This window comes from Centroberyx affinis, unplaced genomic scaffold (assembly GCF_046629955.1).
Source record: "Centroberyx affinis isolate AG114_WGS23_722 - 3 ecotype Tasmania unplaced genomic scaffold, CSIRO-AGI_Caff_v1 ptg000765l_1, whole genome shotgun sequence".
Classification (NCBI taxonomy): Eukaryota; Metazoa; Chordata; class Actinopteri; order Beryciformes; family Berycidae; genus Centroberyx; species Centroberyx affinis.
The window spans coordinates 74225-146313 of NW_027279375.1; the positions used below are offsets into that span (position 1 = coordinate 74225).

At 44.3% G+C, this 72089-nt stretch overlaps 2 protein-coding genes across 3 annotated transcripts in view; one reads left to right on the forward strand and one right to left on the reverse strand.

Moving 5' to 3' along the window:
- Positions 1 to 950: 950 nt before the first annotated feature.
- Positions 951 to 30267, forward strand: rnd2 (Rho family GTPase 2). Of its 2 annotated transcripts, XM_071520078.1 has the most exons (6): positions 951 to 970; positions 7289 to 7373; positions 7931 to 8018; positions 24473 to 24582; positions 26506 to 26640; positions 29103 to 30267. In XM_071520078.1, exons 1-6 carry the CDS (start codon positions 951 to 953, stop codon positions 29370 to 29372), a joined length of 708 nt encoding a protein of 235 aa, XP_071376179.1. In that variant the 3' UTR covers positions 29373 to 30267. The 2 variants fall into 2 exon arrangements, with proteins under 2 accessions (XP_071376179.1, XP_071376177.1); XM_071520076.1 differs by lacking the exon at positions 951 to 970 and having other exon boundaries at positions 7135 to 7373.
- A 28296-nt stretch (positions 30268 to 58563) lies between these two features.
- Positions 58564 to 72089, reverse strand: part of mrc2 (mannose receptor, C-type 2) — a 34347-nt gene continuing 20821 nt past the window's right edge. Inside the window, exons 13-29 of the mRNA XM_071520065.1 lie at positions 70154 to 70296; positions 68340 to 68436; positions 68047 to 68176; positions 67801 to 67833; positions 67475 to 67641; positions 66738 to 66906; positions 66485 to 66627; positions 66126 to 66240; positions 65223 to 65389; positions 64656 to 64764; positions 63875 to 64113; positions 63601 to 63763; positions 63031 to 63180; positions 62689 to 62802; positions 61981 to 62160; positions 61412 to 61435; positions 58564 to 61291 (exon numbers count right to left, since the gene is read on the reverse strand). Of these exons, the coding sequence (XP_071376166.1) occupies positions 61071 to 61291; positions 61412 to 61435; positions 61981 to 62160; positions 62689 to 62802; positions 63031 to 63180; positions 63601 to 63763; positions 63875 to 64113; positions 64656 to 64764; positions 65223 to 65389; positions 66126 to 66240; positions 66485 to 66627; positions 66738 to 66906; positions 67475 to 67641; positions 67801 to 67833; positions 68047 to 68176; positions 68340 to 68436; positions 70154 to 70296 (2364 nt within the window). The 3' untranslated portion in view covers positions 58564 to 61070. The remainder of the gene's footprint in view (positions 61292 to 61411; positions 61436 to 61980; positions 62161 to 62688; positions 62803 to 63030; positions 63181 to 63600; positions 63764 to 63874; positions 64114 to 64655; positions 64765 to 65222; positions 65390 to 66125; positions 66241 to 66484; positions 66628 to 66737; positions 66907 to 67474; positions 67642 to 67800; positions 67834 to 68046; positions 68177 to 68339; positions 68437 to 70153; positions 70297 to 72089) is intronic.

The following is a 72089-nucleotide window of genomic DNA, read 5'->3' on the forward strand; positions in this document are numbered from 1 at the left end:
CCACAGGTTGGGCTCAAGGTTGTAGCACTCTACTGTAAACAGGCACACATTCATTACCATTGAAACCACCACAAATGTACATGTGGAAAAAAATACAGTTCGTTTTATGTGGCCAGTCATTTGTTGATTTAAAATGCGGGAAGGGGAGGAGCTGCTCTATTAATTTTACAATGAAGTCTGTAGGACTGATCGATTCTGCCTGGCTGGGGTACAGGAGCTCAGGTTTAGGTGCCAGAAGTGAGCGCATAGCCTACTGACTCCCAGCCAATTTAACCTCTGGTCATTTCAGCCTTTTCTTCTGCCACTCACTTTACTATTGAGTGATGTGGTGCTGGCATCTCTCCTATGCTCACCGCATAATTGGAGTCCACACATATCCATCAAAGCCTCCCCCTGCATAAATGCAACCATTCAGCACAGCCACACTGACATAACAGCATTGGGAATGCATTAGACCCACCTGGTGGCAATGTGCAGTGTTGAACTTCCACTGTTGAAATAGTCAGCACCGTCACACTAAACCTGGAACTTGGGACACAATCACTAAAACCTGAAACTCATGTATCAAATCCCTAAACCAAGTCTGCAAACCTACAAGCACATTTTCTGCTTTTCACTCAGTTTGCAATTCTCTATCACCCTTTTTGTAAAACACTACACACAGTAATGTGTAGTTTTCTCTCATTCTCTACGTTAGGCACAACATTCAAAAACTAAAATTAAATGTGTTCATTTGGAAGCACTGCCATCCCAAATGCTTAAATTCATTTACCAATTGGCAACATCCACTCATCACACATATAAACACTAATATCTGAATTGTTCACCCAGAAATCAGAGCTTTAGCTATATAAAAAAGGCCACAGGTGAGCTCTCTTGTTTTTGAGAACAATGTTGCAGTGAGAGCTAGAGGAAGAGGACAAAGAGGACAAGGAGAACAGTTATCTCAGATGAGATCCAGGTCACTTTGGTTCACCATGTGGTTTACATGGGTTGAGCATGAGGGAGGCTGGGCAGAGTCCAGACCAACCTGAGTTTCACTGTTGCTTCCGTCATCCAGACATTCAGAAATGAGAACAGGCACGTAGCCCAATCTCTACACCATGCTACTGTTCTTTATACTGTAGTATACTATAGTAGTAGTCCTACACATCAGTAGGCCTGTGCTACTCAGTGATGGTTGGCCAATGTTACAGTAATGTGTCATTTCATATTGAAAAATAGAAATATTCTTGTACCCTAGCAATCACATCATGTTTTTAGATCTGCAGAACTGAGAGACGACAAGTCTTGGCTTGTGATGTGAGGTGCTGTCCGACACAAACAGGAGGCAGGATGCAGTCTCATTTTTTTTTTAATCCTTTTTCAATTTTTATTTATTTATTTATTTATTTTTTAATGGAAAAGCCTTTTTTCTGTTTTTATCCTACTGCACTGTGTTTTGTATGTAGAACACTTCACATATCAATAAAGTATTTGTGATTGAAATAAAGTATGTGTGTTACTATATTACTGTATACTGTAACAGTCGTTTACAACAGGCTACTGTGCATAAGTCTAACTCTGAAAATGCAAAAGGCATAAACATAGTCATGAAATATAAGCACATCAGTGTATAGTTTTACTGCATTTTACTGCAAAATAGCATTTTGAAAAGAGATAAATGGTTTGGAATGCAGTGCTTAATTTTGCCAGTGATTTGTGGAGTTTTGCATTTTGTGTTAGTGGTTTTGTGTTTTGTGTTTAGAGTTTTGAGAAAATGAGCCCTAGTTTCAGTAAATGTGTGTAAGCAGTTGTGAAAAACTGTATTGAAACCAACAGCTTCCCAGGGCAGAAACTGTTATGATTGTCTCAATCAGGCGACCAATCAAAAAAGAGAGGAGGCGGGCCAATTTGAAACGTCAAGCGGGAGCTGCGCGGGACCGTGACGGGCAGAGCTAGCATTGTCAAAGACAGAGGTTAGCTAACACAAATGTTTTTTATTTGTAGGTATTCCATTCACAGTTTATTAACTTTCTTGAGACAGGTATAACAGTATGCTGACTATGTAAACAAGTTAGCTGTTAGCTAGTAGTTACTAACGTTAGCTGGTCACGGCCATAGAGATCAGTTAACGTTAGACTACTTTGGTCACGGCTTATGTGCTAGCTAACGTTAGCTGGGTACATAGCATAGTTAGTTTTATTTAATTTGTTTTAGACAGAAATAAACACCTTCACCTTGCCTTTCCCCGATGTCTAGGCAGTCTTGTCCTATCTGCCCCGAGCACAACAGGCAATAAGACTCATGCTTGTTCTAGGGGCAGATTTATTTACAGTAGGCTATAAGACTCGTGCATCTTCTGGGAGTGGATGTATTTACAGGGGACTATAAGACTCATGCCTGTTTTGGGGGCAGATGTATTAGTGCTTGTTCTAGGGGCAGATCTATTTACAGTAGGCTATAAGACTCCTACCTGTTCTGGGGACAGATCTATTTACAGTAGGTTATAACAAGAACAAGCATGAGTCTTATAACCTAACGTTACTGTAAATAAATCTGCCCCCAGAACAGGTATGAGTCTTATAATCTACTGTAAATAAATCTGCCCCCAGAACAGGTATGAGTCTTGTAACCTACTGTAAATAAATCTGCCCCCAGAACAGGTATGAGTCTTGTAACCTACTGTAAATAAATCTGCCCCCAGAACAAGCATGAGTCTTATAACCTACTGTAAATAAATCTGCCCCCAGAACAGGTATGAGTCTTGTAACCTACTGTAAATAAATCTGCTCCCAGAACAGGCATGAGTCTTATAACCTACTGTAAATAAATCTGCCCCCAGAACAAGCATGAGTCTTATAGTCCACTGTAAATACATCTACCCCAGAACAGGCATGAGTCTTATAATCTGCCATAAATAAATCTTCCCCCAGAATAGGCATGAGTAAATCTGCCCCCAGAACGAGCATGAGTCTTATAACCTACTGTAAATAAATCTGCCCCCGGAACAAGCATGAGTCTTATAGCCTACTGTGCTCGGGGCAGATAGGACAAGACTGCCTAAATACTAAATGATCCAGAATTCTTCTCTTCCCCCAGAACTAGTTTAATTCTGCCCTGGGAACAGGACAGAAAATACATCTGCCCCCTGTGCCCTACTGTGCTCGGGGCAGATAGGACAAGACTGCCTACAGACCAATCATAACAGTTTCTGCCCTGAGAAGATGTTTTAATAAGCAAACCTCCGATCTGCCCGTCAAACTGCCAACGCAATCCACAAAGACACTGAGGTAAGCAGCACTACCATCACTCAAGGACTCTCCGGTCAGGTCAGGCATCATTACCTCAATAATACCTCAATGCTGTTGTTTGGGATGACAGTACTCCAACCCAATAGGATTGCGTAGAGGAAGTGTGGGCAGATCAGGGTGGTTAGGGAAATCAGAATTTGAGGAACCCTTCCTGTTTAGACCATACATGACCCTCAGCAAATGATGATGGTGGGCTTCCAGTGAACATTGCATTTCATCTTCATGTTGTTCATAAAATAGTCAGCAGTCTTCAGACCAATGTGAACCTGGGTATGGACAAGTAAACAGCAGTTAAACAGCAGAACTTAAAAGTATATGGAAATATGGCAAACATTTGGCAATAGCAGTAACAGCAGATTTATAGACCATACCTTAGTTACCTTGGGCAGCAGTAATAAAATGATGGCTTTGCAGTCCTGAGGTGATTTGCTAATCCAGGGGAGGGCAGCTTCAAATATCTGTTTAAATAAAGGTTAAATATGTAGAATAAAAATACGATATCCTCCTGCTTCACGTTGACACTGTCCTTCTCGTTGATGTCAACCTGTTGCAGTGGTGAGTGTCCAATGAACTCTGCAGAGAGACGGACCATCTCCAAAAAGTGACACAGGAAGAAGAGATAGGCATTGCCTCAGGCTAAGGCAGAAGTGCAGTAGATCAGCAAATAGGTCAGCAAATTTCCAGATGCCTATGCTATTTTCCAGGCACAGTTGGTCTTCTAGGTACTCGCAATTAGATTCTGATTCTGATTGAGGTATTTTTTCCCCAGTATCCAGACTTATTATTCTATGTTTATGGATATATCCTTACCAACCAGAAGTTCAACAGTGTCCCTTGTCCCCAGTGGCTGCAAGGGTAAAATCATATTTAACCTACCCATATCTGGGGATAGCATCATCCACCACCAAAGAAAATCAAACAGCTCTCTGTACATCTGGCTGATTTGGTTCTCTCCAGGGAGCAGTTTTACAGATCTCCTTCTACTGGGAATTGCAAAACAGTTGAAATATTTTATGAAATATTAAAATTCCCCAAAAGTTCTGTTCAGTGATAGATCTAAAAGCAGTTGCAGCCAACCAACAGCTTGTCTCTAACAAATCCGGGAAATGTACAGCGTATTGAAAATTATTATAAAATATTCCATGCTACCCAAGTTAATTAAACAAAGCATAATCTAATTGCAGTATTGCCACAAACTCAGAAGTGTCATAGAAAGTACAAAGTGATGCCTTAGACCTAATGCAACTGAACAGTGGTTAAAACAACTTTCTAAATTCATATTTGCATGCATCTTAAATACATTGTAAAACACTACAAAAGCTGAAATATTATGGCAGATTATTTAAATACTACTGAGATTTTAGGCCAAGCTGGTACACATATTATAAGTGATAGGATGCAGAATATTGTGCTGTAGCTGTGGCTCCACCTGCTGTTGGAGAAACAGGATGCTGCTCAAATCAGAAAAGTACAACTTATATTAATATCAAAGACCTCAAAATGAAGAGACGTTACCTCATTCTAATAAGATTTTCTCTAGGCCTGTCTCTAATGGGCTTGCATACAACCCATTTTCTTATCCAGTTAACTGCATCCTCTATAAACTATAATACTATTACAGTCTTCAATATATCAGTAGCATATGAGAAAATGTTAAAGGGAGTTGATGGATATCGGTCGCTGCAGCTGACAATATACTGGATGATATTACATATTACAATTGATTTTTTACACTGGACTTTACTACATATCAGTGCACACCACTAAAACTGTGACATACCCATAAGCCCAAATAAAGCATTATAATATTCATATATGGATTTACAATGTGTCTGTGGTACTCAATAGTGAGTTTTTAGTGACCCTTGAGTACATTATGGGTTTTTTTTTTAATCTTCACTGGTATCCCTATGATATACCTATAATATTCGTATAGGGACTTACAGTTTTGCTGTTATATTTGTATAGTATCCTGTTCTGCTTTTCTGCTTTGAATCACACAAGCTCAAATGCAAGGTTGCAGGTGCAAATCTATATGGTTAATTGTTTGTTTTTTCACTGCTACATTCATTGGGATTTAATAGCATTTTTTGGCCAGAGGGAGGCAGTGGCGGTCTGCAGGAAAGAAGAGATGACTCAACCCATTTCAAAGCTGACCTATACTGGCAAGAAATAGCACTTTATTGAATTATCTCATTCACAAAACCTGTAATTCTTCAGCGAGTGACGGCGCTTCTAAAGAATACCAACTAAATACAAGGCAAATGAGAGCCATAAAGAGAGCCCAGTCACCTTTAACTCCCTTAATTTGATGGGCCATATTGTGTAGATAAGATGCAGTTATTGTATCTCCATTAAGTGTTCATGCTGGCACCAAATCAGAAATCATAATGTGCAGAGTAGTTATGCTGCATTCTTAACAGTGATGTAGTGGTAAATAAATAGATGGCTACAGTCGGTGAACATCATAAGGAAAATAACCACCAATATGAACAAAAATATATTTTCATAAACATTTTTTTTTTAAAATTATTTTTCCCTCGAAAGAAGCTGTCCTCATATACTTAGTAACTCAGTCTAATGCTACTTACTACGAGATGTAGGCACCCCGTGAGGATTTATATCATCCTGAAAGCTGGGTAAACTCGATTCAGCAAATTATAAGGTGGGTAAACTGAGTTTAAGTAGGTGTAGCCTCCGCTACATCCCTGAGTATCAGCCCGCATGCAGGGCAATTTATTATAGCATCCCACAGCCCAAGACTGCAATCATCAAATCATCACATTACAACCTGGGTGCATATAAACAGGAAGCATGGGCCTATCGCATAGCTGTTTAGTGGATAAATCAAATCTCTACACTCAAAGGAGTTGAAAGTGACTGGTAATTTAGCCTAGAAATCACAATCTCATGGCCGCGGGCTCATCCAGGACTACCATGAGGAACTACTGTTACAGTCCTTAAGCTAGCTGTCAGTCTCAATTTTAGTAGCAATGTGGAAAAAAATGTGGCCACTATATTGCAAAGACTGGTTTATGCACGATACATGTAAAATTTCTCCCATCGGCTACACTGGACATTGTTGAGTTGTTTGTTTCTGTATAGTCTCCAGAAACTACAGCAATGCAAATATCACACCAAAACTACAAATATGCAATTCCATCTACTCCTACTTAAATTTGCAAATGCAGTACTGGGGCCTATAGATAAAAAAAAACAAAAAACAAAAAACTTAGCCTACACCACAGAACAATTTATAGTAGGAAATAAAAATAAATAAATAGTGTGTTATGGTCTCTATAAGTTCACTACTGAGTACCACAGACACTAAGTCCCAATAGGAATATTATAGGAATATTATAGTGATCCCAAAGGAGATTAAGAACATAAAGTGCGATATGGTCTCTATAAACTGTTTGAGTCTCACAGACTTAAATCCCAATAGTAATATTGTAGCGATATTATAGAAGGCAATACATAAAGTGGGATATGGTCTCGATAACATTTTTGTGTCCCACAGATATAGGCTACTGTACGTCCCAATAGTAATATTATAGCGATATTATAGAGATACCATAGGAGGTAAAACATAAGAGTGTGATATGGTCCCTATAAACTCTTTATTGAGTCCCAGTGACATTTCCCTATAGGACTATAACAAGGATATTATAGTTGAGTGAGTGAGCTATCTTGTCGGACGTGAATATTGGGAAGGCGTGGCCAGTAATAAAAGTACCGGACTTCTCTGGGAGGGATGTGAGTCCTGCCTGTGGTTTTGGTAGCCAACCAGTCAGACACAGTGTTTCAGTGGGACCGGAGGGGCTGCGCGTCGGACAGGAGGAGGCGGATAAAGCGCACCGGATCGGCGCATGTATTTGCGCGTATTTCCCCATCCAGTCTTCCCTTCCGCCGCGTCTCTTATCGGATGGTGAATGCAACCCGTCCCCGCGTCAAGAATACACCTCTGACGGACAAAACATGGACAGTCTAGGCAGCCGCTGCAAGATTGTGGTGGTCGGGGACACGCAATGTGGTAAAACGGCACTCTTGCACGTTTTTGCCAAGGACTGCTATCCAGAGGTAGGTGATCTGTCAAAAGTCCAAACTGAGTCTTTTTTAATCTGAAGCATCTGGAGGCAGTGAGATCAGACCAGACACTGGAGTTTATGAATGAGTTGAAAGCATGCAGCACCACAGTATTTCTTTTAAAATGTATTACTGGACACTTTAACTTTTGGACTTATTCAGCAGGTTACATATTCCACCTGCCAGGAAAGAGAAATTAAACAATACAGAGAGAGGGAGAATTGTGATTATTGGCAGTCACGCCTGTGGCTACATTATTTGAGCAAAGAAAAATCTATTCCTATAATAAAAATAATAAAAAACTTAATGCCATTTTCTTGATCTCCTATAGAAGCCTATCACTATACTATTTCTATAATATAGGGACTTATAGCTTTGCTGTGATATTTGTACATGTAGCCTATCCTTAATTAACCAATACTCTAGTGCTTTTCTGTATGGGCAAATCATTTCAAGTATGTTATTCCCGCTGGTGTAGAGTCTCTATAAACACATGCTTATCTTGTCCTCTTAATTGGATAACAAAAATAAACCTCGTCTCTTGTTTTCAGAACTACGTGCCCACGGTGTTTGAAAACTACACAGCCAGTTTTGAGATAGACAAGCAGCGTATCGAGCTGAATATGTGGGACACGTCAGGTAAGACAATTTCGTATCTGTGTCTGCATCATCTCTTAAAGGCTGACATCAAATCAATCCTGTCGCTGCGCCACCATGGTTCCTGTCCCCGGCTGCGGCCGTGGGAGGGCTGCCTCAACCCCCCCAACTTTCCCAACAGTCATCTCTTTGACAAATTGCTTTGACCTAGCCAACTTCTGATGGCCGTTTTTTTTTTTTTTTTGCTTGGGGCATCTGCTATTTTTGATTGTTGTCTTTGCTGTAAACCTCGGTGCCAGCCATGTCTGTCAGTGCTCGAGTGTTTGCATTCCTCGCTGTGTGTGGCTGCCTCTTCCCATGCTCTGGTCTGGGGTCAGGCGACAGTGTGTGTGTGTGTGTGTGTTGGGGGGTGTAACTCAGACAGGATGGGCCTGAAGGGACCCCGAGCTGCTCTTTACACATCTCAACTGTTTCAGTGTGTTTTGATTGGGGTTCGACCGATGTATGGGTTTGCTGATGTATATCGGCTGATATTGTCCACTGGTGATATATTGACACTGCTGATATGATGGAGGTTCCTCCCTGGACTGTCAAACCTGCGATGAAGTTTTATTTTCTTTGCACATTTTACTTAATCGTTTAATTGTTTCAATTCTGTTTGTAAATTAATTGGTTTTTTTCCCGGTGGGCCAACCTGCTTTAAAGAGCTGCTAACCCTTCAAGAATTCCATTAGTCTGGGTTTCAGTGGAGAGTTTTGGTGTCCCATGATGGTCTAAATGCTGTTTCAGAGGCTTTTCCATCCTGACACTGCAATTGCTATGATACAATTTTGTAGATACTGAATCAGTCTAAAAATATCAGTATCAACATTCAAGAATCCATATCGGTCAAGCTCTAGTTTTGATTGTTGTTTCACACAGAGAAATCCAAGTCAACAGCAGCCTTGTGGCATAAATAGACTTCCTCTGGTAACTAATCATCCCTCCTTTGTCTGGTAAATGGGTTTGTGTGAATGGCCTTTTACTGCATGGATATGCTCCTCAATGCGAAAGCAGTTATGGAGACCAGGCAGTAAGTAGCATCCTTGGGATTTGCTTCTTTCTACTTGAGCGATGTCCATCTTTGCAGAATGCCGTGCTCCACTTTCATCCCCAGCCTGTCAGGATGGATGAGTTTACTGCTGCGAGCTACTCTGATACTCTGCATCTCATCATACCCATGAGAGGCTCTAGCTAGCCCTGTGACTGGTGACATGGCTGGCCAGTCCCACAGTCTCGTCTACCTCATCACTGGCTTTGACGTTAGAGGACTGAACATGGGAGCCTCCCAAGGGGGAATTCCTTCCATTGCCATAAACATTCCCAAACCTAAAAGTATCTTCCGGATGGATCAAGGGGGTATTTTTATGTTATATGGTCATTCAGCTAAAGAATGTTGTTTTTTCTTGGACCCCATGTTGACCCAGAGAGTAAATCTACTTGAGCCTGTCAGTCAGGGGTCGGGGCCCTCTGGGGCTTGGGGCCGCAACTTAGAGGAGTTCCTTATCTCTTTGCCAGAAGGGTCTACTTATGCAGTGGGAGTGTTGTGCTTCTGTCCCTCTTTAAACCCCTAAACCACCTCTGGCAATGTTAGTCTTTTATCTTCAGCCAGGAGCCGCCCACCCCAATACAAACACCCTACCCATAGGGTGTGTGTGTGTGTGTGTGTTGTGTGTGTGTTCTGAGGTACTTGCCTGTACTATTATTCACTGATTCATAGCAAACACAGATGTTCATATTTTCTCTCAACAAGAAAATTAATTGGCTCACACTTAGATGAAAAAGGCTTTCATCTGAATGAAATAGCCCGTCTCCTAGCTTTCCTCTTTTTGAATCTGTTTTATTATTTTTTTTTGCTTCCTCCACTCCCCTCCTTTGGCTCTCCCTCCCTCCCTCTCCTCCTCTGTTTGTCTCTCTCATGTACCCTGGCAGCAGCAGCAGCAGCAGTTTAATGCCCAGGCTCTAGTGTCTCCTCCAGTCCAGCTGCCGGTCCTCTATCTCTGTGGTTCTCAACCTTTTTGGCTCGTGACCCCATAAACCGAAGTGATGCCTACTCACGTGATGCCCCCCCTAACCCTAACCCCCCCCCCCCTCTATCTCTGTGGTTCTCAACCTTTTTGGCTCGTGACCCCCCCCCCCCGGCACAGGCTGCATATGCAGAGTGGCGAGCAGCTCAACCAAAGAATGATTTTGCCTTCATTTGATTATCAGAGGAGGCCTAGTGGCTGAAAATGATTCAGTATTTCACAAGACAAAAAGCAAAAATTTGAGAAAACTCAGGAAAATTACACATTTGTATAATAGAAATGTGTTTTTCCTATCCCAACTCACGACCGCCCAAAATTGTCTCTTGACCCCCTGGAGGGTCCCGACCCCCAGCTTGAGAACCACTGCTCTATCTGAACCCACTGCTGCAGTCGCTCTGAAGACACATTTGCATCAGTCAATCCCCCACTTGCCCTTCACAAGCCACAACCTTTTCCGACAGATATGCCATAATTCTTTTTTTTTTTTCTTCTTCTTATATTTCTGTCTTCCTTTTAATTGCTGATGATGTCAGCCCGCTGTGGGCTCACTGCATTTGCAAGGCATTATTGATTGTGATCCAAGGTGAGGCTGCTTTAACAACTCGTGCCTGGCCTCATTCACACTCCTCTGGCATGGTGGACGCATATTGCCATTAACAATGTTCCCAGCATTCATTGTTTCGGCATGGAAGTAGACCATTGATTAGTTCGGTCTCATTAATTCTGTTTCTTCTACAAGGTCTAGTCTAGATGGGTGAGTACAGGGGTGAGGTGTTTATCTAATTGAGGTCATTACTGAGCTTAACTGTGTGTGTGTGTGCATGTGTGTGCGCTCGTGTGTGTTTGTGTTGCAGCTCTAAATGAATGGGATGCTTATTTTAAGAAGCATAAACAGAAACAGGGAGGCCTTATGGCTTCTGGGGACCAGAGGGCAACATCCAGCTCTGTTTTGTATTCTGCCCTGCATTCAACTCAGGACCATCTGGAGAATTAAGTCAATTAGAAACTGATTGAATGGAATTCAAATGAGAAAAAGTCATTGTATGTGTGTGCATGTTTGAGACAGTGTATATGTTGTGATAGATGGTCTATTTCAGCATTGCATGTAACTATGTCTTAATTGACATATAAAGCAGTCCAAGCTGTAAGTGGTCAAAATGTCGATGTGACTGGGTGATAATGTGATTAGTGATCACTGCTGCTGCTCACAGACTGGCACATTGGTAGTCAGCCAGTCTGGGTTGAGACATTATCTCCCTCTTCCTCTCTTCCCAATATGGTATTTCTGCCTGGGAAAGATTCCCTCCAGCCCCAGAGAATTACCCCATGACGTGCTGCAGGAGGCCTGTTTCTTACAACATCCAAGTCATGACAGGCTGGGTTTCCCCAAAGTTCCTACAGCAGTACAGTCACGTCTCTTTCTCTTTCTCTTCTCCGGTCTACTGATGCCTGACCTGATTCTCATATGAAAACTAGAACTCTTACATTCTGGTTAGTTATATCGGAGTGTACTTTAAAGTGGTAATCCACAAGATTCTTGTTTTCTTTTTTGTTTTGACAACATCTTTGTCACTCAGCGCTCATCGCTGTGGTGTTTCTGCACTGCACGTCCCAGAGATCACCTGTCAATCAAACAGTGTGTCCAGTACTGTGATGTCTTTTTGCTTGGATTTTCTGTTGATGAAGTTTGAGTTTCTGTAGGTGGCGCTCTTTTCTTTGTCTGTTCAGCCATGGTGGCTATGGCTGGTCATGCCATACCCAGTTCTTCTTCTGTTTATTCCAAACAAACTGTAAACATAAAACACATCACTTCCTATGCACAAGAGATTTTTCCCAGGAAAGACCTACCAGACACCAGGTGTTTTGAACAGCAAATGTAAAAGCTTTCATAACTGGGTATAGGTTGAATCTCTATTAGGTTATATTAATCAGCGATACAGGGGAGAAAAACTGACATTTATTTACCTGAAAATGTCACGGATCATTACTTGAAGAGATTACCACTCACAAGTAATGTCAGAGCCTCTTTTCTGTTGAGTCATCCTCTGTGACAGACATATTTCATGATTTTATGTGGCCCACTTCTCACAGCAGACCCGTCTGTGTCTTCACACTCCTAGGTGTGATTGTTTTCGACTTGAGAGACGATAACAAGACACTGCAAGTATCCTCCTCCACTCCCAGAGCCTCACTCAGTGTCTGAGTATCACAGTCTGGCTGTCTCTCCGTCTCTCTCACACTGACTTTCCAACATTCCTGGTGTCTATATGCTCTTTAAGCCCCACATTCTCAGCGCACTGGACCAGTAGGGCATCCAGAGGCCTGTGTAAACACGCACAGTTCAGAGGGCCTTCCGTTCCTCAACGCTTTCCACTTGATTAATCTTTAATAGAGAGTGAGTGAACTACAACCGCGACGATGAGCAGAAATAAAACCAACAGACCCCAACTCTGCCCTCAACCCCTACATCTCGCTGGAGCTGGAGGATGCTCACAAAGTCTTGGCGGGCCTGACGTGATCTGAGCAGCGAGTGCACCGATTAGAGGGTTAAAGTAGGATTATATGAGTATTGACTGGCTGCTACAGTTGGCCTTACTCTTCGATTCACTACTGTAATGTTAGACTCCGCGGTTAACGATTAAAAACCAAGGTTGCTCGTTTTCCTTCAGTGTTGCTTTTCTCCGAGTTGAGAATGATATAGTGTTTAGGTAATGATTCTCGCTGAAACGGCAGAGCACATATTTAACCACAGAGTGTAAATATATCTTTTGTTTATTTTTTTGTCAGCAGCATCCTGAAGGGAGGATGATGACATCCTTTGAGCTGCTGCTCACAAGCCTTCATGTATGCGCTGAGCCCAAGCCCTGAAAGCCGTTGCTGCTCTTTGCTCAACCAGCCCAGGGCAATAACTGCCTAAACGAAAACCTGTTTTGATGATGCATAGCAGGCTCGAAGGCACTCCCCTGTGTTGGGAAAGAACGCCTGCATGACAGTGTTGGGTAATGAGTAAACAGAAGATACTGCAAGGTAGGCCAAATAATAGAAAATAACCGTTTGTGGCCTCTTCTTTGGATGACGCATAGAAGTTAGGAAAGGCCCTCTTCCCCAACCCACCACATCCAATTCATGCGTATATAAAGACGCAGTCATTATAACACCAGTAAAGTGTCATAAATGGCACATGAATGTATTGTGAAGTGTCTTATAGGGCTGCAACTAACGATTATTTTCATTGTCGATTATTTTCTCGATTAATCGATCCGTTGTTTGGTCTATAAAATGTCAGAAAATGGTGAAAAATCTCGATCAGTGTTTCCCAAAGCCCAAGATGACGTCCTCAAATGTCTTGTTTTGTCCACAACCCAAAGATATTCGGTTTACTGTCATAGAGGAGTAAAGAAACCAGAAAATATTCACATTTAAGAAGCTGGAATCAGAGAATTTTGACTTATTTTTCTTAAAAAATTACTCAAACCGATTAATCGATTATCAAAATAGTTGGCAATTAATTTAATAGTTGACAACTAATCGATTAATCGATTAATCGTTGCAGCTCTAGTGTCTTAGTATCTATTGTATCACATAAGTGCCAGCATGTATATGAGGCTCATTTCCGATAATGGAGAGGCTGCTGCCAATGCTATTTTTAGCGCATGAAAAGACATGTCAGGCGTAACATTTAGAGCACTTAACATGCATTGGATCTGTGAAAAGAACACACTGTAAAATATTCATGGAAGTTTCCCTTTTCATGTCATATATGACAAGTGCTAGTTTTTTTTTTGTATTTGAGCTCAGAAAGGTTGAAGGACACAGAGCAGTCGCTAATAATGCAGTTGGACATAAAGTGCCATGTTGGAGCTGGAAATAAACTTGCGCCTTTGTGCCAGGTCTCCAATCTCCACAGACGGTACTGGAATGCCTGTGAAGATATTTTTGGATGGAGGGGGGGACCGTTCTCTCCTCTGAGGCCCTATGGGCTTGACGGCGGGTTTCATAGGGAATATATTCCTTCCTACCCCTCCACAGCTCTCATCCCCCGGCAGCAGGTTTGGGATGAGCCTACAGCCTCTCTGGCAGGCTCCACCTGATAATCCCAGGGATTACAGTCACTGGTTGGCATCCACAAAGTGCTTTTACATAGTCGAAATCAAACGGCAGGCGCTGTGTGTGGTAGCAGTGGATGTGCAGTATTTTGTGTGGTACAATTATAAATTGTACACACTCAGACAGCACATAGCCTGGGATTTTATTAATCCAAACCATAAACTTCTGAGCTGACCAGTCCCGAGAACAGGAATGAACATAAAAATGTGGCAATTTAAAAAAAATATATTCCACTGATTGAGAGTAATTCTTGGAATTTCCTCACTGATAAATTAATTTAAACTGCTAATCAGATGGAACAGCATTCAGAATACAGATGTGTGCACTTATTTTGGCATTACAACAAAAACCCCTCTGTTTTCTGGGCATTTCCCTCCTCTGAATGATCTCCAGCTGCAAACAGCTTGGATAAGTGAGGCTGTACTGTGCAGCGTTGCCGCTCCGCTGCACCCTGCCTCTCCGAGTGGCTTTGTGTGACATTGTGGAGACTCTGGAGGAGAGCCGAGGTCCAGGCTGCTGGGCTGCATGTCTTGGTCCCTGGGCAGGCGAGCAGCTATGGCTCCATCCCTGGAGCTCAGCACCGTCTGAATCACAAGCTATTACAAGGAGGGTCAACATGCTCAAGGGGAAATGACTGCTTGTACATTACAGCAGCTGTAAGACTCTGAACACGAAAAGAAGAAAAAAAAAATGAAGGAAAATAGAACAGAAAAATACTCTCTTATCCGGTGGATTGCCAGGCTGCTAGCTATGAAAATTATCTATCTTTTCTATTTATTTCCCCACCTCTTTTTCTTTCCCTCGTCTGCCGTCTCCATCTTTGATAGGCCATTAGTCAAGGCGGCTGCTGAAGCACGGGGCTGAGCTGACCTGTAGTCAGGGGCTCGGTTAAGCAGAGGGTGGGCAGGAGCTGCATGAGAGCCAGCCAGCCACACTGACAGGAACACATAGGCTGTAATTGCCACACACAATATCTGCCGTCCTCGGTGGTACACAGAAAACACACATACAGTATGCCTATACTCACGCATGCTGGCACGCATACAGACACACACACATGCAGCTTGCCACCTGTACCACACAGGCACACACCCAGTGTCCCGAGCTGCTCACATGTCCGGCCATCTATAAACAGTAAAACAGGCACATGGCAGCTTCTGGGAGGCCCAAGATAATGGATCTCTCATACAACTTCCCAGTCCTTATGATCTCTTATCTCTGTAAGAGGAGCCTGTGTGACCATGGATACAGCCATGAGCCAAGCTCTACCATACATCCCTTCTCTGTATCTCACCCCTCATGTACTGTCAGCTTACTGCTGAGTGCCGGGCAAAACTGTATAATCTGCTTAAATAGCATGTCCACCACTGAACGGCTCTGCACACTGCTGATAGCCCACATATGGCTCTTACTTACTTAATATGCCGATGGAATAATCACAATAATTAGTTATTAGGGATTGAACATTTGCTGGCCAGAATTAAAAGGAGCGTGAGTCTTTTGGTATGTTGCAAAAGAAAAAGAGTACTTAAAGCTTTTGATGAGCCCTCATTGACTCAGATTACAAGCCCTGTGTTAAGCCTCGCTACGCTGTACTACTAGCACAGCAGCATAAGGCTATCATAATGACTGACAGACAATGAGAAAATTAAGTTTCACACAGTTTTGTTGCATAAAAGGGGACAGATGGACAGAAACAAGAGGGCAGAAATGAGAATAAATCGCTATAAATAGATATTGTAGGGAGAGAGAGATGCAAGAGCGAAAGAGATGCGTGTGCATGCATGTGTGGATATATGTGTGTGTATACATGCGTGTGGGTATGTGTGTGATTGAGTGGGTTTAGTGTATGGGAATTCCAACAGCCATGACCCTGTCACCCCTCCTATTGTGTCTCAGCTGACCAGAGGCGTAATGGGGGCCGATGAGGGGCCTTGGGGTTGCAGTTGGGACACAATGAGGCTGGGAAGCACAGCAGCTGCCCCGACCAATGGGGAAGGGTTGGGTGGGGTGGCGGCGGGGGGGTTGTTAGGGGAGGGAGGGCATGGTATAAGAGGAGCAAGTGTTCACTTCATTGAAGACTGGGAAAGGGGACAGAAGGAAGAGACAGAAGGAGAAGCGTACATCTGTGCCTGTTCCCTTTCACCCCCCCCCGCCCAACTGCCCCCCGTCCCTTGAGGCTTTGTGTTGTGGGTCAGGTTTGTTGGTGGCACCCATGGGACCTAACCTACTTAGTCCTCTGGGAAGCAGATACACACACAAACACGGACTGTGTTTGCTTTTAAACTGCTGCCGCACTCTTATTTCACTTTCTCACTCCAAAAACCGCATTTACATGCCATTCAGCACATACACAGCCGTCCTGTAGGGGATGTAATGCTTTGTTTTTGCCTATTGTATTGGGAGACACTGGGAGCTTGCTTTAATTGTGCCAAAGCTGTGACCTCTGCCTTCATTGACCCGTAGTAATGGGGTCCATGGCCCGATGCAATGGAATCCAGTGACACAGTAGGAAGTTATTGATCCTAAATGGAGTCATTCCAAGGGCACATGGACTTGAATTGTTAAGCTTTTCTGTGAATGACAGGACACAAAAGATTCAGTTTTGTCCATTTCTTGCATTTTTTCTCTCTCATATGTTCCTGTCTCTGTTAAATTGGCTTAATAAAAAATGGTGACACAGTAATTCACCCTGACACTCAACTAGGTATTTGTTACTCATTCAGCAATAGCAGCATGTGATTCAGTCACTCAGGCAGACACCAAAACCCACCCAGGGAACTGTGCGAGGACTGTGTGTTTTCTCCTGGTCCGCTCCCTCTGGCGAGTGCAACAGAACCCGATGCGGCGCCAGCTTTGATCAGCCCACTTCAAACAGGCATGCTGGCTGATTCTGCCCGTGCCCCCCTCCCCCCAGAGCCGGCGCTCGATCCCTCCGGCCTCCCACCTCCGTAGGAGCGAAACCCTCTCGGCATCCGCCTGCGACCCAGCCGAGCGTAAGAGGATACAGGGGGGGAGAGGCTGTCTTTCACCTCCCTCCTTCACCCCCCACCTGCGTCCTCTCCGCCCCACTCACCCGCACTCCACAGCGCCCATCATTTATGGATGACTTTATTTATAAACAAGATCCGATGTTCTCTCTGTCTCTCTGCCGCCGCTTTTGTGGAAGCGAAATTGCACTTGAAGTAGTGCCATGTCTTCCCGGCGGCCTCCCTGGGGGGCTGCAGAGTGGGCCGGGGGTTGATAGGGCCATGATAGGGATGCGTTTGGATGGTTATGCACTGGAGGAAGTGGAGTCGATGGAGCAGAGGATGGCCTTCTCCGCTCGCGAGCTTTTCTTTCATATCCCCCGTAGCAGCTGCCTGAATACGCTCGGTCCTTCTTTCATATCAGACAGACAGCGGCGGACAGAGAAGGTGCAGTCAATGTTATTACAAGTTTTAATGAAAATCCTCAACCGGGAACATGAGTTAAGAAAAGACAGAATCTGAGAGTGAAAGATGTGGAGGAGTGGATATAAAGAATCTGATCTTTGCTGTTTTACAGGTGAAAGAGGATATGAATTTGAATTTTGAATGCTTCCTCTATATGTGTGTGTGAGAGAGAGATGTGTGTGTGTGTGTGTGTGTGTGTGAGGGCCTTTTCAGAGCAGAATCCATTGCAGCACGGCAATCACCTCTACTTGGTCAAAGAATTCTTTTTTCTAGATATCCCTATACAGCCGTGGCTCCTCCACCCGCAGCGTGGGAGGGGGTTCACAACCTGAGTCCTGAAGCCCTTTGTCTGACCAACACACCTGCTTTTAAGGAGTGAAACTGGATAGTCCAACTGATCTTCTTGGTTTCAAAATACCTCCCCACCCACCTCACATGTCCTCCTGCACTGCTTTCACATGTTCAAGTTGAGCAACCAGATCAAAAACAGACAACATCATAAGACTTACAGCCTGTGTCGGAGATATCAGGACGAACCGGGGTCAAACACGGGCGGATTTAAGTGGTGAAGGAGGTTGTGCAAGAGAACAAAAAGTGCGCATCTGGTGTTCTTTAACTAGCTCTTGTCTTTTTTTGAACAGTGTTATTTGGTGTGTCTTGTCTAAACAGTCTGCTGCTGCTTTGACGGGACTCAGTGGTCTTGGTGTGAGAGGCGCAGAGCTTGAGGAAACACAGAAACAGAAAAAAATGAGAAAAAAACAGGATCTGCGTGTGTTCCCTGTACACAGCCAGCAGCCGTTCACAGCTACTTGACTTCCTCATACAAACAAATGCAAAAGTTAGTGTTTGTATTGAAACATCCAAACACACAAGATCTCCCAGGAATGAATTACGTCACTTAGGAGCTCACCGACACATACCGAATCTTCTGAAGTAAGACAGTCAATGCTCAAATAAATTGGAATGGGGAAAACCAAAGTAGAGACATGATTGGTGTTTGTTTTTTTGGTTTTTTTTTTCAGCAAGAGGGGAATTTATAGATAGACAGAAGCGTAGAGCGACAAAAGAAACACAGTGATCTTTAAAGAAAAACGAAAGCAAAGCACAGCATGAACCAGAGCCTGAGAGAGACACCGAGATCAAACAACAGGAGATGAAATGCGCAGCCATTTCTCAGGTGGAATGAGCGTGTGTGTGTGTGTGTGTGTGTGTGTGTGTGTGGGGGGGGGGGTTATAAAGGGGGATTGAGGAAGAAAGAGACACTACTCCATCTCCATACCCCCGGGGCCAGCAGGAGACAGACAGCAGTGCTGCTCTGTCCCCTGCCTGTGCTGTCAGTGGTGCGGCCAGCCTCTGCTTTTCAACCTGCAATTGGAAGACAGACACAGGCATTAACTCCTCCGCAGCGTGGCTCTGAGCTGATCCGCTGAAGGTGCTCAACGCCCTTCAAAGGCTGCACTTCCTCCAGAGGGAAAGCAGAGGGGCTTTGATCAATATCCCCGGTGTGAAGGCTGCAGACACGGAAGGTTAATGGCCATTTAACCCACTGTCACCTCCACTGTCCCGGCTGTGTGCTAATGCCTTTGAAAACTTGACACAGCCATCTCTATTACAGATCAACAGCTTTATCCGCATGTGTGCGTGCATGTGTGTGTGTGTGTGGGTGGGATATACAGTCTTGTATATGTCAGACTGCACAATGCCACCTATGTAAAGCCCCAGTCCAGAGCAGAAGGCCTGCTGAGGTCGCCTCATTACAGGCTTTGTGTTTGTTTCATTGGATTGAACTAATTTTTCACTTGGAAATTCATTGAGGACGTGGAAGATAACATGAGTGTTTAATGTATTTCAAAGCTAAATGGTTTATTTATGTTTATACATGAGCAAATATGGCTTATTTGAGTGATGGTAGAATCTAAATCTAAAAGAGTTGGATTTGCAAGATTGTTTCCCATTGGTAGGTTCTATATTTCAAATGTGCATAATGGCGGCCATTTTGAACTTATATCACATTAGGGATTCAATTCCTTGCTAAATTCAAGCAGTCGCTGTAGTTGTTGTTCCCAAGATCGCTAGCTAATTTGATAACTGTTAGATCTATATTAAGTCCTCACTTCTGTGTTTTTTTTCATCTGTCTTTATTTATTCAGGGGGAGTTTCACTGAGAGCAATGCTCTCTTTTTCAGTAACGCCATGATCACATTCACACCTGGAAGCTGACCAGTACAACCCAGTCTGATCTGCCTTCCACTGAGCAGCTCCACTGGAGCAGTTGGGGTAAAGGGCCTTGCTCAAGGGCACCTCAGTGGTGGTAATGAGGGAGGGACAAGCGCTGCTTTTCACTTTCCCCACCCAGATTTATCCTGCCGGTCCAGGGGATTGAACCGACGACCTTCCGGTCACAAGCTCGCTTCTCTAACCTTAAGGCCACCACTGCCCTGTGTTGAAATAAAGTTAGTTTCGAATGCCATATCTCCCAGGTAGAGTTTCCCACCTGGAGTGTGACATAAGTTCAAAATGGCTGCTGTGGGAATATGGTCAGCTGTGCCATATGTGGTAGGTTGTATTGGATTGTACATATGGGCTTGTAAAAGAAAATACTGTGCAGGGTTATAGACACAATAAAACATATGCTGTCCTATATACCAGGGTGGCAGTACACAGGGTCAAAGTAACTACACTTCCTTTGTGAGGGTGTTTGGCAGCACACTCTGTTTATCTCTATTTGAGTGGAGCCCTGAATGAGCAGTTCCTCTGTTGAAGACTGGACCTTCAGTAATGAAAAGTCTGCTCAGCCTCTTAAAAGATGGAGCCCCAATCCTCTTCTTCTCTCCTTTTAGTCACCTCTAACCGTCAATGCACCAAAGTCATTAGCCTCCACATTCGCCTCGCTCTCTTCCCGACTCCCTCTCTCTCCTGCTCTCTCTTGCTCTCTTCCTCCTTACTTCCTTTCAGGGCCTCACAATGAAGCCATTTGCATCCCTCCAGGTTGCTACGATACTCGGCCACCCCAACTTGAAATGTTTTGCCTTTGCTTTGAAGGTGGATTTCAAGAGGAAAACAGCTGCAGGAGAGAAAAAAGAAGCAGTGTATGTGGCGTTAAATGTGTTGTGTTTATAGGCTGCGGCTAACTCAATCACACTGTTACCATTCCGTCTCTTTCTTTGGTGATGTTTGAGAGGGTGTTTGTTCCTTTATACCCTGCCTGTACATGGCTGTTGTTTGTGTGCATTGGTGTTTCCCAGAGTGTGTACATGGCCTAATGATGCTGTTTGTTGCTATGGACTCCCTGCCATATGTGCATGAACACATCAGAGAGCCTCTAGGCAAAGGCTATTCTTTCCCCCTCACTCATAATGGTTTGCTTTTCAGCTGCTCCTGCACTGAGCATGCACCAAACAGAGAGAGAGAGAGAGAATTCACGCTGTGATGATACAAAGTAATGCACTAAAGACTGGAAAGCTTTGCTCTATTCCACTGGTAAATGCTGATGCACACTCAATTTGAGTCTGAGCTTTCCTGCCAGATTTTCTCTATCAAATTGCAACACTTGTGTTTTATTGTTTGGTTTCATTTAGAATCCTTTTCCTCCTATGACAGAAATATTTACATAAGGGTGGAGGATTTGAATGAGCGGTTAGTGAGCTGACAGTCATGTTGCAGAGAGATCTGCAGACCGTCCCTACGGGGGAGTTGACGTGTCAGGGGACAGGAGGCATAAATGAAGTCATACCAAAAAACCCTCAAGCCTTATTACTGTACATTAGCGCTCCACTAAGTTCCTGTCCGCCTCGACATCCTCTGGGATATTTGTGGCCTTTGATGAAGCTCGTCTGACGGCTGGCTGAGGAACGCTTTCCTCCCACCTCTGTCACCTCCGCTCAGAGAGCCTCCCGTGCGACGCCGTGCCGCTGCTCGCCTCTAATTAGCCCCGTGGAAATAAAGACAGCAATCCACTTTCCGCTCGCAGAGATCACCGGTGCTAAATCAGGCTAATGCTAAAGCTAGAGGTTTTGTGAGCGGTGTTTTATGCCTGTCCTTGGCACGGCGGGGCAGGGTCCCACTCCTTGGCAGGGAGGGGAAGTGCCAGGCGTGATGGTTTGTGGTGGGCCTGCCAGGCGGTGCCCCCCCCCCCCTCCTCCTCCCTCGCTATATCTCCCCATCCTGCCCCATCCATCTCATCCTGCCTCTGTCTGAAATTCAATTGACCTTTTGTTCCACCTCACAGTGGATGGGCACAGGCCAGCTCCACCAATAGCCAAGCCAGAGCTCTCATACCTCTTTATTTGATCTGTCCTGCCGAGTCCAGTGCTTTCATTACCTACCCAAACACCCACTGCCCACAGCCCCCCCCCCCTCCACCCCCCTCCACTCCTCCAAAGCTCCATTCTCTTTTATCTCCGGTCGTGTCTTCAAGCTGGTAGGTGGGCGAGCGCGTTTCAGGCAGTGGAGGTGATATATTTTACAATCAGGGAAAACTCTTTTTTCTCTTCTCCTCCTCCTCCTCCTGTTCTTGATGGTTATGGTGATTGGCTTTTATTTGTGCCTGCTCGGCTTGTTTTAAACACAGCACTTTTTTTTTCTCCCCCTTTTCTCTCCACCTCCTCTCCCTCAGAGGACTTTTTTTTCTGACTTTGCAAAAGTGCTGAGGTAGCTTCCCTGTCGCTCAGGGCAGAAGAGCTGTGAATTGCTTTGCTGTGACAAGGCCTGCCGTGACCGCGGCCTGCCAATCATTTTGATCTGTGGGATTGACAAATTGATCCCAAAGGTCTCGTTCCAGCCTCTAATTACTTCTAGAGTCAAACAAGCGCCATTGTCTCAACTTTCCCTCGTCTGACATCTCTACCCCTTCATCTGCATTCCACTTTAATTCCCCGGTCTCTCCTCTCATCCTTGCATGCCTCTGCACCTTGCCCTCACCCCGTAGTCAAAGTCATTAAATCTTTTCTGTCCTTTCTCCACCTCTCATGCTCTGTCTCTTTTCTTCCTCAGCTCTAACCTCAGTACAGGCCTGCTGCACTGTGATACATACTAAAGACCAACTTCAGCAGCTACAGCACCTCATGTGTGACCACTACCAATCAGGGCTCGCTGTTGTACAATGTACTTTGCTGACTGGTGGAGCTGGCATCCGTGTGATTGGGCTTTTTTGGGGAGTGTGTTTGTGTGTGTGTGTGTGTGTGTTCGTCCTGCTCTCTCAGCAGTACTAAACACCAGTAATCTTGTTGTGTTAATAAGACAGGGAGGGAAATATGACTTCCCGATGGTGTCCTGTAGGGTGTAGGGAGAAATTACATTTTTTTTCTTTACTTTCCTCTTATGTTACTCTGAAAAGATGGCAAGCTACGGGCGGAGAAAGTAGACGAACAAACAAAAAATGTAATGGGTAGTGAAAGAGTCATGAAAGATTTTGCACAACTTCCTTGAGAGAGTTTTGCAGAGCTAAATTTCATCGACAAACTCTTTTAGTTGCTCAAGTTAACAAAAGCCATCAATCTTCAATATGCAGCCTGCGATGCTCTGACAGGGAGCCTGTTGCATTGTTCTCAGAGGGGAGGGGGGAGAGGTCAGGCTGGGACAACCAGCTGAATGACGAGGGCTACGGGCCGCGTGCAGCCATTGTTGTAGTCTCATTCCATCATTAACAAAGAGAACATAGTGATGCTAAAACAGGCTGTACAGCCATTGTGCGGACTCCATTTACCCTTCCAGACAAAGGCATGCAGCACTTCAACAGGCTGGGAGGCCATTGTGTCAGGCCGGGTTCAGAGCATGGTAACAGCAAGTATGAGAATCATCTATAACTATTATAGTCACTTGGTATGACCCTCTGGAATAACAAGGCAGTGAACGTAAGATTGGGGATATTTATATACACCAAAGAATGCAATACCCTTCTATGTGGTTCACAGATTTATGCCCCCTTTTAGCAGCCGTAGGTGTAGAATGTAATGCTTAGTCTCCAGTCCTGTGAGTTTTCATTTCTGCAGCCAGGGTGCTGTTGCTATCAAAATGTAAGAGTTCAGGTCCATACCGGCTCCCAGGGGAGGCAGGGGGAAGGGAGCGTGGGTGGGGTGGGTGCCCACAGCCGCAGCCACGTTTCCCAGAGAGCCCAGATATTTTTACAAGCCTCCTAATGAGAGCAGTAAGAGTGCAGGAGCCGTGTAACAGAGCGGCTTGTGAAAGTACAGAGGCGCCACTCTGCCTTCAAATTTGATCAAGGTACAGAAATGAAAAGCGAGAGTGAGGAGAGGTGTCTGAGTGCATGCATGCGAATCTCATACAGTTGAAAAAGGGAAAAAAGGGGAGATTTAAAAAAAAAAAAGGACCATCTGCAAGAGAGACAGGAAGAGGGACGAGGCGAGAGAATTAAGGGGTTCAACCTTTAGTTTGGCCTTTGTGCTGGCATTCGCTGTCGTTTTGAGATGATTATGGATTGCGTGCACAAGTCCTCCGGTCCTCAGCCCACTATAATTCACGTTTGTGTGTGTGTGCTTCTCTGAGTAACCCCTCGCCATTCCTCCTGAGCTCTGCGATAAAGAGAGGCCACAGCTGCATGAGTGTTAAAACCCAAGAGACCAAGATACTCAAACATCTGCCCACAGCTGTTAAGATCAACACTCATTTCCATCTACAGAATGCAAGCATGCGCATTGAAGCCGCAGCATGTTCAAGTGCATGTCATCGTCCCAGTTTTAATGGGATACCTGTCTTAATGACCTTTAAATTACCTCCCAGGGATGTGTAGTATGTTTCTAATTGATAGAATCAGCCATATGGTGAGGATGAAGAACCTCGTGGGGTTAAATCAGGTTAAAACCAGGTTCACACAGAGGAATTCCTCAGAGGAGGCCATGACCTTATGCTGTATGTTATTGTGTGTCCACAGGTTCCTCCTATTACGACAACGTGCGGCCGCTGGCATATCCTGACTCAGATGCAGTTCTCATCTGTTTTGACATCAGCCGCCCAGAGACTTTGGACAGTGTCATGAAGAAGGTCAGTGCTTTTTCCTTCCTTCCGTCTATCTCTTCTTCTCAACACTTTGGATCAGCATTTAACATTTGCTTTGACACTGGAAAACTAACCGACAGAATTCAGTTTTTCCTCATCAGCACCTTATATTCACTCACATTTCTGAGCCAGCAGCTTGCATTTTTATAGCTCAACAAAAGAGCGAATCAGCACAGAGGTTAGAGCCTCCCATTCCTTTATCCCATCAAAACATCCAGGGATACTTGACCCCTGGCCCTCTGAGGAATGGAGGGTCAGAGTGAAGAATGGGAGGAGAGGCTTTGCAGCCGGGCTGGGTTTGGGTTAGAGTGGAATATCAGATACGCAAATTAGCCACGCCAGCCCAATCAAAGAGAAGCTGTTGCAGAGCCTGTTTAAGAGTCCTAGACCTTGCAGTTCTGTGGGGCATTGGGCATTTAAAATTCAAAATGTGAGTTTCATGCAGGATTAGCAGCCATAGGCTGGTAGTTAACATTTGTATGGTGGTGTACGGTTCTGATGTTGTGATACTGGAGTTGGGAGCGGGGTGGCGGCCAAAGTGTGGTAAGGTATGGGTGGGGTGGTTGACTGTGGTCATGTTTTTATAGCCAGTGGCAGACTGTGTGTGCCACACATATTGTGTAATGCCCATTGTATGTGCGGAGACACCCCTCTTAATAGGTTTGTTTGTGTGCATGTGTGTCATGTAAAACAGGCCTGTGCCCTTCAGTGGTCTCTCATCTTGAGGCCATGTGTGTGTGTTTCCCTTTGAACTTCTCTCCTTGTGGGCTAAAGACGTTCCCACGGCCGGCCTGTTGACGTGTTTAGTGGTCTGAAGGGAGCTGCTAAAATGCTCCCAGAGACTTTGTAGATCTAACCCGAGACACCTTTTTTTTTTAACCCACGAGTCGCTCGCAAGCCTCAATGCACACTGTCAACAGGGGCAAGCAGAGCCACCGTCAGGCTTTTGGTTTTCCCATGAATCCCCTGGCAGGGGGTTGCCGTGACCTCTCACCCTAGCTGTTGCCCTGGTAATCTCTGAAACTTTGGGGGCACATGGAAAACCTGTTGCACAATCACCGTCCCAAATTAGACTCTTGACCTCCAGGGACTAGTGGGTCACCAAGGTCACTGGACGACAGCTGGGGGAGGTGGTCAGAGGAGTGAGGGTTAAACAATCAAACGCTTTGATTGGGTGGTATTGAGAGAATAGGGATGGGCTTGAAAGGTCAAAGGTTGTGTTCAACTTGAAGGATGAATGCACGGCCTCACATTCTGCACATGGCATCTGGAATATTTGAACCTTTCAGAGCTCCTGTTCGGTATTTGTGTTGCAGGAAAAAGATAGTATGTTGGTTCAGCTGAGTTTCAGCAGTGACATTTAATCTCGGGCTGATGTTTGAAGGAGGACTGCTCAACCTTTCCTGTACAGAACCTGAAATAGATTTGTTGACTGAGGCTATGTGAGGAAAATAAAACAAATCCGATACTGCCGAAACCTGAAACAGGCTATCATGAATAAAATCATATTTCACATTGTTCTTTAGCTTGTGTAATAAAAGTATAATTTTGATCCACTTTAGTAACATAACTGCTCTTCAATAGTAACCTCATCTATTCATTTAATCTCAGAAGATGCTGAAATAAGACTTTATATACAAAGACATTTAATTTCACTTTGACCCTTAAACTGAACTAATGCCTTTTATAAAGAGATTTAGATGAAGCAAAGAGCGCATTAATCTCCCTTAGTGAATCAATCCCAGACCATCCACAAGCTGAAGTATTCATTGTTGGAGAGGGTAAAGGTCTTCAGTGTTCAGTTCATTTCAATCGTCAATACAGGGTGCCCTGCGTTGGCCTCAGCAGTATTTAGCATAACCACAGATGGGTAATCGCTGATGTATTTCTGTCTCCTTGTGTCCACAGTGGCAGGGGGAGACGCAGGAGTTTTGTCCCAATGCCAAGGTAGTGCTGGTGGGCTGTAAGCTGGACATGAGGACAGACGTCAGCACCCTGAGGGAACTCTCCAAGCAGCGGCTCATCCCTGTCACCCACGAGCAGGTGAGGACAAGTGCATGATGGATATTCGAGGAAAAAACGGAGGGATAAATAATGACAGAGAGAGGCAAGGGAGAATGGAAGAGGGAAGCGAAAGAAAAAGGGGTCTGAAAACAACAAAGGACACAGAAAAGACATTAGAAAGCAATCCAGCAGTAACGTGCGATTTTTCCATCTAGGATCAGCAGCGGCGTTTGCTTCTGTACTGAAGTCCCAGAGGAGGGGAGTGTGAGAGGAGGCTCACTCAACACAATCAACTACCGTAGAATAAGAGCTGTGCCAAACCCCTCGGGACATGTTGCTGGGGTTGGCGTTTTGACCGTAATTTGCTGACAGCGATGTAAGGTTGCTTATGGCAAGGGGCTGGGAAGAGGCATGGGTGGTTGGAGGAGTTTATGTCTAGGGACACATTTTTCTCCCTGAAATGAAATATTCATGCAGATTTAGGGATTTTCAAAATGCAGGATGAATAGAAAAACGGACATTGATAAATGAGTGAGCCCTTTTATCGCATGCCGCCATGACCTCTAAGCCAAGGGGATGTGGAGAAGATGGGGACGGGGGGAAGGGGCGGAAAGGGGGGGAAGGGGAGGGCAGGCGGGGGTATGGGGGTTGATAAACTGTTCTGTAAATCCGTGAATTTTAATCAGCTTTCTGCGTGTTCATTTTACGCTCTCCCGTGTTAGACATACAAAAAGTGGAGGGGCTTTTTCAGCGCCACACAAAAGCCCTCAGAACAAAGAAGCCTTTTTTTTCCACTGCCGTCTGAAAGCTCGCTGGAGGCTAAAAGCAGGAAGCCTCCGAAAAAAATCAGCAGCTGACAAAAAAGACAGTTCATGTAAATAAGATGCATATACAAAGGCTAGAGTGGCAAACCACAGAGCTAATGTCAAATAGCTGGGGACCGTTTGTGGCCGGGCTTACATTAGGCTATTGTTTTGCTCATTCTCAGTCACTATTTTTGTCTGAGGCAGCTACTGTTTGTCCCCCTAACATGGCCAGAGAATGTGTGTCACACACCAGATGCCAAAGCTCTGCACAATAAACTTTTTGCTGCTCTAATCCAATAGCTCGTGTTGTTATCCTATTGTTGATCTTAAATTGAATTCCAACGGAGCTGAGGAGTCACAGGCGAGAGTGACCACCGGCTGAACTCCAGACATTTCCGCACTAATCTGCCTGAGATCTGATCGAGCTTTTCTGCTTGTCACGACAATCTCTCCTCCCCACTACCTCGGCCCCTCCTCCCCCACGCCGCCCTGAATCTAAATCTGCCGTTACACCTAATGAGGACTTCGCTGCCTCTCACACGTATATGTGGCTCAGTGCACAGCCTTGATAATAATCAAACCGGGTCCGCCGGGTATGAAAAGCTCTCTCTGTGTTGGAGAGCATGCAATCCCGGGGTCATGGGAAATGCAGTCGTGCCTCATCTGTCGCAACCTTAGCGTGTGTGGATCCTGCGCGAGTGCAGGTTTAAAGTCTAACCGTGAAACAGGAGCAGAAGCCTGTACTGTAGAGACGAGGGAGGCCAGGGGAGTTTAAAATTAAATTGGGCTCTCTGATTTGATCTCAAGCAAACAATTTACAGTCTCAATGAACTGGGTATATTATAACATTACTCTGGGGTGAGCTGTGGTGCTGGAGGAGCTCTGCTGGAGTTTAGTCTCTCCTCTGTAAATAGCTGCATAGACAATGACACCACCGGCCCAATGGGCTGTGTGCTGCTCTGTTCCCACTCTGGTGCCATAGAGTCAGCCAGCGCCAGACCGAGGAGACAGAGCATCTACATTATTCATGCCTCAGATGGAGGAGCTTCATTTGTCTGCAGACATGTTTAGATCAACATCTCTGTCTGCCTTTAGTCTTCCACTGAAGACGGTGAAGATGGTATGGTGAAGGATGGAATTTCGCGTACCGCACCTTGATGTGGAGCGAACTCATGTGTCTGACAGGACCGCTAAAAGCCCGCGGATAGGAGACAAACAAAACAACACTGTGGTGCAGTCAGAAGTAGCGTTCTGACATTGTTCTGTCAAGGTCAGTGATTTCTATCAGAGTGTAGGCAAGTACAGCAGTCGGAAGACAAAAACAGGCAAAAACCACTCAGAAGAGAAAAAGCACAGTGAGGATGAGCGGTGAAAATGTAAAACAAGTGGGGACTTATAGGTGCTGTTCTGACTGGATGCCTTGATTGACTGCCACTTTTAATTTAATTTTAAATTATTTATTTCATCATAATTATTATTATTATTATTATTATTATTTCCCAGTTCTTTTGTTCTGTGCTAATCACAACCCTAACTTATCTTTGTCTGTTTTTTGTTTCTAAAAATGTGACAAATTAATAAAAACTTGAATGACAAAAAAAAAGATGTAAAACAAGTTGCACACTATGATGCTGATGGTATTTACGATGATGATGATGAATGTGACGTGTTGCTCCGCCTCTCTCCGTGTTGCAGGGCAGCACGATAGCTCGACAGATGGGGGCGGTGGCCTATGTGGAGTGCACCTCCAAGGTTTCGGAGAACAGCGTCCGGGACGTGTTCCACATCACCACGCTGGCGTCGGTGCGGCGGCCGCACAAGCCCCAGCTAAAGCGCAGCAGTTCCCGCAGGGGCCTGAAGCGCGTGTCACAGCTGCCCCTGCCGCCCCTACCGGGCCGGACTGAGCAATTGGACCCCGCCCCGGCCATAAGGAAGGACCGGGCCAAGAGCTGCGTGCTCATGTAGAGACCCATCTTTATAAATACATATATATATATATATAAATACATAAACACAGAAATATATAACAGAGGAACTCTATTTATTGTTTTTGTTTTCGTTGTTTTTTTCCTCGTATTCTCATTTTTTGCACTGCTGAGGAATAAGGAAACACTGCGTTGTGGAAACAAATGCTTTGGATTTTTTTGTGTGTATGCATATTTTCTAAGCTGTTTACATATTTGTGTTGTTTTGAAATGATGGCAAATTGGACTGACCCTCTGGACGTGAGGAAGCTGTGGTAGCGGAAGTGCAGTATAGTCCTGGGTATTAAAGGGGAATTAACTTCCTGCAACCTCTCTAACAAGAGGATGGCACAGCGGCCATGGTGAAGAGAGTGAAGTGGATGCGAGGACCATGTTGAATCAGGATGGCTGGGGATGAAGCGTGTTGTTGCTCAGCGGACATGGTGACTGTTGCCTAGCTGCATTCACTGAAGTTGCTCCCTGTTGCCATATTTGAGAGGAAAACCTGTATGTACAGTAATGCTGAAAAGGGATTCTAGTGAATAGATGTACGATGGGATCAACTGAACTATGAAAGCCAAGAGTTGGAAATAGCTTTTTGTAACAAGGATTGAAATTAATATTGTGAAGGTGTGTGCAAGTATTACAACCACAAGTGCATTCTAGAAAAACTCACTACATATCTGATTTTTATTTTATTTTATTTTATTTTTATTTAACACTATTTTTTCTCATCAACTGCAACCGTGTCAACTTGATTCACTGAAGTTACTGCTGTTGTCGCTATTTTAAAGATGTTTCTTTGTGGAAAATATAGCGGTAAAATGTTAGGGCTATTTTGCTGTATTTTCACTTAATGAGTCTAAAATAAAGCAACAGCTTGACTGCATAGGGAGAGGAGAATTCCCAGCTGAAGTTTTTGTTTCTAAATTGCATTTTCTTAAATGGTATCGGAGATGTAATTTATGTGATGATTGCAGACTGTGACCGAGTGTGCCATTATGCTCAGGAGGAGCAAACTAATTGTCCGTACGGCTCAATCTGTTCTCTAAACTCGACGTCCTTGTGTTTCCTCTACTAACCTGGGAATGCCACATCTGTAACTATCAACTGGCCATTTCCAGCATTACTCCCCACCTCTGTGGCCTCATGATTGCCCTGCCAAGTCAAATAGGCATGCAGCCTCAGGAATGAGTCAGTCCTTCAAGGTAACATGCAGACCGCTCTGCCGGCAAAAACAAACTTGAATTGCAAGGCGGCCGCACCAGAGCAAAGACGAAGTGTTTCTAAATGACTGACTCCATACTGGTACAGGAGCTTCAAGTCTACTCAATACGACAGATGACATGACATGTGAGCTCTTTCATCCGCAGAGAACAATTTTGTCGTTCACTTGATCCTGACAGTTATTTTCTTCCTCAGCTGCATCTGTAAAAGCAGCCTATTGGTCAGGCTGGGCGCAGACACTTTGCCTGTCAGGCAGGTCTTTCTGTCCATCTGACTGCAGTGTTTTGCACTAGGCAAGCTGCTCCGTCCTGACAGCGTTTGGCTGGAGGCGGGAGTGGACAGCCGCTCCGCAGTAAGTCATAACACTCTGCCAGTGACTGAATGCATTACCTTTATAAATGCCAGCGCCGTCTGACAACAAAGCTGTTCCCACAGCCTCGCTACACACACATACACGCAAAAGACGAGCACGAATGATGGAGAAAATGACAGAGAAATTGGGGGAGACGACGAGAGAAACAAGCTAAGACAAGAAGCAAGCTGAAGAAGTGGGAAGTGACAGAGGGTGTCGAGGGGAGTATTGAGCAGGAAAAAAAAGGTGGGCCATTTTTTTGGGGGGTGGGGCCATTTTTTTGGGGGGTGGGGGGTGGACACAGGAGTCGCACAGGAGCAGGGAAGGTGTTGCCCTGGGCACGAAATGAGCAGTGGAAATGAGGCCAGCACCCACAGCAGGGGCACAAGACCTGCTGCGCCCCTACAGTTCAGACTGACACTTAAGAGGATTAGTCTTGTGGTGCCGGTGTGTGTGTGTGTGTGTGTGGCTATAACTTGGGGGGTGTTTGGGTGGCATCATCTCTGTTGCATTGGCCTGCATTTCCCCATCAGCCTCCATATCCATCAAATGAAGCAGTCATCCAGACGCAGACAGAGACATGCACATCTTGTGAAGATGGAGACAAATGGGCCGCTGCATTGTTTGTGAAATTAAACGTGCATCTGAGTATATCTTGACAATCTACTCCCACTCGCAGGCAGGTTTATTACTTCAGGATGTCTAGCCTCAATTTCAGCAATCTGATCAGCCATTTGCCCTTTACCGCCGAGACGCCAGGAGGATTAGAAGTACCTTCGTGGGTTCACGCTCTGCTTCTGCATTCTTGAGTTTCCCCTCCCCTCTCTGTGCTATTACTGGCCGCTCTGACAAACACAGAGAGCCCAGTCATCCCATCGCCGAGCGGTCAGAGCCGACGTCATCCGCACAGGAAGAACATGGTCATCCATGGGCAGTTACGATTTGCAGATGTTTTGGACGGGGTTGTGTCCTCAGAAGTGGCTGGGAGAGAGAGAGAGAGAGACCGATTGACAGAGACACACAGGGGAGGAATGGTGGAGAGAGAAACAGATAGAGAGAGAGAGAGAGAGACAGTACTCGGCCTGTCTGCTCACAAAAGGCTACAGACGAGAGCCACAAATTGCATACAGTCATGAGATGATTTGTAATGAGAAGCAGTGTGTGACCAAATTGAGCTCATACACACACACACACACACACACACATGCACGAGTACAGAAAAAGCCAATATCGAAGATAACGGTTGGCATTCCACATTCGCGGTGTGGGAATTGACCATCAGTGTACTGCGCAGCCAAATGACTTCAACAGCATATTAATCTGAGGACCTTCCCCCTGTTACCTCTCAAGATTTTCAACTTTATTGTTTCCTGTTTCCCAGCAGATAAACTCAACAAAGTAGAGACCAACCTGGGCGTCTCCCTGAGGTGGTTTAGCAATGAAAACACAGACTGTGGAGATTAATTAGCCTACGGTTTAGTGCTTTCTGCACTATGGAATAAAGTGCTGCTAATTAAAATGTGTGAGTGTGTGTTTCCCTATAGTCTGTCTGGGTGTTTGTGTGTGTGTGTGTCTTTATCTGCATGTGCCTGTGTACCTGTGCGAGCGTGTGTCTGCATTTGCTTCTGGGACATCTTATTGCAGAGAAAAAGATCTTCTTATGTCTTTTCCCATCAAAACGAGGTCAGGGAGGGATTGACTGATGGGAGGAGTTATTGATATCGCAGAAGCCAGTTTTTTCCCCCTCATCTGCTTTCAGGTGGATGCACACACATTTCTCTAAGGGATTAGAGGTTGTGTATAAATTGCCTGTGTGATTGAGCTGTACGAGAGGAGGTCTGATAAGAGGAGATGGGGTAGTTCGGAGAAGATATTCAATATCTAATGCTTGGGCTCTCAACTTCTGCAGCCTGATAGACATCTTGGAGGGCCTCCACAGAAAATAAACTAACTTTATCTGTGATTCTGAAGGGCACATTTTTAGTATTTATCTAGTGTTGGGATTCTTGTGTTTCGGGCAGGGCTACACACATTTACATACTCACATCAGGGAGATGCCCTTTCGGTTTGGTACTGTTCGGCCACTGAGCAGCTCCACTGGAACAGTTGGGGGTTCAGTGCCTTACTAAAGGGCACTTCACTGACAGCTGCTGAGGGAAGGGGAAGCATTATTAATTCACTGCTGTCAACAGGGCGAGGTAATTTCACTGGTTTCCAAAGCAGTTTTGAGAATTTTGTCAATACAAGTAACAATATCTTAAAATAAGTCAGAGCGCGCCACTGATATCAAGAAAATGTCACTTGATTGAAAAACAAAAAGAAAAGGAAGTTAATTTGCACTGGAAACACAAGACATTTTCTCACCCCACTGGCAAGTTTTCACTTGTTTTATTAAAAAATATGATTTTAAGAACCTACAATAGACTAGATTTGGCTAAAATGAATATTTTGGGTGCAGGGATTCAATCCGGTGACGTTCCCATCACAAGCCCCACGGTGCTACTGCCTTACAAATGTAATCATGTAATCATGTTGCCATGCATAAGGGATTCACTCAACCTCATAATGAAAATGGGCTTGTTTTTAATTGCTTGTAGGTAATACCATGTACATTCAGGAGGGGCAGCTGTGTTGATTATTACAGATCCTGTCATTGCACCTTCCATTATGAGAGTAAGCAACACAGCTGTCGAAACACGACCACAATACATTTTCTGTCGGCTGGGGAGGGAGAGATGCTCGTCATCAGTCCATCCTGCGTCTCTCTGGGGAGTAAAGTCTCTCAGCTTCTCACCGGCTCAGTAGAGGTGATTATAGCGTAATAAAACCCATGTCCACTCGTGTATCACAGAACAGGTTTGTCAGTCTGACTAATCTGCTGTTGAAATCCCCGCTCTAGCTCGCTTGAGGTAGCAGGCTCTCTGATACAATATGAGCTCGCTTTGGACAATTAAACACACATTAGAGAGCCAGTCAGGTGTTTTGTCACCTCTCACTGCTGTTGAGTTTTCATTTCCAAATGCAGACAGTTGTGCCCTGCAGGCGTTTAAAAAACCTGTTTCAGACTGTTTGACTATTTATCATCAACGGCGAGTAACAATAATGGTAATTGTTCATTATGGTGATTATGAGAACAGAAAACAGACAAAATGTTCAAGGGAATATTCAAAGTGTCTTCTCTGACAACTAGGCGAGATGAATAGTAATATGATTGTAGCAGAATGTGAATCTGACCCTGGTCCCCGAATGAGTTTCCACAGAAACGCTGACGTCATGGCAACCGTGGCTGGTGATGCTCCAGCATGTTAATGAACGCGGCGAAGTCCAAGACCCGCTGTCAGTTACCTGGCTGAGGTGTGAGTCACTCGAAAGTGCACGCGCAAAACAAACACACTCATAAATCAAAAGTATGGTAGCGTCTTGGGAGGAAAAGGCAGCAGAGGGAGAAGGAGGAAAATAGGACGGCATAGAGAAAAAGAGAGAGAGTGAGGGGAGACAGAGAGATGGGTAGTTTATTGGTATGGAAAATGCCATTGAGCCATTCCTAATCAGACCTGCGTGGCCCTGAGCACGACGCAGAGGCTGGAGTGTGTTTACCTGGCTGCCCACCTCTCCTCGCCTCCTCCTGCCTCGTCTGGCTCCGCATTATGAAAGGTCACTAATGTTGTCCTGATCTCGCTGTTGGTATTCAGAACACTGGGATGTCAGTACTGTAGGCAAGTCTTCAAACCTAGACGGCATCTTCACTGTCAGCTAGGACGCACCGAGACGCCACACTCAGCCCTCAATAACTTGCTGTAAATGTGTGTGTGTGTGTGTGTGTGCCTGTGGCTGTGTGCATATGCCTACATACCTGTGTGTGTCTGTATATTATATTTGACTGTGCGTTGGCTTTGCAAGCGCAGCTGTGTATTGTTCTGCGAGCATGTGTAGTTCAGAAGGGGAGGGATGTTTTGGCCGCGATCCAATTCCAGCTAAGCCATCTTTGCCAGTTTTGGATGGCACATCACCAAGTTGGCAGCGTCTGCTTTGAGGCTCAGAGGCCAGCACAAGAAACAGAATGGTAACTTTGTTATGTGGACTGCTGCTGTAGAATCGGTTGTTATGCGTTGCCTCTGCTGTTAAAAGGCAGCCGTGTCTATAGCAGCATTTTAAAGCTGACTGTAATACCATCGAAATCAGTCATTCAAAAATGTAAAGTGAAAGATTGACACCTTTCGAGGCCATGACCGCGAATTCATACATATTATCACACACTCACATGCGCACAAACAAAACACAGTTTCACTTTGTTTGGACTGACAATTCAGCCCATCAGTCTGTGTCCTTCTGATAAGACGAGCAATACGGGCCACATTAATTCACAAGAAACATAATGTCCAGAAACAATCTGCTAATAAGCAAAAACACTTACTGCTAATTAGTGTTTTTCCTCCCAGCAAACTGGAAATAGGCGCGCTGCCGATTTCTATAAATTGGGAGGACACCTTTGTTTGCTTGTGTGTGTGTGTTTGAGTGTGACTATTTACAGTGTGCTCCGGTTTGTTTGTTTTGTGTTGCATGTGTATGCGTGTGCATGTGTGTCTATATACAGTATGTGTGTGTACCTGTGTGTCTATACTTGTATGTGTGCGTGTGTGTGTGTGTGTGTGTGCATGTGTGTGTCTTTGTGTGTGTCCATGTTTATTTATGCTTCGTGGCAATGCATACATATCTTCCTGGGCAAAGAGGAACAGATGAACAAACAGCGAGCGAAGGAGGGACCTGCCCGGAGGGGTGTGTGTGTGTGTGTGTGTGTGTGTGTGTGTGGTATATAACCAAAGCTTAGTTTATGCCTAGCTTTGGTCCACTGTCAGAGTTCGCATTGTGTTTGGGTGGACATAACTCCTGTTGATGTGTGACTTGTGTCAGCAAGATGTGTAGCCTCTGTCCTGCACAACACATAAATCACTGCCTCCCCCGCTGAGTGAAGAGCTTTACACCGCACAGCCCATCAGCTACAAACAACACCACCAACAACCGCAAAGAAACATCCAACCAACTGTTTTCTCACTCTGATTTTCGACATACTTCATAATGGCGTGGGTATTATTCACAAACTCAGCAAGGGAAATGGCAGTGATATTGCTACTAATTAGGCTACAAGTAAACCAAGATGACTGGCTTTCATTGTGTAAGGACATGTTCATTCAAAAGTTCTCACTACAGGGTGGTAGATCAGCTCTATACTGAGCTCTTGGCATATATAAATAGTTGGTCTTGCCTTACTGACCCCTCCTTACTGAACAGCCAGAAACAGTGAATCTTTTATTCCCTTAATGGAAAGGCAAATGCTTTGGAAATAAATAAATATACAGGCATCAACTTCACTATTTATATTTGTCTAAGAAACAAATTTCAGGCATTTAAGCATAAGCCTTTAGATCAAAATGGCTTTAAGAGAATGAAAAACATTGTACATTCAATCAAGTGTGTCCAAACTGTTGACTGGTATTCTATTCTATTCTATTCTATTCCATTCTACTCAAGAGAAGTGACACATTACAGTGACAGAGACAGAAAGAAACAAAACACGGCTAGATTCTCCTTCACCCATTCACATTCCTGCAGCGAGCCCGCCTGGACGGTCGGTGGCTTTCCTAATGAAATTTTCAGCCGAATCGGAAACAAACGGAGTGGGTTATGAGGGAGCGAGCGGGCAGCGGGGTTGTAATCCCGCGTCAGAATGTCATCCTGGCTCATAAATGAGCCCCACACAGCCCGGGGCAGGCCTGCAGCCAGGGTCAGGGCCTGGCACGTCTCTGGGCCTCAGCGGAGGAGGCTTGGCCAGGCGGAGTCAGTCACAGGACCGCTCGCAACGGCCCAGAACCGCAAACGCATCTCACACTGGGGAGATTATAAACAAGGAAAAGAGTGTGTGTTTAAGTTTGTTGAGTTTGTGTTGCGTCGGTGTGTGTCACTGTCGTACGGGAGTGCGCTGCAGGTGTGCAGCTGATGGTTGGCAGGCTGAATGGCTGAATTATCAGTATGTTTTTAACTTTAGCTTATTTCCCTCACCGTACCACTATTGTCCATTATTTACAAGCCATTTCCCTTTGTCTGGCTTTGTGGTATAATTTGGGGCGTGGGGCGTTTGATTAAATAAGCTTTGTCATGAGTCCCTGAAAATGTAGTCTAGCTGAGCAGTTTTCACTTGATATTCTCCGTGGGTAAAATAAAAGTATGCAGTCATCACTTCCAACATGTGCCACATTCTTCCTGTTGAGCTCATTCAAATCAAGTGTTTTCTGGGAACTGGCTGCCATGAATCATTGTCTGAAAGGACTAAGAAAATTATTTTCATAAAGAAAGCAGAAACCACTTAGCTCACATTGATAGAAGATGCATTTCTGTCAATATGTGAAGTGGTTTTATATGAGTGATGTAAGATGTGAGATGTATGTATCCCAAGATGTTCAGTCTAGCTGGGTCTGAAGCAGCAGAGGAGCGTTTGAGATAGCAGGAAAACAAATGATAGAAATAGTAAAAAAAAACCACCACAAGCTTTTCTTTAAGCCTGCTTTTGAGACACACGCTAGACAAACTCATCATCATCACAAATCTAAATCTGAGTTAAAATTCACTTTGAGCCTCCCACAGACAAAAGAACAGTAAAACACAGAGGGAAACAGATTTTCACTTTGCTGTTTTTAGATTGCTTTTGCACAAATTCAACACAATGTTTTCAGATTCAGAGGTGTATCCATGATTGATGTGGCTTTACTGTGACATTAGAGTAATGGCTGTAGTGCTTCCAGCTCTGCTCAGTGTCTAAGCCTGAGCCCGACAGTAAACGGCAGCGAAGAAAAGGCTCTTCTCTTACCTCGGCACAGAATGTGCTTGCCAAGGAAAATGGAAGTGTTTAAAAATGGATTGCCTGTTTAAACAGCATGTAAAATTAAGCAGATTACAGATATATACATCTAGCACTTGTATTCACAAGGGTCTTGGCTCTCTCTCTCTGTGTCTCTCTCTCTCTTCCCATCACTCTCCCACTCTTTCAACCCCTCTCCAGTTTTTTTCTTTCCTTTCCTTCTGTAATTCAGTGTTTATCTCTCTCTCACTGATTACTTCTTTTGCTAAGACAATGACACAGGCTCATACTAAATGGCCAGTTATGAGGGGAGATGTGTTCACTGTGCCGTTGCCAAGGAAATTATCCTGTGTTTGTGATTTAATTTCTGATTTTCAAACTTAATTGCTTGTTTGTGTGTGTGTGTGTGTGTGTGCAAGCTAGTGTGTGTCAGCAGTTGTGCACATATGATCTAAGTGTGAAAGAGGACATTACATGAACAGGTAGAGTAGTACATGTGTGGGCGCTAATGATGATGCCGATGTAAGTTGAAGGTAATCACTGCAGAAACGAAAGCTTGGACTCAGGTCTGTATCTTAGAAACAGGCAGAACTTATGTATTTTTAGCAATTAACATGCAGTGATGAGAGATTATGTGCTGAAAATGTGAGGCTGTATTGAAGAGACAGAGTGAAGGAAAGGAAAGCCTGACTTCGACAACTCTGGACGGGAGTAAAGTGGAGAAATATGAGCAGAGACGACAAGGGGACAGATATTAAAAAGCTGAGCTCCAGGGGCACAGGGGCGGACTTAGTGATTTGGGGGCCCCAGGCAGAGGCAAGCATGGGGCCCCCTAAATCCTAACCTAACCCTTTTCAATCCATCCTGTCTGTACATTACCTTAAAAGTTGGGGCTGAGCAAAGTGCATGCAGGAGCCAGAGAAGAACACCGTGATCTTTCCTGACTGAGAAAAGAATGATACACACATTGTGTCACTCATCATGTTCTGATGCTGGTCATCATCCTCCTCCTCATCATTATTATCACTGTTTCTAATATTATTTGCCCTTGGCTCTCAGCATCACCCACCATCACTCTTACTGTCGGCGCACTGGAGCGAGCGTTTGAGCTCGTTGAGTTCAGAGGCAGCAGTGATACTGTCTGCTAGCAGCAGGTCATCCTTTGATAGAAGTTGTCAATAAAGCTTCTATTTTCCTCTTTCTTCACTTGTCTGTACCACTTGAGTAGCTTTGCTTTTTATTTTTTCCTTTCTTCTCTCACAGCAACTGGTGCAGTGGCAAGGAAACTGAGCTTAAAGTCAAGTGAAAATGTTGTACATGTGCAATAGCCTTCTATAGTTTATTGTAACAATTTTTTTTTTTTCAAAAAATATATTTCTTTTAAATTGAAATTGACAATGAAATTGCAAAATCTGTTTATTTTATCATTTTTTAGAAACACACTCATCTGTGCACAGACACACACACACACACACACACACACACAAGCATGCATGTGTACACGCACAAAAACACACACATATAAGCATACATGTGTACACAAAACACACACACACATATACACACAGACTCACGCATAAACACTTGCATACACACACACACACACTCACGCAGACACATGCAGGCTTTCACACACACATGCACATATACATGCAAAAACAACTTGCATGTATTACATTCGTTTGTGGGTGCACACACACAGGCAAACACACACACACACACACACGGAGTCTCTTTGTCTCACACACAGCAGCTACACTAATTATTTACAGAGGTGAGTGATGGGCATGGTGCTGAGCTCTGTGTCACTGACTCAGGGGCGTCCTTCTGCCATCTGCTCAAGGGCTGCCACTCACACACACACACACACCAAACGCTCATTCCAGAATGAGGATCGGGTCACTGAATTTCACAGAGGAGGTCACAGCAGCGACAGAAGACTCGACGGATCCCAAAGTGACACTGAGGAACGTCTTGAGTGACAGGTGAGTGTTTTATGTCGAACATTAACAGGCCAAAAACACTCTAATCTCTCAAGCTCTACAGGATGAATTTCCACATGCTGATGCAAGCAGCACACTCATTTCAGCTTTCCCAAAAACAAGCTTGTGACGTCATCCTGAGACACAGAAAGACAGACTGCCACACACACACACACACACACACAGACAGACAGAGTCACCACACAGCTTCAAAATCACAAATAAGCAGAGAGAGGGAGAGGGAGCGATGGGGAAAGAGATGTGACAAAGCCGCAACGATGCAAGTGAGCCTTGAGCTCAACATCAATATCTGCCATTGATTTCTCTTTTGTCCTGACACAGAAAAACGAACAATTTCTCAACAATAGACTGTCCTACTCAATCTTCCTGTTCCGTTCTCTCCCTCGCCCTTATCTCTCTTCGTCTTCCTCTCTGGGCTTCTATTGCTGAGGCTGAGAAATAATGACATAATGGCTGTAGTTTTTCCTTTCCACGAGCCAGAGACAGGGGTCAGCCGCAGTCAGGGGGGTGAGGGGGGCATATTTCCTCTTCCTGGGTCACGGCCCTCCGGAGTCAGGGGTCATTCAGGGTGAAGGAGAAAAGTCCAGGAGCCAAGAATCAGGGAGGAGAAATCCTGGATGGATGAGAGATCATGGAGGGAGTAATCCTTTCTGCCTCGATCTGGTTCAGTCTCTCTGGAGGGATGGAAAAACGATGCTCAAGCGCTTGAACATGAATGATTTCAACGTCAAAAACACCATAATATCATAACCTTTCCATACAGCACTGAAGGCCCCCGCTGCATAATCAATGATCGTGTAATCTCACCGCTGCTTCAAGCTGTCACTGCGAATTGGAACCATGCTGTCTTGACTTGCATGTGGCTGTTCCTCAAAAAACCCATTTAGTATCATGAGGGAGCTGGAGGGTTGAACATGCTTTTTAAAAGGTCCGGAGTCACAGATCAAGGTCTATTAAATATACATTTGCACATTAGCCGTGCATGTGTGCTCCTCCGGCATTTTCATGACAAATGAGGCCAGCCATAGTGTTTTGACAACACTGGCATCACAATGATTACCTAATGCTTTATTTACTTCCGACCCGTGCTTCAGAAACCTGTGTGGAATATATGGGCAGCAGCAGTCAGACTCTGTGGCCAAATGGTTCTGCTGTCTTGCAAGTATACGCTGTGAAATACACTCGAAAGACACAAGATGAAGAGGGCTCCTCTCGGCGTGGGGTTATTGAGTGTTTTGTCGGTATGGGTGGGTGTTTGATTGGTATTCTAATAGCAGAGAGGCTGAACACTGACCGGCCTCCCCCAGAGGGATTAGAGATGTGAGAATAAAATCAAATTAGCTGAAAAACAAAGAGGCATCGGAGCTCCGCTGAAAAGCAGCCATCTATGGCGACTGGCAAACAGACAACCCCACTCCCACTGGCTCTCCTGAGAGGAGGAGCCGGGCCTCCTCTCCCCATGTGGTCACAACAAAAACAAGCTAGAACCAAGGACTTCAAAGCAACCACACACACACGCACAGACACCACACACACAGGGTCTGTCTGAGACATCTCCGGTCATGTGACACCAGGCCAGGTGCACCCTGACTGGGTCCTTGGCAATGCACCGTGATCGCTGCCCCTGTCCGTCTTGATCCACAGCCAATCAGAGGCTCTCCCTCCTTTGAGGCGGCTGTGTCGGGGGCTCCGGCAGCCTCCCAGATTGGCTGAGCACCTGCTGCTTTCCAATATGCCCGCCCGCTCCCCACAGCGTCACAACAGGCCTCTCATTCACACTCCTTCGAGCCCTTCGTCCCCCTCCCTCTCTATCTCCCCCTGCCAGGTGGGACCAAACACATGCCCGCTGTCTCATAAACACTAAGACGTGCCAGCGTTGCCCGGTTAGCTGTGAGGAGTCCTGAGAGACGTCCAAGTATCACACAGACTGTGGCAAAGCCAAATGGTTTAGGGAGCAACCAGACAGGCAATAAACAGAACAAATCCCACAAAACTTTAAAACACAACAGCACAAAAGCAGCTGACAGCCAGGCAACGCACGCACGCAAAATTAATCAGACAATACAAAGAACAAGGCAACAAAAGTAAGCCGGCAGATGAGACAGAGAAGACAGAACTGGCAAACACTCAACAGCCAAATACAGCTAAACAAGGCCCTAATAAAAGATTTTCAGCATGAATAAACACAATATAGCGAATCTCCACACCGCATTTATGGGCGAGAGGAAAGAAAGGAAGGCCAAACAAGAAATTGACTCTCGCCTCTGTTCGTTCATTTCCTCCAAAAAGGCAATGATGACCAATAAATCTGACCATAAAACCACAGTGCCTTCCTGCAAATAGCTGTGCGGCGTAGGCAGCGGCGGCATTAGGAGCTGCAGCCGCGCTCCCGGCTGGCTGACGGAGCCGGAGCAGCTCCCCAATGATGACAGACACACAGGGGAAATCAAGCCAATCACTCGCCCCTCACACCTCCGCACTCCTCTCTTCCTTTACCTCCACCTCGCCTCTAAATAACCGCACTCCCGCTCTTTCTTTTCTCTTTCTCTCACTCTATCCCTATCACTCTCTCGGCCTCCTCCGCTGTCGATCTATTAACCCGTCCCTCTCAGCAGAGCAGCCGGAGCAATCTCAGCCAGGCAAAACCAATTCAGCAGACAGTCTAATGCTCTCCACTTCAACTAAGCTCCAATTGGAGCTCTTGAACTGGAAATTACATTTTCACAGCTTGCTAACACTGAATTAATGTCAATTATAATGGGTGTTTGAGATGGAGATGCAGTGAAAACGCCGGCTATATTTTAAGCCAAGAGAGCATATTTGTCTGAGCCAAATGTTAATATCACTCGGTTTGTGGTTCTGACAGCTGCAATTTGTATTCAGAGCAATGGTAAACACTTGCGGTGTTTTTTTTCCTTCTTTCCTCTCTCCTCTCCACCACCTTCTCCCCCTCCCCTCCCCTCCTCTCTCGCTCTGTCTTCTCTGGCGTCTCTTCTCAGCCCGATCAAGTAGTGTTACACAGAGTTAGGAGAGATGGCCTGTTAAAATGGAGATCATAGCAACTGCAACATCGCCCGCGTCTACAAAATGAGAGAGTTTAAACACCTGAGCCGGGGCTGCGCGAGGTGAGGGGTGAGGAAGAGAGGGGCAAAGTGAGAAGAAGTGCTATTGTGTGTGTCTGAGAGAGAGAGAGGGGGAGAATAAATGGAGAGAAAATAATGGCACTGGAAGCAGGGAAGCTAATAGTGATGAAGTGCAGTGTGAGAAGAAAGCGCTCTGAAACCCATACAGTTGTAGCTACTGAGCTGCCACCAACTGAAGGGAATCAAAACACTTATTTTGCCAGAGTTCACAGACTTTTAGAGTTTCTGAAAACACCCCATGGTGAGTGTTTGGAGACTCTCTATACCGAGTCACACACACACATTTCTGAGACAATATACCACCAACAAATTTAGTGCTTTGAACTAAGAATCCGAGTGTTTCCACCTGACACCTGTCAGAACTAATAAAAACCTGGAGACACTTCCTTCCTTTTTTAAATGTCTGCACACTACAGCACATTTATACTGATATTTTTAGTATTAGTCAAGAAAAGTACATATGTATTCTGGTTGAAATTAACAGCAAAAATAGCATTAAAGTAGCAGTGTAGTCCTAATTGTGCACCATTCTAGCCAAATCCCAGTGCGAAGTTATGGTACTTACAAAACAATATCAGTAAGTAAACTATTATAATTAATTAACTGATTGAAATTAAGAATTGGAAATTTGATGTTCCATGTTGGGTATGCAAATCTTGTTTTAGCATTTAACTTTCAGGGGTACCAAAAATCCTAAGTGTATTTTACAAACTCTGATTGGCAAACACTTAAATCTAGATCGAATTGGTGCTTTGCAAAACTCTCATTGTGTATTTTAAATCGCATTATCTTCAAACAGCGATCTGCTTAGTTGTGACACTTTTCCTGGTTTCAAAATCCATTCACGTTACTTCAAGGCAATCTTCCAGCAGCGTAATGCAGCAGCTGAAATTAGAGTTGAAATATCACACGTTGCGAAGTCAGAGTATCACAAGTGTAGTGTAATTCCCAGTGACGCTCACACCTGTCACACACACACCATCTGGAGCTTCACATCCTGCTTTCACATTCAGCACTCCGTCTTATTCCTCTCCCCGCCTGCCTCTCTCCGCGTCCGCAGCCTTAGCTAGAACCAGTGTGTGTGTGTGTGTGTGTGTGTGTGTGTGTGTGTGTGTGCTTTTGATAAATCATTCATCAACGGATTCAAGCAGGTCACGCATCATAGCCTTCTCTCATGATGGCGATGCTGCATATTTCTCCTGCAAAATATATACTCTACCCAACGAGTGTCTGCTGATCGAATGGCAATGGAGCAGCAGATATGGAGTAGTTGTACTTAGGGGCCGTTATTATATAGAAACGCAGCATTTTGAAACACCCACGCCAAACTCAAACCTGCACACATTCCCGGACAAAAGAGCAACATTAATTGCCTTGTTTATACGTGCCCCAAAGTTAACATATGTATTGAGAAATTAAAATGTTGTGTTATTGTCCTTGATTTAGACACATTAACAGCGAATTAGAGTACGTAGGAGAAAAATGGGCCTTGTTGTCTGATGGCACATCTCTGGAGGCCGTGCTGCGGATGTGCACAGCTCATTAAAATGAGCAGCGATAATGGGAACAAGCTTGATTATCTTGCTAATGACATGTTGTCTCACAAAGAAACCAGGGAGCCACAGCACAGAGATTAACTGTACTGTGTACCCTTAAATATTTTAGATCATATTGTTGCACTACAAATGCTAATATACTTTTTAAAAAACAAAAGCCAAGGTCTGGACTGGGTTATCACAAGTGGTATCAGTACAGCTTTATGTAGTACACTACCAGTCAAAAGTTTGGACACACCTGACTGAATGTACTATGTTTTTCATTCTCTTAAAGCCATTTTGATCTAAAGGCTTAAATGCTTGAAATTAGTTTCTTAGATAAATATAAATAGTGAAGTTGATGCCTGTGTATGAATTTCTTTCCAAAGCCTTTGCCTTTCCATCAAGGCAAAGAGCGGCTACTTTAAAGAATCTAAAATATAAGATAGTTTTGATTTGTTTAACACTTTTTTTTGTCACTACATAATTCCATTTATGTTATTTCATAGTTTTGATGTCTTTACTATTACTCTAAAATGTGGAAAACAGTAAAAATAAAGAGTAATGTGGTGTGTACAAATTTTTGACTGGTACTACATGTAAGAGCATATACTATTTTCTTGTTTTACTTGTTTCTTCTTTTACTGTCCTTACAGTTGTCATTGCTTACTGTTCTTTCATTGCCACTGTATCATCTTGTTCGAATTGCTGATCTGTAAAGCACTTTGTGAACCATTTTTAGTAAAGTGCTATATAAAGTTACTATTATTATTATATTAGACGATAATAAACCTCCATTCATAAAACCCAACTCGTCTTACCCAGCCCTCCCATCAGCTAATTGTTGATGTTTCCTCCAGCCTGCTTGGTGTGTTTCACCACACGACGCAGTAACAGGTTTCTGCAGCAGGTTCCTGTTGGAGGAGGCACAGCCACAGCACAATACACTCCTATTGACTGAGAGGCTGCAGTGGCTGTATGCCCAGGAGCAGTAGTGATGTTGTGTGTGTGTATGTGTGTGTGTGTGTGTGTGTGTGTGTGTGTGAGTGTGTGTGTGTGTGTGTGTGTGGGTCTGCTCTTTCTCTCTCTCACACAGAACCACTATTGTGATGGTGCTGGCACTCTGCAGTAACATTTGACTGGGGGCCTTTGCCAATTCCCCAGGCTGGTTTTCTTGAGTCTTAAGAAGAAAGACAGGTGAAAAATCGCATCCTGAATTAATTCTGCTGTTTGTGTATGTGTCAGGGCGCTAGCCTGTGGAAGCCAAAGTGTTAGAGTCATGTTAAATGCTAAATCAAATCTAAGGATTCGCTTTTAGTGAAGAATACAATAATATTTCATTTTCTGTTTCATCCTAAATGCATGAGGAATCTGTTTTTCATTTGCACGGCTTACAGCTGCTTTGACAACCTTTCACGATTTTCAGATATTAATAACTGGTCATATTCTGTGTGATTAGAGGTGAAACCTTATCTGAAATTCTCCAAATGCCTTCTAAATGTCAGATTATTCTGCTTGCTTTTGAACTATGGCATCAGTAACAGAAGTATAAGGTCTCATCATCATCACATCTCTGGTGCGATAGAGCTGTTGACATTTGGGATGTTTCAGCAGCCAGACTATTTTGTTTGGAGAGCACCAAGCGGTTAGATCAAGTGTCAGCCCAGGTGAGCCCCCCCCCCGTACCCCGCCGTTCACCCAGCTCCTGCCCTAAACCAGTGGCCTCCTCACCTGTCAGTCATCCTCTCTCCCGCTGAGTGACAGCTCTGTCAGCTATCGGGGGGGAAAAGGAGGCTGAGTGAGTCCAGTCACATCTGTTGTTTTACAGGCAGCCTGCGTTCAGCCCCAGGGATCTCATTATAAGCCGGCCTGTTGAGAGGATCGCTCATGAAGCACTCAGACACACACTGAGACACACATACAAGCATGTATGTCTTTAGACGAAAATACAGGCCTGTGTGAACATCCGCACATGCGCATCGCTTAATATAGGCATGTAATGACTACCCACCCACCCACACATATAGACACAACAAACCAAGCAAATGACAATGCAAAGATAAACTGCCAATTGAAGTTCAGTGCAGCACGCGCCATGCAAAGCGTTAAGGGACACGGCTCAGTATTCACACCTTGCATTCTGGTGTGTGGGTGTCAATCTGGGATTAAACTTTTGCCAGCAGACAGAAACTAAAGGTGAGTAAATGCAGCCTTCAAACTGAAAAGGCAGGAGTCAGGGGGCAGTGATGTACTGGCTGGGCCGGCCAGTGGCTCAGCGTCACTTAATAACGAGACAAAAAAAAGGCTGATTTGCATCACATTACAGATTCTCACTGGCTTTCCAGACACGGTGCTCCATGCAAATTGTGTGTGTGTGTGTGTGTATGTGTGGTTTGTGCGTGAGAGACGAACAGTGAGTGAGCGAGTGAGGAGAGAGAGGCAGAGATAGAGGTGTTAGGGGTTGGGTGTGTTGCTGGGTGTGTGAGGGATGGTGTGGATAAAGACAGCGTGCATGCTGGGATAGGTATGTTGATGCAAACCATAGTGTCACTCTGCCTCTCTGTGAAGATGGGTCGCCCATTTACACCCCACTGGTAATTGCGCGTTTGTACACACACACACACAAACACACATACACACAACAGGCACAAATACACTATGTCCTATCAGCAGCTGTGTCCTTCATTCAAATATCTGCATTGCTGTTTGTTCCCTCTGAAATATCAAATTAAATAGAGTTGAAATTATTACCTTGAAAGCTAATAATTGATATGTTGCATTTGATCTAGTTATTTAGAGTTAAACTAACATAGCCTAACACTGGAACAAAAAACACATCTAGGCTAGCAAACTCTCCCAGCACATACTCTAAATTGTCTTCTATTTTCTTTGAATTTTGACCTCCATACTTCAACACCCTTCTCTCTCTCAATGCCCCCTCAATAATTCAACACAGACCTTGCTTTTAGCAAACAGCACCGAGCATTACTCCCCTGTGTCTGTTTTGTTGGGACACCATGCATATGCTAGGAAAGTATGTCAGTGTTTTAGTGCCAGAGATTTTCAGTCTAGCCAGTGGGTCAAGATCAGGAGTGGACATTAAAATTCATAAAGCAGCGCTTTAAATCGGAGGCATGGCAGCAGAGATTAGATGATAAACACGCAAGGCTCAGGTTGACATGCAGGGACCCGGGGCAGGAGCTGACAACATGCCCCGGGCCAGAGCAAGGCCTCTGTCTTCTCCGTCCTCCAACCTGGGCCAGCTGGAGGCTTTTATGTCGACATAGACTGGTCGACCTGCCCCGCAGCAGATTCAGAATAAGACATTACATCCTCCAAGGCTGAACCTTTCCCAGGTACAAACGCTAGGCTTGGTTAGGAAGTTCTGTACAACTGTTAGTCAAGCTGAAACAGCTGCGGCATCCCTAGTAAAGGCTGGAAGCGGCTCCTGAAGACGCACCATGGCTGCCGCGCTCCAACTACAACAGATTAACCTGCTTGTCCATGTGGAAAGGAAGGGAAACTTCCAACAGACCCAAATCCTACTTTAAAAGAATTTTAATCCGCAAACTATCTTAATAGTGTACCGACTGAAACTGTCTCTGATCTGATGCATGGCTGTGAGGCAAGCTCCACCACAGTTTTCTATTTATAATATAATCTCTTGCCAGAGGCTGCACCAGCCTAGACAATCCTTTTTAACCAGCTTCTTATCCAGCCTCTTGTCCACACTGTGACAGTCATTTAAATGCTGTCTCTTTACTCCTCTTAGCAGAAATGTCCTATTTTTTTCTGTGATGGATAATTTTTCTTTTGGGGCAATATTACCTCCCTTTAAAGAGACAGAGCAAAGCGCTGTATGCAGCCAAAATGCCAAGCCTTGGTCTGGACAAATAAATGGATTAAGATGAAACTTTAATGATCCCTGTGGAGAAATTGGGCTGTTGCAGCAGCAAGTCGTAAAAGGATACAGCTAAGAGGAACATAGCAAATGGGGGTCATATAAACATACGCAACTGATTTCAACACTAGAACATATCAATTATAAATGTGTGCATGAAAGTGTGCAAAAAGTAAGGATTACCATATGAAGAGGATGTGCAAAAAAGCAACAGTAGAACTTTCTAGGACAAAAAGAATGTGAAAACATCAATATTTATCCAATATATTAGTGAGGGGAATATCAGAATATGAATGAAACAATATTGAAATCACAGCATATATCCATGAAATGTGCTCATATGTACATTAACAGGGCCACAGAGGGCCACATGTATGTACAGAAATTGTCATTAAGGCTTGTAGACCTACACACCTGATCAAATCTATTCAAATTACAGCTGTAGATAACATGTACAGAACATGAAGATTTGGATATGTGCGTTACTGGCTGTCTGCCTTATCGAAAACTCCAGATATAGATAGATAGATATAGAGATGGAGGTGCCAGATTTACATAAAAAGTGACAATGTCTGTTTTGATGTCTGGTCTCATTATCCCAACCGATTATGATTACAGAACATATTTGGTATGGTGAGAGCACACGTACAGAAAAAGTGTCCAGAGATAATGCATGCAGAGACTCGTATGTAGAGAATGTACCAACATATATACAGTGAAACATGGTATAGTGTTATATAAAAACACACTGAGGTATACAGTATAAACAAGTGCAAGTAAAGGTCAACCTGGCTAATACTCAGAGAGAGGATGGTGAAATGCCCGCCAGTGACCATCGGCTTCACATTCACATTGTTTTTCCACCTAAGGGGGTCACAAAATGTCCGATCCATCGGACCAAACAGGCCATTCAATGGAAAATCTCTGCTTCATTGAAATCTTAAAACAAAGCTTTCACCTTTCTCTTTCACAATCCCCTTCTGAAAGTTTTAATAGACTCATGAATCGATCCATCCTGCATTTTTTTTTTTTTTGTAACAAACTGAACGCTGAAGGAGGATGAAATAAGCCAAGAATCAAGTTTGGTACTTGGGCGCCGCATGAGGCAGCACCGTGGAGAAATTACCTTTATTAAGTCTACAACGACCCTATCGATTTTCTGTTGTGTGTCTGCCATAGTAATGAAGATGGCGGATGTCAATACGACCACAATGTAATCAGTTTATGTTCTGATACCCTTTCTCCAAGTGGGCCAAGCTGTGACATGTAGCCGCCTGGCAGGCTTGAAGGATTACAAGCTGATTTGACCATCCAGTGGAACAAATGGGGTTTTAATGTGGATGTACAGATCAAGACATCATCAGTCTTTGAAGTGTACATTTTAACAAACGCACGTCTTGAGGCCTTGTGTTTTGCACAATAAATAAGATGAGTAGCATAGTAACTGATGTAGTGAACAAAAGAGCCATAAAACCGACATCAACACAAAGCATTACATATGAAAACTCACCTTTCCCCATGCAGAGAGAGGCTTCAAAATGATTCATTCATACTGCATACACACAAACACGCACATGCACACACACACACACACACACACACACACACACACACACACACACACACACACACAAAGGCAGGTAGGCGGGCAGGCAGAGACAGATACATGGCAACACAATCCTAAATTGTGGAGTTTCATTTGATTCCTTACACATTCATATCGAGGGCCATTTCTATGTAAATGCGCGGCAGCCCCTGACATTGCCATTCACAGCTACGGCGACACCAGCCACAGCACAAATTTTAAAGTGGTCGCAGAGACTTTGATCCTGCTGAATACAAATGATGACACGGCTCGACAAAGAAAGCCTTTCACAGTGACTCCTGTGTCACGCCGGGCCAAATGCCTTGAAGTATGGCGGTCTGATTATGCACTTGACTTGGACCTGCGTATTTCCACAGAAAGACGCTTGACCATGGGAAGATATACAGAGCATCTAAAGACGCAGCAGTGTTTCAGATAATGGCCTTCCAGATATGTTATGAAGAGGCTAATAGAGACGAAACACTTAGAAGAAAGATAGGAATAGCAACCCATTCGTAGAAAGGTGAAAGTTCTCAACGGTGCACTATATTCAGGCTTCGCGTTTCTTACAAGTTCCTTGATGATAAGTGAAGGGGAAAGACCTAGACGTCGAGGCTTGTTGGACACAGAGTGAGTTATTTCTCCTTCTAGTGTAGTGAAAAAAGCTTCATGTCTTACACCTTGATGTGCGGAGCGCCGGCTCTCTGGGAGGTGATGGACAGTGTGTGTGTGTGTGTGTGTGTGTGTGTGTGTGAACTACAGGCATATCTGCTCTCTTCTCCTCTCTGTTCTGTCTCAAACCCTCAGCTGTGTCATTCCTCTCTGCGGCTCTCTGGTCTCTGCAGGAAGGAAAGCAACACGACCTTTCAATTTTACCTCTCCGGCTTCATCTCACTGCAGCTTTGTTTCTAACAGTAGGCTACATGCAGACCAAGTGCGAGCACTTTGCTTGGTGCGCCTCGCGCTAACAAACGTCGACATTTATGGGTTTCACTGGGTGTGTGTTGGGGAGAAGCATCGGTTTTGTTTAATATTGCTTATGTAGACCTATTTTGTATTTTAGCGTTTTTTTTTAATTTAATGTTACCCAAATATAATCCAGAATCATACAGTAGGCCAGTGGTTCTCAACGTGGGGTCCGGGGACCACCAGGGGTCCTTGAGGGGGCTCCAGGGGGTCCCCAGCAAATTGATGAATTGTTAGACTTCAGCATTATTTCATTTACAAGAAGTTAATACAGGTTAATACAGTGTAGAAGAATGACTGTTTTGATCATAGTTTCACTGTTATCTCTCTACCTGCAATACAGATAGTCTTGGACTTCTGGACAAAATCATATCTAATAATAAAAATATTTTCAGATTTGGGTCCGAGAGGCAAAATCTCATCAAATGGGGGTCTGAGGCCCTAATGTGGACTAAATTAAGGGTCTTTGATATGAAAAAGGTTGAGAATCACTGCAGTAGGCCATGTCTGGAAACCATTGAAATTATGCTTAACTTTCGTGTGCTAGCTAGCTAAATGGCTAGCTATTTGGTTGCGTTAAAGTTAACAGCTAAAATATTCAAAGTTACTTTCTGGTAACGTTTCTCACCAGTAAGTCTCTGCCACTTTCCTCCATACATCATTTCATTTGTCAGGATCTTTATAAGCTGACAGTAATTCTGACATTAATTCTGTCTTCCATCTTCCATTCAAAGATGAAGTGTAACTATAGGACTAAAAGCCGGATCTTAGCCCAAATGCGATTGGTGCTCATTAGCATAATATATATATTTTTTCAACTTTTCTTGTCATATCGCGGGCCTGATTCACATTGACACCTATCCCATCATGCCACACGGTTACTCACCTCTCACAGACAATGAATGGAGGCGAAGCGTTTGCCTCATAAAATCACAGCAGATGTGATTTCAGCCATAACTCTGCTGCTCCGCTGTCAGATCATGAGTTCATCAATCATAACTCCGTGTCTCAACCTCTTCTACTGGCCAGGTCCCTCTTCCTTAATCACCACCACCATTAATACCCCTCCTCTCTCCACCTCCACCCACTCACTCTGCTCTCCACTTCATGGCCCAGCCCACTCCTTGGTCTCAGACAGAGAAACTCATTATAGCTAAGGATTAAATCGATCAATATGAGGAGGGAGATGCCCAGTGGAGAGGCAGCCTGGCTGGGCCAAGCAATTTATGCCAACAATGGAGCTCATCTCTGCCTATGCCTACTGCTTCACAGAGGAAAAAACTCTGCAGTGACTCAGTGGGTGAAAACACACACACACACACACACACACTCACATGCACACACATACAGGAAGACACAATTATAGGTTACAGATGCATATACATTTTAACCCTCTTTTTGCCAAGGGATACATTTAGAGTTACAGCCTAATTGCAGGGAGATGGAGCTGCTACAAGTGCAACCACAGTAATTTACTGATGGTCACTGAGTAGTTCATGTCTTGCTCAAAGGCACATCAACAGTAGTTTTTAAGGAGAGAGGCGTTTGATTCCCCCCTAACCCGATTTTTCTTTTTCTTTCTTTTTTTCTTTTTTTGTTTTTTTTGTTTTTTGGTTGGCAGAGATTAGACCCAGCAACTTTCTGGTTACAAGACTGTCTAATTGTCTAATTTGAAAGTACACACACACACACACACACACGCATGCATGTACACACACATAGGCACAAACCATATATATTGAGAAATCTGCTGCACAAAGAGTGTTCTCAGTAATGGAACATGTTTCCTCACAACGTTTTATTTTCAAGGGCAAAATTGTCTTCTCTCTAAGTGGAGAGGGTTTGCCTCCGCAGGAAAAGCAGAGCCTCCTGCCATCGCCCTGGAAACCAGCGCGAGTAAACAGAAGTGGGATTGGGTTGTTGCTCTGTGGCGTGTCTTCACAGTAGCCTCATCTCGCTCCTCCTGCACCTTCTCCCTATCTTTATTTCCCAGAGGGGTGATATTGGCTTCAGTACCTTGTTCCCCTGACTCAGGAATCTACACTCCTGAAGGTGTGTGTGTGTGTGTGTGTGTGTGTGTGTGTGCGCGTGTGTGTGTGTGTGCACTGCGAGTGTGTGTGTGTGCACATGCATGTTCACGTGTGTACGCCTAATGTTGTGGGGGTTAATAAGGGATTAGGCATCAAAGCAGTGAGCAGCGGAGCAGCCGAGCTTTCCATAAATTAACTTCACCTTTTGTCTCTATTTCTTCCTTATTTGTGCCTCCTTATTATTATTTTGGGGTGGAAATCCATGCAAATGAGGACGTGTCTAATCCTGTCCCTGGTTAGGGGTGATAATGGTGTCTTTTGTTGCTTACAGTAAGGAATTATCATCAGGCAAGTGGAAGAGTGGGCACCTTGTAAAGTGATCCTGTCACCGGAGCCGACACATGCCACAGTATTTCACTTTACTTCATTTTGTGGCCAGCAGTAGACACCTTTGAGAGAAATTGGAAAAGACACAAAACACAACAGCGCTCCTGTTGCAGCAAAAGACCCGAACACAGTGGAAGTCTCAAGGGCAGGAAAATGGACACATGATGAGAAATCAATAATCTCAAAATGTGTGATACAAAGTAAGAGTTGTTAGTCAGACTCTATCCACAGCTGTCTGTGTACAGTGAGTCATTTTTTCTGTCTAAATCTGCGCTCCCCTATCGATTTATCATCTGTATATAAAAGGGTTTGTTTTTTAAATTAGCATAAAGCATGTAGACCTAATTAGACCCATTAAGAATGCTAATTACATACCTGAAAAATGGCCAACACACAAAACAACTGAGCGCAGATCCCACTTTCCCCAAGGCGGGGACTGGGAACGGCGTACCCATAATCCCTTTCACCACACGAATGCTGTCCTTGGCCTGAGAAAGAGCAGCATCCCGCAGGCAAAGACATGTTCTCATCTGCACAGAGGAGATAACCGCACCACACCCTGCCTCCAGCCCTCCATGCCCCCCCCGCCTCCCCCCGAACAACCTGCCTGTGTTCACCCTCCCTCCAACTGGCCCTCCATGTCTTCTCTTACCGCTGTCCATCATGGTAAACACACACACACACACACACACACACACACACACACACACACACACACACACACACAATGCCACAGCAAACCCACCGGAGAGACGAGCAGGGAGAAGAGAGATGGGAGTTAAAATGAGTTTGGACAGCAAAGTGAGAGCAAAGCATTTTTTTTTTTTTTTTTTTCCTCCTGCTCCGGAGTTGCTCTGTGTGTATCTGTGTGCTGATCCAGTCACTTTGAAGTGTGTATAGGCTTTGATTCGGCCCAAGATTAGGGAATTCGATCCCCCCATTCTAACAGAGCTGGCACACAGGGGTTGTTTTCACGGGCATAAAAATCATTTTGACTGAAAATCAATGGCTGATTCCAGATGGGGTCTTCTTGGCCGGGGGGGGGGGGGGGAGGGGGGGTACGGTGCATCGTCTCTGGGTATGTCGGGTGTGTCTGCCAAGTGTGTATCAGACGACCCACTGGCGGAGGAGATTAATGTATTGACTCCACATTCGCAGCTCAGAGGGGTTCACCCACGACAAACATCCAGCGATGACAACAGGTGGATAGAGACCTGTCATACAGCGTGATGACACACACAGCAGCAGCAGCAATCTCAGCACAAGAGCTCTTAGCATTGAAGATAACACTGGCGGGGACATCATCGTCTCTGCAGTGTCTCGGTATAAAATGAAAAAGCCGCAGTGCAAGTACACCGAGACTACTCACAAGCATAATAACAGTATTGTCCCCTCTTGTGGAGCGATCTCACCGCTACTTCACAAACCTTTTCATTAATAGATTACAAAGAGACAATTTAGGCGGCGAGAGGAATAGATAACCAGCTTGTTCCTTCATTTCAAGAAAGACCCACCGACGAGGACAGACATTCCCAGCAGATGGACCCTTCTCGTTAACACTCCCCTCTCTATTTATCGACACAAAGACGCTGATTGACACTCTGAGAGTCCTTGACACGTTTGCAACCCATGCGACAAAGCAAGACACGCCATGCGGAGTGACGAGTGCATGAAAAGCAGCACCTGGCGGGGCAGAGGGCCGTAACATAACTGCGTCCATCGCTACTATTGTTGCGTTGAATGGTATTTTGTCGCACCACAGACCTTCATCAGCACGTATTGTTTTGTGAAAGGCAATTCAATGAAATTACCATACGCTCATGCGGTTATCAACACGGGCCGTTTGCGGTCTCGTGCGCGTGGGTTCGGACAGGAAGCATAAAAAGCAATTGATTGTATGAGCCAACAGCAGGACTGGGTGCAGAGTAAGTTTTGATTAGGCAACTTCTCTTCAAAGGAGCCCATTACACCGCTGCTGTTCGGAGCAGAGGAGAGAGGGAAGATTGCAGGGATCCTGTTCCTTTCCAAACTCTTGCTCTTATATTCACTTTTTTTGCTTCTCCTCTCTCTCTCTCTCTCTCTTTCTCTCTCTCCTTCTTTGCCAAGCCAACAGCTGCTTCTCCTTTGGCCAGCCTCCAAATGGATGACTGAGGAGAGAGTGAATGGGTTTTTAATTTCACTTGTTAACGGCGCTTTCCCCCTGGTTCCCCTCCCTCAAACCTGCAGCGCCGACCCCCCTCCCCCCCACCAGACAGGAAGAAAACTTGGAAGTGGAAGGAGGGGAAATTAACAGCGGTTAGAGATCAACAGAAGAGCAGGATTTGAACATCAAAACATCCACCTTAAGAGGATATTGATTAGGAGTGAGCCGTTTCTGCACAGTTCACAGACATCTGATTTTCTTCTCCTATTTGTTGGTTAATTAATCATGAAAGGTTTCACTTGAGTGTCTCCGAGGAGGCGCTGAGGAAAGAAACCATGATATTGTTCTGTTCCTCCCAGAGCCGAGGCCCTCCTCCTCCTCCTCCTCCTCCACTGCCGCCTGCCTAAACTCCAAAACCCGAGACAGGTGCATTCAAGCCGCCGCAGGCAACATGATTGCTGCCATAGCGATGGCCGCTGTACGTGTGCGGCGACGAGCCCGCAGGCCGCCATGATGTCCTCCTCATGATTAAACCCCTTTCGCCTCACTCTGACACCTTAATGTTGCCCACAAACCCCCTCGTTGATGTATAGGAGCCATTACTGCAGCATCAAATGAGGGAATGAACAGTGCGTGGAAATAAGCAATGCACCCAAGGCGGCCCCTGTTGCTGGTAAAGACCGCTAATAAATTGCAGTCATTAAGATGTTAAGAGTCACGTGGAAAGCAGGCGGCGAAACTGCTGCGGAGAAACATCTCAGGCGGATGGACAGGACTTCAGATGTAAATGCCAATGTCAAGGGGGAATCGACGTGGGCAGAACACACACACACACACACACACACATACACACACACCCTAGCTGCAAACTATACAATACACTTTAAAAATTTCCTGCAGCCGTTGCCAGGGAAACAGGTCAATTAAATTAGTTTTCTTTTGCTTAAATAGATTTGCCAGTGTGATACTTTGGAGAGCACCTGAAATATTAAAGAAATCTAACAAGCCTTATAATAAATATTGAGGATAACAAAGTGCTTAAGCATTAAAGTACAATGCAGCCTAAGTTGAAGCCTAAGTATGTAGACTATCGCACCAGTGGAATGCTGATTAACACGGCATGCAAATAAGGCTGTTGGTAGAGGCGGATGTTTTACACAGCTCAGTCAAAACAGCTATGACCAGGACTGATGCAAGATTCAAAAGACAGGGAAATGTAACGTTTGAAGTAAATGAAACACAGGGAAAGAGTGGAGTTCCTCAAGGATACACTGGGAGACGGGGATGGGCTATGAAACCTTACAAACAACAGATAGAGCACATAACCCCTGGAAGCACCGCGCCAAGGGGCCTGAGGCACGCAGTCGGGCGAGTTGTGACGTTCATCCTAAGTGAGATGGATTACAGAGAGCCTAGTTTGATTTGAATAACAAGCAGTTTACTGCCCGTGATGGAGTAGCTTCCGCAGAGACGGAGGTCTCTGGGAGGATGAGGGTACAAGCCGCCCAGCCCTCCCATTAAGTAGAATATGTTCACTTGTCTCCATGTCGAGACGGTCTACCTGCTCAAACACTGGCCAGCTGGTGGATGGAGGGGATGGAGCTCTTGGTTGGTGTGGCTATAGACTGACACACTGACAGCCTCGGCCCATAGGTGAAGTCATCACATGGACTCCCAGCACATTAGAGATCTAGCGAGACGCAGCGCTGCCACATGAGGCAGAGCCATACAGACCTGAAAGAATCAGAAAGCTCTAAATGAAAGATAAATGAGATGCATATGTGTATGTGAGGTGCAAATGCTACTCACAATGTGTAATTCATGTTTAGTATAATTGCTCATACATCTGTAGAAATTTGTCATTGGCAAGTTGAAATCAATTACCAAAACACCCAAAAAGCATGCAATTCTCATACAACTCACAGTTTTAAACAAATGCATGTATTGTATTTTTGTGGTCAGAAATATTTCACCACTTGCACAATTCCCATGTTGCTGTGTTTGTGGCTCAAACTGTATTTGTTAACAGATCCCTGCCATCTGTGAATACTGAACTTAGACACTGTCTTTGTCCAAACTGTTTTGTAAATGGAGAATGATTCACCACTAGTTTGGTATTTGGCCATAGCTGGACACATTGTCAAATAACCAGCCAATGCTGATTGACTCAAGCAACTGTATTGGCAGCAGCTATTCAGACAAAAGCCATGAAGCATATGGGTTTGCATAAACAGTTAAATTCAAGACATGGATGCAATCAAAGGAATTGAATGTTGGATTTGTATCAGCATGGGCCAGGAGCAGAGTCTGGCTCTCGCTCCTTCTGCAATGCAGGATCACAGCAGTAAAATGGTGGCTGTAGGTTATCTGTGTACTTTTGTAGACAATCTGTACAATACAGAACATTTGATTTCCATAACAGTACAAGACAATGGACAAGTCAGTCAGAAGACAGAAGATGTGAGGTGAGGCATCAGACTGGGGGAAACGTCCAATACAGCAGACGAGGTGCGCCCTCTTGTGGAAGATCTCCAACATCACACTTCACATTTAGAGAGTCAACGAGTTCATTTCCCAATTCACCGTTCTGTGTAATTCAAAACGGAGAAACTTAAAGAGCAACTAAACAACCAAACTCAAATCTGTGTGAAGCCTGACATCTAATGGTAAAAAGCATGCTACTGAAACTTCCATCTGGTATTGGCTTGATGTTTGCTGCCAGGTGATGTCATCTTCTAGACTACAACAGGTGGTGACATCACCTGGCACCAAAGACCAGCCATTAGCAGATGGCAATTTCAGTAGCATGCTTTTTTAGATGTCAGGCTATACACAGATTTGGGTTTGATGTTTAGTTGCTCTTTAGGTTTCTTATACAGAACACTGAACTAGGTTTTGTGTTTAGTTACTCTTTAACACAAAGTCAAAATCATATAGTATGTTTGTTCCCTCAGTTTGTGACAGTTAATATCCTCACAGAAGAGTTGGGTCAATATTGAGGTTGAGGAACAAACCCATAAATAACTGTGACAGCAGAGGCTTCGAGAACATAGACTTTATTCATTTCATATAAAAACGACACAAAATACTTTCAAAAAGTTGAACAGGTGCTTCAGTTTATCTTCACAGGGACAAGAGCCGCCCCCCCCACATCACACACAGGACGTCCCGGGGAAATCACCAGGGCCATCGCACCTTTACATCCATATTACCAGCTCACATTCAGCTCACATCCACTGTGAACGGAGGGAGGCTGCTATAGCAAAACCACCAGCAGAGGACAGGGTGAGCCTAGGAAGAGCCACCGCTCCTTTACACTCCTCCCTCCCTACCTCCTCTCTCTCTCTCTCTCTTCCTACCCCCCCCCCCATTCTCCGTACGTCCAAGACTCCTCCTCACTCTCTTTTTTCCCTTTTCTCCGTCTACTTTTTCTTTTTTTTTTCAATTTCTTCCTAACCCCTCATGGCCCTGAGCCCTCCTTCTCTCTGATTGGTTCCAGACGTGCCACTGAGCTCTTCTTGCCGACTCAACATTCCACAGCTGGAGACTGCACACACACACACACACACACACACACACACACACACACACCATACACCACACACACACACACACACACACACACCACACACGTACTCCTACTCCTCCTTCCTCCCCCCTCTATCTTAGTCCAACTCACAGAGCAAAAAAAAAAGAAAAAAAAAAAGGGGGGGCTGTTTTTTTTTTCACAGCAGCTCAGTGAAACACCAAAAGCCTCAGACTGAATCGGCTCCAAAGCATTCCTGCGAGCAGGAATACAGAAATCCACTCACGGGCAGGAACTGAAGGACAAGGAATGTGTGAGGGGGAAGAAAATCAACTTTTCTCCTTCTCCTTTCTCTCTGGTCACTACGCTTCCCCCTTCCCCGACAAAATGCGAAATCTCAAAATGACGTAGAAAAAGAATGTAAAGGAGGTTTTCTCGTAAGACGGGGTGAATTTGCTTTTTAAAACATTCTTTGGATCTCATATATATACAACTGCGTCATTCACATGAGGGATGTTTTCCTTTGCGGGGCAATGAGAGGTTCAACTGTTGGCAAATATCCCACATAACAAGGAGAATTTCCAAATGTCTTTACCAGTCGCACTGCAGACCAAACACATAATGAAACCTGCATCATTACAAAGAAAAAGAAAGAAAGAAACACCTTAGTAATAATGCATACAGACAAGTGAATGCCTGTCCATAAAAATGATGAACCAGACTAATATCGAATTACCGATGCTTTTCATGATGCATACAAGCGAATGACTGCGCTTAAAAAAAATGCTGAATCAGCTCCAGACGGTGGCAGAGACAGCCAAAACAAACAAACTTAGGAATCATGGAAGCGATAATTGTACCTTATTGATAAAGCCTAAAAACAAGTGAATGATTGTGAATGAAAATAAGGTTTGAATCAGCTCAAGATAATAGCAGAAAGTGCTGAAACGTACACAGAGCCGTGGAAGCTGAAAGTCTGATCATTTGGTGACAATTCTCCAGTCCTGCTGTACCAAAAAAAACAAGACAAAGACTATTTAAGAACAGCTTTCAATCCCAACTCATACTTATGTGCGCAATGCTAGTGTGCTGCCACTACTTTGCCATTGTAGTCCCGGGACGTTTTGAGGTCACCACTGCAAATGGTCCCTGTCGCCTTCCACGCATTCACATTTGGACTTCTTCCTCTTCTTCTTGTCGGCCAGCTGGTGCTGACGTGTCGGAACAGAGAGGAGGAGAGAGGCAGACTCACAAAAACTACACATGCATCATCATTAACAGTCCTCTACAGCTGCACGGATACTGAAAAAAAAAAAAAAAACACAAACAAATCAACATCAATAGAAATGAAATCAACACAATGAACCGACAAAACGCACCTCAAGTTCTGGTAAATACTGTCATGGCAAAAAAAAAAAAAAAAAAAGACGAAGAATTTGGTCCTGAAGGAGATTGTGTGGATATTTAGATGACAGAGATGGATGCTTGGTTAGAAAGCTTACTTAGTTAAGAGTAGTTGCTCTGATTGTCTTTTTTTTTTATATCTGTACCTACTTTATAGACCTGGCGATCAAAAGGGAACAAGAGAGGAAACATACACCAAAACAAAAATTCACTTTGGCACCACGGCAGACAGCTAGGAGTCATCCATTTCATAACATTGATTTTATGTCGCGCTATCAAACTTTTCCAGCTGCAACCAACTTCCCGTACAATCCATGAATGGTTTTCATGAACCCCTTTTTTTGGGGGGGAAAGGCTGTCAAAAACGGATGGATCTGATTTGTCTTGACAGAATGCTGTTGAGTCTTGGTGAGAGCGGGATCGAGAGGGCGGGGCATCATTTATTTAAAAATTACATCGACATCTGCTGCGCTCTACACAGCCCTTCAGCGTTTTAAAAAAAAATCTTGCTTGTTTTTTTTGTTTGTTTTTATAAAAAGGGAAAATTTAAATGCCACAATGTCAGAGTCAGAATCTGAGTCAGCACTTCCGGCCTCTCCCGGGCGTGGGCCGGTCCCGGGTCAGTCCGTCCGGCGTGGCTCCTGCTACTCCGGCTGCTCGTTCAGCTCCATGTCCGACACCAGGATGTTCTTCTCGGCCTGCTCGGCGGGGGTGGAGTTGGTGCGGCTGTAGCGGGCCCCTTCGTAGGAGCCCCGGGCCCCGATGCCCCGCCGGCGGTACAGGTAGATCACCCCGACGATCAGCGCCACCAGGACCAGGCCCGTCACCATGACAACGATCAGAGTGGGGAGGTGGTCTCCAGCCACTGGGTGGAGACAGGAAGAGGGCGTCAGGACTCGCATAGCTAATCCCCCTTTCATGTATTCATGTTATAACACACAGATACGTACACTACACTACAACTGAACAGAACAGTCACACTTACTGGTTACAGCTGAGGCGTCGGCACCTGCAAACGGAAGAAGAGACAGACGTTTAAAATGGACTCCTGTAGTATTTGAGAGTAGATTCTAAATGCACTACTGTATGCATAAGTAATGACAGCATCAGTGTGTGTGTGTGCATGACTCTTTGGATTTGAGTCCAGTCTCCAGAACACTTTTCTTGTTCCTTGTCTTGGACTTGTCTTGGTCTTGGCCACTATGGGATGCTGACTCGACTTTTTCCTGCCTGTCTAAAAAAATTTCCAATTTTCCATTTGCTCCACCTGGTCAGCCTTCACTTATTTTCTCCCCAGCACTATGAAGAATTTAAGGGATTATACACCTGTGTATAGTATGCATTGATTAGTCAAAATCCTATGCATTGATTAGTTGGATGTTGAAGGATCTAAGTACAGAGTTTCTGCAGATAGATCTACATCTCTGTTGATCCTTAAGAAACTCCTTAAGCATTATTTTTACATTTGGAAAGAATTGTACACTGTGTATTGCCTATTTTGGTCTTGAGTAGGACTGGATTTGCTCTTGTCTTGGTCTCATTGTGTCGGCTTACTGCGAGGCTGTTTGCAGATGACTCCGTGTGTGCGGTTTTTGCAGGAACCGGGCTTCCACAGGCCAGTGTTGCTCTGGATCCAGAAGCAGGAGTTGGCAGACAGCATGCTGAGGACGGTGCCCTGCCCCTCCCAGTTGGTGTACGACACCTCCGTATCCTCACTCCACATTAGACTGCCACCTGCGGCACGGGAACACATGCACACCGGCTCAGTGGGGCTTAAAACCCATTCAGGCACAACGGGTTTCCTTAGTTTCATCCTGAGTGGATCTGATATAACACATCATGTTCTAGCTGAAATTTCTCTGTTTATTCACAGGATATTTCAGTCAAATTATCTCATTGCACTTGTAGATTATTTTGCTGGTTTCAATAAATAAAAACTTTTTTCAGGATAATGCAACTTGTTTCAAGACATTTCCAAGAGAAACAAGTTGAAGTCAAATTTATTAAAATGAGCAAAGCTATCTGCCAGTGGAGTAAGATAATTTGACTATAAATATTCTGAGGTAAGCCTGGATAAGAAATGCTGAAAGTTGATAAGTCTGGACACACAATAAAATTACCTGCCAAGGTTGTCATTGCTGGCAGGGTAAACATATCAGATTGATTCTCATGCAATATTTAGCCTTCACAGATTTAATGGCTGTTAATTTTCCTCCATAGAGAGCCGTGGATGGGACTTGCAGGTGAAATGTTTTGCCGTACCTTTCATGGTGATGCCCAGCCAAGCTCCATGTGCCTGTTCTGCGTAGCCCTGGATGTGCTCCCATACAAATCCATTCTCCGTCTCATCCAAGACAGAGAGAAGTTCAGCTCCCACTAGAAGAGAGAAAGAGCATAAGATGGAGAGAAACCGAGACAGAGCGAAATTGATCATATACATTATACATTAAGTATATCGACGTGTTTTGTCGGTGACATCTATAGTGGAGCAGGTCGGAAGTGATGCACCATGTTGGCTCTTTTCAATTCAGTGTCATGAGCTGCAGAGAGTTTGACTAGTGGATGTGTGACAAGGAGAATCGTCTGACAGTCTTATATCCTTACCTTTCTTGCAGGTTGTGTGTGCCTCCTGCTGCAGCTTAAGACTTTGCAGGTTGAAGGCGTAGCAGTGGTTTCTGAAAGGCACCCACGCCCACTGGCCCAGAGAGTGGGGGCACTGGCCGGGGTAGATCCACTGGTGAACCACCGGCTCGTCTGGCAGGGGAGGAGGGGAGCAGGGACAGGGAGTAAGACATCTGAATCTACTTTAATGTTTAAGTTAATGCACATATCCACAGTCGCACTTTCTGTACATATGCTGTCTCTGTATCTGTTATAGGAATATATTTTCTATGGTGTTTAGTTTTTACAATGCACATCTACACACCACAACACTTTCTGTACCAATGCATGGCCTCCTATAGACTTCTTAATGTGAATATGATGCACATTTGATGCATATTGCTGAAAATCCACATATGTGCTTCCTCACTTTTTTATATTTTATAACACCTTTGCTTTTTAAAACAGTGTTTATACACACTTCATAATCCATTTCTTGCTTTTGTTAAAATTGAAAACATACACACATACACACACACACACACACACACACACACACACACACACACGTACCACTAATTTGACAGATGGCAGCGTCCAGTTTCGCATCGCAGGGAGTCATAGTCCACTGCCCAGTAGTGGTCATGTGGCCACATCCAGCCATCTGATTGGGCTCTCCATCTTTCCAGTTAGAATACGCCACTTCTTCTTCGCCCAGCCAGGTGAAGCTCTGCCCCTGAAGACCGTACACAGAGATAGAGACACGGAAATTAAGCTTACACTTCACTGCCAATTATCCTACACTCTATTTTTTGTGACTCCATTGATGAAATAGACGTGAGCTCACCCCGTAGTTGTAGAGAGCGATCCAGGCCGGCCGGCGCAGGCTGTTGATCAGCAGGGTGAGGTAGGCCTGCTGGTAGGGATCCTTCACCGTGGCCAGGGTCCCGTTCAGAGACTCACACATGTGCAGAGCTCCTGTCCAGTCCAGACGCTTCTCCACCACCCGGTACGTCACTCTACCCAACTCCACGGGCTTCGAGAGGGAGGAGGGGATGAGGGCGGGGGCCGGGGGGAGACCGGGGTCTGAAGGAACAGCCGATCCCAACAAAGAAAGATGAACTGAGTCAGCCATGTCTAATTCACCGCGTTTGTACATACTCTGTGTTTTAAGGGCAGACATTTGATTTTGTTTTATTTGATCATTTTAAAAACAAGTTACATAGTATATACAATATAATGTATTGCACCTGGTTAAAAAAACAATCGAGGATAAAACACAAGAAGACTTATTTCCATTGCGGTTCTCTAGTCCAAGAAGGACACAGTGTCAGTGAGTCAATATAACAATAAACAACAACAACAGACCAGTAATATACAAATACTATATATCTTATACAATATAAACAATTCATAAATTCTACATAAAACCCAAATTATCACCAATGATCAAATAAACTAAGATGCCACTAAAATGGTTTTCAGTGAGAAACCTTATCCATTTTTTTCACATCCTTTTAAATATGTGCCTTTCTTAGTGAGACTTTCACATCTGTACACACCCACGTTAGCTATACTGGCTCTGTTGATACTAGTTCCTGGTTCAGTGATATGGCTGAATGCTGCACCTTGTTTCCTCTGACAGATGAAGCCGTGCTTCTCCATCTCACAGGCCCGGGACGCCCACATGCCGGTGTTCTTCTCTGGGTTCCCATGAATCAGCACCACACAGTTTCCCTTGGAGGTGACAGTGATTTCATCAGAAGAGGGAAATGAAACAGGACGATACCAACTGGACACAAAGACCGGTGAAGGTAAAAACATACAGGGTGTGATTTGCTCTGCTTTTGATTTCCCTACTTCTGATCATTAAATGTAAGTGGGGACATGCTTTCTCCCCCCCTCCCATTGTGAAAATGAAAGTGAAACTTAAAATTCCACAATTTGCTCCAAACTCTGTTAAGTGACATTTGTGATATTAGGTAATTTAACCGATAACTGTGTCGCTGTGCTTCAATGCCTTGAATTGAAGGATCTGTGCTTGTTCTTTTTCATACCTCCTCGTGTAAGATATCACACGGTAAAAATGCAATCCAAAAATATCCCCCCCCCCATTTGTTTTCATCACAAATCGCACCCTGGAAACATGTCCTGAGTACTGAGCAGCGGCAGAGACGGGGAGGAGCTGTGAGTACCGGGGTCTTGTTGTGGAGCGGCCCGCTGTTGTCCAGCGGCTCTCCAGGAGCCCAGTTGGTGTAGCTGAGCAGGCCGCGCTGGGCCCACTGGAAATGACCTTTAGAGTCTGAGGTCAGACCCACCCAAAGGTCAACACTGATGTTGTACAGCAGGGTGGTGACGAAGGCTGCGGAGAGCAACATCAATCATATTATTACTGTTTGGCTGTGTGTGTGTGTGTGTGTATTTGTGTTGGTGTATATAGGTGCAGAGAGACACTTAGGGCCAGTGATGTAGTGGTAAATATTATATAACATTATAGTGGTAAATATTAACATGTGTGAATGTATGCATTTCTATGTTTTGAAGCATGGATGTATGGATGGATGTCATGTTTTATTATTTTAGTTAGTGCTATGCCTTCTGTTTGGGACTGTGCAATATGTTGTGTTGTTGATTTGTATTCTGTTGTTGTGTAGAGAACCAGCAGCACTGTGAGTTCAAGGCTAATTTCCCCACGGGGACAATAAAGTATATCATATCGTATCATATCGTATCGTATGGTATCGTATGGTATTGTATCGTAAATATAAAGATGAATCTATAGCCTCTAGTTTGTGATCATCATAAGGCAAACATCCACCATTATAAACTAAAACCCATAAGTATTTATTTATGCTTTTTTCCCTTCAAAAGACCCAATTCTCATATAACTTACATCAGTCTGACACTACTCACTATGATGAATAATACAATTTTCTTCATAAAAGATTCATATCAGCCTAAAAGGGTGGATAAACTCTACTCCGCAAATAAAGAATTGGCTTAACTTTTTTTTTTTACGTTTAAGTTCACCCTCCACTACCTCCACAGCTCTGACTTCATGGAGGCTGTATTCTGCTGTATTATTCTACTGTAATTACCTTGCTCCAAATGATTGGGCACCATTGCCAGGACGCCTCCCTTCGTCTCACACATCAGCTTGGCTGCGGACCACGTGGCGCGGTTTGACTCCTCCTGGCCAAACACTCTGAAACACTACAGAGGCAGAAGATAGAAATGTCACCTTCACACGCGTGTATAGATGAATTAAAGACTGCTCAGTTTAGGTCAGGTTAGGACAGGAGTAGGTGCTTGACATAACAACTGCATCTTTTGTTTCATAAATAATAAACATCAGCATAAATACTGAAGTGGAGGAGGAGCTGAATGGGGATGAGAGGGAGTGTGTTGTACTCTGGTGAGACAAGATGCTGGTGTTTTGTTGCCTACAGACATCTACCTTATGTTGGTAGGAGGACCAGCCGTCGGGACATCCTGATGGGGGGAGGGGGGAGGACGGCGTTGGGGGAATGGTGCCGGTGACGTTCACTCTCTTGCAGATGTAGGGCAGGTCCGAGTGGCACTTCTGATCCGCCCACTCCGCTGTTTGGGAATGAAACATAAAGACGTGTGTGTGTGTGTGTGTGTGTGTGTATGACGTTCAAATTCGTCTTCCGAGTTTTCACCCACCAAGACCGGCAGTCTCTTCTTACCTTTGCTGACAGACATGTGGACACATTTGCGGTCCCGGCTGAGCGGGTGCGGCCTGCCCAGCGCCCAGGACACGTAGTTGAGCACCGAGTGGTCTGACCAGCGGAAACGGCCATCTTTTTCGTAGGTGTGAAGCCCCACCCACCAGTTGTCACCCTCCACCTTGGTCATCTGCAGGTGAGAGAAACTATGAACAGGCTCGTCTAGGCCACAGCCACAGATACATGCAGCTGTTTGGAGAAACATCATTATAAGCATCTCAGCTTATAATGTTAGGGAAGACTTTTAAACGCAGAAGGCTTGTCAACAGAAAAGGAATACTGCAGTTGAGGAGGATTGGATGGGTGTAGAGTTACACATTAGAGTAGCATGTGCGGGAAATGGGGTGTTTTACGGATTTTGAAAGATGGTAGGATGGTTAGCTGCAATGCAAGCTTTTATAAAATTACCACTGTAATAGGAAATCTTTTTTTTTTAATCAATAACAAGTAAATGTTATTTTTCTGCCCTGTGATATAGTCCTTAAACAGTAGCTGCACAACGTTGTTGCTATGCAACACAAAAGTACCATAATGAGTGGTGATTTTCAGTGAGTGCATTAATATTTAAATTATCTGTTATGAGGCCGCTTTGAGCGCAACTCAGACAATCAGAACTGAGGATTTATAACAGCATGCGTTGCTCTGAAGGATACTCTCACTACAAACGAGGCTGAACTAGTTCTGAAGGGGTGCAGTGCCTTGCGTAAAGTGTTGGCCAGGAAGGCCTCCTCCTCAGCAGAGTGGACCGAGGCCAGCGAGGCATCGAACCAGGAGCAGATCCTCTGGGCCTGGTCCCAAGTGGTGCGGTGGTCGAAGAACTTATACTCAGCCTCCTGGAAGCCCACCCACTCTGGAGAAGTGGCGCCTGAAAGGTGAGAGGAGAGAGAGGAGAGAAGGAAAGTGATGAGGAATAATGGGAGGGTTTTGAAATGAATCCTCAGGAGAGAATGAAAGCACGCGGAGTGGTTGTGTTGCACAATAGTGGTTATGTTCACAATAAGAAAGGTTTGGTTGGCAGACTGACCTTCGGTGGCCTCTGGTTCCACGTCAGTGCTACCTGAAAACATAAACACCAGCAAAAGGGAAAGGTTTCATGACATACATAATGCAAGAGGTTCAAAACACACCACAGCATATATACATTATTCAAAATTATAGCCAATACCAGTACAGCTAGTGCAGCGAGAGGTTGCCCCCTTTGTGAATGTGTGTCATATATTATCCTCTCTCTGAATGTGCATGTAGGTGCTGTTACACAGTGCTGTTTCACCTCTGGGGATCTTGCAGATCCAGTCTAGCTCAGAGTCACAGTGCATGGCCAGCCAGGTCATAGTGCCCAGATCCGCTGCAGCACACTGCCGGATGTTGTAGTAGTAGCGGCCAAAGTTCTGGTACGTATACTGAGACACAGAGAGAGCGAGAGTCAAATAACATTGTGTTAGACTCAGCAAAAACACTGCTGTGTTTAAGTGATAGATCATTTCGTAAGCTTTTTTTAAAATTAGTTTCTGTAATGTTTGAGTTTGTTTACAGGTAGGTTGTAACGACATTATCGTGACTCACAGCCAGTCCATCGCTCCACTTCCAGCTGCCGTTGTCCATGGGGTTCCTGCGGTTCAGACCAATCCAAAACCAGTGCTGCTCATGGTCCTCCGACTCCCTGCGGGCCACATCATCATCATCATCATCATCATCATCATCATCATCATAATCATCATCATCATCATCATCTCATCATCATCACATTTACATCACATTTAATTCAACACCATACAGCCACATCTGCTAGTCCAGAAGCTCACAGACAAGTTTGGCTTGGACAGCGGTATTGTTGGCTGGATTCTAGACTTCCTCACGTGCAGGACACAAAGAGTGAGAGTAAATGGTCAGTTTTCCGAGCTGTCCGTAACATCCACTGGCTCTCCTCAGGGATGTGTCCTCTCTCCTCTACTGTACCATCAAATCTTGAAGTTTGCTGATGATACAGTCATAGTGAGCCTGCTAAATAGTGAGGAAATTTCCCATGGTCCTGTTGTTGACTACTTTTCAAACTGGTGTCATGAATCGTTTTTAGTACTGAATGTGTCAAAGACTAAAAATATGTGTATTGATTTTAGACGTTCCCACCCCTCTCCTGTCAGTACAGTGATTGATGGCCAGAATAAAGAAATAGTGGAGTCCTACAAGTATTTGGGAACTATATTAGACAATAAACTGACATTTGAGAGTAATACTGACATGGTGTACAAGAAAAGCCAGCAGCGTCTCTTTTGTCTCAGGAAACTCTCTAAGTTCCAGGTTGACAGGACACTGATGACAATGTTTTATCGATCTTTTATTGAATCTGTGCTCACTTTCTCCTTTATCTGTTGGTATCAATCTCTCAAGGTAAAACACAAAAATGTACTCAATAAGGTGGTTAATATCCATCCTAAAGAATCCATCCTGTCTGATTGTTCCCATCCTTTACATCAACAGTTTCAGTTTCTGCCATCTGGTACCCTCCTTAGACTTCCACTGGCTAAAACCAACAGATACAAACACTCCTTCATACCCTCTGCCATCTCCCTCCTAAACTCTAGGAGGAAAAGGTAGTTGTCTGCATAACGTTGTATCTTTTAATTAACTGCGTATTTTTATTGTGTATTTATCTGTTTTGGTCTTGCTGTATTTATGTGCCCTGTGTCTTATGTGTGCTAAATGTATGCGTCCCACTGCTGCATAACCAATTGCCCCACTGGGGACAAATAAAGTTATTGAACTTGAACTTTACATTTTAGGCTTACAGCTGAGTGACTTAGAATGAACAGTTTCAGAAAGCCAAATTTAAGATTTTTTAAGACATTTTAATGCGACCTGGAATTGGAATTAAGACCAAATTAACAGTATTTCCAAGTGCACATTCTTCTGAAATGAGCAATATTAAAAAAACAACACCAGGGAATGGAGTGGTTAGGGACCTGATGTCCAACATGTTTGGTGTATTGTATTAACCCCGTCCTGCATTAACCTAGGGGTGGACATGCATGTGAGTTAAACTGAATGAGATCAAACCATAGGATAACTGACACTATTGCTGGTCCCATTAACATCTTCATCATTGCACTCAATTATTATAATTATTTTGTTGCCTCACTTTCCAACTCTGCCTTGACTACATATCACCAAATGTTAAGAACCACTATCTAATTCTATAGTTGCATTAAAATGAAACTTCAACCCAAACCTACATTACATGGAAAAAATAACACATTTTAAGGCCTTAAATTTAGAGTAATTTAACCCGCAGACCCGTGGATACTCTACTCTGAATGAGTGCAACAGTAGAATAAAGTTCATCATCATCATAGATCCACGGGTCAGAGGTGCACACCCACCCAAAGGTCTCATGGAGGACCTGCAGGATGAAGTGCTCCTCCTCCGGGCCGCTGATGCTCAGCAGGTTGGCTCCATGTTTTTGGCAGAACAGATGAGCCTGCAGCCAGCTCAGCTTCTGCTCCAGCTGGGGCGAGTGATACACCTGCAAACAGGTAATACAGGTGTAACAACAGTCCAGTAACAAATGTAACACAAATAATATATAAAGCAAGAACAACTTCCATTACCACTACTAGCAGTAGTACTATTACTACCACAATTATTATCACTACTACTACTACTACTAGTACTATTACTAATGCTTCTACTACTTCTAATAATAATAATAATAATAATAATAATAATAACAATAATATCAGCATGGAAAGAGCAAAAATCATATTAACGAAGCCATCAGCTATAATAAAGGGAAATTATGCCCTGCTGGCTCCAGGCTTGCTCAGCAGAGGAGAAAAAGCACAAGACAGCCTAACAGTAATGTAATCCTAACAATACAAATTTGCATAAAAATAATAGCACTATAGACTTGAAAGTCCACTCATCTGTTCGCCGAACGCTAAGTACATCATCAAACTGGAGTTAAAAGGACAACTGAAACTGCTGGTGCTTCAAGGCCCACTCAGCAGTATTCTCAAACCATGTTAGACTTCATCAAACAAATCAGCAGTGCTTGGATAGCATAATAAGAGCAATAACATGTTATTAGGGTTAATGCAAGTTCATAAAAATGAGTTTTGAGATGTGCCTAAATCCACAGATTCAGATTTAGCTAATTATATTTCCTCCACTGAGGTATTCTACAGTTTATTGGAAAATACCTGATCTCTTCTGGTTTTAATTTAGGCCTTAAATGTAAATGCATGCAAATTATTGAATATTATACTAGAATTGTTTCAGGGTTTCATGAATGGATGACTTGAGAGTTACATAGAAACAATATGTAAAACAGCAGTACCAACGCTGAGGCCACGTACACCATGAATCACTACCGCTGAGCTGAAATCAGTGTTAATTTCATCACAAAATTAATGATGAATGCTGACAAACGTTTTACAAATTTATTACAAATCAGTATGACGAATAGAAATTCTGTACTGTGACACAATTATAGCCAATACCAGTACAGCTAGTGCAGCGGGAGACACCGTTATAAATATTTCATATTTCATTCCGTTAATGATGAAAATAAGATGAAGCGAAAAAAAAAAATGCTGGGTTTATATTATGAATTCTATCAACAATGCAGTGGTGTGAATGTTCCTACAGTTCCTTCATCATTTTCTTCACACTAGAAGTTCAACTCCAGCAAAGAGAAATATGCTTTTGAAATGTACTTTTGTTGTTGCTTGTAAAAAATAATCATATCTACATCTACAAGGTCATATAATAAAAAATCATGCAAGTGCAGAGTTGCCACTGATTAGCATGTTAACAAAAACTGTACCCTATTTGAAATAAAGTGCAAGGAACGTTTGCTGTGTTTCTAATGTGTTTCTCTTTCGCTGCCTGACAGAAACTAAAGTCTAGACGTAAACACAACCCAAATACTCCTGTCTGGGTTCATCACAGGAAGAAGTGCAAGGAATGTGGACTTTCTTTTGGATGTCATGGTCATCATTAATACATTTTCACTCAGACATCTGTCTGCCAGACAAAAAGTAACATGATAAAAAATTTAAAGGATGAAAAAATACAATTCCTTTCTTTTCTTTTATAGCCAAAAATAGTTGGTAGTTGCAGTAGTTCACTACATCTCAAAATAACAAAAACACTCTAAATATGAACTGAACTACAACCAAACTACTGCAAAATGTAGATAAACTAGTAGTCTAATTACATGTAGTGAAAGTACTCCTATGCCATTTTAGTCCTTGAGTAACTGACTAAATTGAATTAATATGACGACTAAAATCTGACTGAAATTAGAAGACACTT

Excerpts from the sequence above, each read along its gene's own strand:
- rnd2 (XM_071520078.1), top strand. The coding sequence starts at position 951 with ATGAGATCCAGGTCACTTTG. Across the intron at positions 7,374-7,930 it reads CCAAGGACTGCTATCCAGAG|AACTACGTGCCCACGGTGTT; the intron begins GTAGGTGATCTG and ends TCTTGTTTTCAG. Across the intron at positions 26,641-29,102 it reads TCCCTGTCACCCACGAGCAG|GGCAGCACGATAGCTCGACA; the intron begins GTGAGGACAAGT and ends TCCGTGTTGCAG.